Here is a 72,089-nt window from a genome sequence, read left to right as displayed (position 1 = left end):
ATGTGTAGCTTATGATCAGCAGCCCGACCATGAAATCCTAGTTTTCTCAACTCCCGCCTAACTGTCCTACTAGTTGTAGTGGATCCTACTGCAGTCTGGAATTCTTGTGTGGTGGTCTGGATTAATGACTGCCTATTACATCACCTGATTTAAATCGATTACATTCAATTATCCTTATTTGACTTTCGTTTATATTCGTCTTAGATCTTCTTTTCAAGTCAGTATACATTTTGTTCGATTGCTCTTCCAAGTCTAATGTCATCTGACAGAATTACAGAATAATGGGCAATTTTTTATTTCTTCTTCAAAAAGTTTAAGTCCTTCTCTGAATCTGTTTCCTTTACAGCCTGCTCAATGTAGAGATTAAATAACTTCAGGAGAAGCTACAGCCCCGTCTCTAACTTCTCAACGAAGCCTTTCTTTCATTCCCAACTGCAGTGTGGTTTTTCTACAAGTTGTAGGTAAATTTTTGCTCCACACATGTTATTTCCCCCACCTTCAGAATTTCAAAGATTGTATTCTAGTCAACATTGTCCAGTGTAGAGTTGTCTTTCTTCACTTTATTTGCTGGGGTAACTTTTAGGGTCAGTATTACCTTGTGTGTCTCTATATTTCTCCAGGATGCAAATTTATCTTCCCTGAGGTCGGCCTCTACCAGTTTTTTCGTTCTTCTGTTAATAATAATTCGTGTCAGTATTTTTCAACTTTAACTAATTAACCTTACAGTTCTGTAACATACACACCTTGTGAGGTGCCGGAGCAAGCAGTGTATTTAACACTAAATTCTTCTAGAATCTTCATACTTCATATGGAAATGATGCTCTAAGCCTCCCCCCCCCCCCCCCGCACCCCTTTTCTAACTCCAACTTTTGCTGTTGCACATGGATTAAGAAGAAACGCGAACTAACTGTAATCGAGCCTGCTAGTGGAGTAGAAAAGAGTTTGGCACCTACAATAATTTAATTGGATAGAAATTAATTAGATAGAGGAAAGTTTCATTAATGTAGTGAGAGATGAAAGGGTTGCTCTACCGATTAAGAGAATGAAAGTTCTGTCCAAAATAACAATTTGATTTATTATGACTAAACTCAAAATAATAAACAAACCACATGAAACATTTACAACATCAAACTGGATACTCAAATAAATGCTGTGAAGGGGAAGTTGTCCATAAACTAGATTGTGACATTTATGACCAAGTGGTATGTGAAGCCAATTCCTTGCAACTCAAATCTTAAGAGAAACACCCAGCCAATCCAACTTTAACTGCTGCTACAGTAGTGAGAACTCAGACAGTGAACACCCAAGAGAGAACAAAGTTAGAAACAACGAACAGGCGCGCTCTGCTGAGCTCTGATTATCACCTAGCAAAGTTCCCTGATTTGCCGGTGCTGCGGATGTACATTACCAAGCTGTCTTCGTAACTGCAAGGACACGATCTGGCATACCGGAGGCGATGGCTGGCTGCTTTGACGTCCCGTCTTGGTGATGATAATGTCGTGAGTATAGCCCAAAACGAATTCTCCTGGTCTGGTTGTTCCAGACTAAAGACTTCCTAGCAACACAAATACACCTCCGAGGGAGGCGAAGAAGCCTCGCTACACAATCACTGACGGTATAGTGAGTGATTTTAACAAGAGAAGTCACACAGTAACTCCGGTACAGTCAACTTTAGCCAAAACTGTTCAAGACGGACAACATAGGCTGCTTGTACGCAGAACGCTCAATTGCCAACTGTACTCGGAAAATTACGTTGAAGTCGAAACTTCAGAAACTTCGTCAAACAGTTACAATTAAATGAAAGTGAATTAGATAGTCAACGGAAGGCAGGCTGTCCAGAGCAGCGAGAGCTCAGTCTTGTAACTTACTCCAACCGAAAGCCGAGAGCCGACTCTCTCAAGAGCACCCGTACAAGCCAAACACAGAACATTCCCACCCGCACGACAGTGGCTGTGGTTAAACGTTCCAATCAGCGGAAAATTCCACTCTATTGCCGACGCATTACTATTCCCCCAATGGAGATACTTGGCGCCAATTTCTGCGCCGATTTTGCTACGTCTCGGAGCTATCCCCTGAGCAAGCGAATCACAGTTATGATTTTGCAGAAAACGCGGGAATTTGCCCGCCAAGACTGCCTGGGAACACAAGTCATTCCCACGCCTCGCTGGTAGCCCAGCAGAAAGTGTTTTCACTAAGTTTCTGCGAAGTAACGGAATCTCTAGCCCAGCCGCTCCATCAGACCCCTGTGGGGCGTGTGGCCCCTGCTTTTATGACAATGTCGGCGTCTGGAAAGCACCCACTCGACTCCCTCACACCCGTCGGCTTAACCCTTCCAAGGGTGACCAGAGATGCTGCGTGGGAAGTCCGCGTGTATAGGAATAGCAACTTCTCACCGCATGCAATTAGAGAGGAAAATCGAATTACTCAGTGTAAGATAGAAATATGAGAGGGGGCTCATGCTACCTCTCGTAGCCCCTACGCCATTTTAGATTGTAATTGGTGAGTGGTTGGCTCACTTAGGAACAAGATATGAGTCAATCGCCCAAGAGCAATCTTGCAAACTGACTCCACATGCCACACTCTATAAAAAAAAATCACTGCAAGAGAAGATGCAGCTCATAGAGGGAGGATTATTTATGATGTAGCCAACTTCACTTTCTTAATATGGAAATCTAACACTCACATCACACATCTATACCCAGGGAGCCCCTTCCAAACACCGATTCACACAGACATTCACACTCTAAATATGGCCCGGGCATGTGAGCCAAATCTGGAGCAGTTTATTCTTTACAATCAGAGTTGGAGAGCTCTGCAATTAAATGCCCAAGATGTTACAACAATTTGAATCATTAAACTAACCTGAACTCACTCACACATGATACTATTTAAGTTAACAATCTCTTTGTAAGCTTTCAGAATCTAATTACAACCCCCGATTCATTCTGTCTCCCTGCATCAAGTATAACCTTTACAAAATGTTCCCTGAACTGATGGTCCATTCACAATGACAGTGGTGGTAACTGCTTCAGTTTATGGGGACTTCAGGAACACTATTTGCATACCCACAACAAGTACAGAATACAAAAAAAAAAAAAACCATGGTGTAGAGAACATTACAGTAATTTGTGCGCCCTACTCTATTACTTACATAAGAATTACAATGCAAAACACAAACACATACAAGGTATAACATACATTACAAAAACAACACTAGAGAAAGAAATTAAAAAGAAACAAGGTTCATGGGGTGTCAAGCTGTGCTTGCACATTGCACACTGTTCACGACTGTGCTGAGAATGAGGCACTGAATCACATTGTTAGAAATATTCGAAACACTTCACAATTTCGTTGGTTTCTCTGAGCCGGTTGGTCTGTTGAGTCATATGCATTGATGCACGTGGGTCCATGTCTTTAGCATCGGAGGGGGCTTTTGGGATGGGGCCACAGTACTGACATCACATAGTGCTAAACGTCGGGTGTTGTTGCTACGTTGTAGCTACAGCAATAGGGTGTGTTTGAGCATCTGCAGTACGCTGTTGAGATTGCACCAAGACCCACACATATGATCACGGCAGTACGGTAGGAAGACACTGTGATAGGCTCTCCTCATGTCGATTAATTGTCTCTGAGGTCTACTAGTTGGGATACATCACTATTCCAGATCTCTTCTCTCCCTGGACAGTACTTTACGTTCCCCAATACTGCAGTCTGACGAGGGATGATGGCACGTGGAGTGACTCCACAAGTATGTGAGGTCAAACTAGGAGCGACGATTGCTACAACTGCTCTCTAAGTGAGAGGAGAAGTTAGCAATGAGTCAGTTCATTTGTTAGAGTTTGTGGCACAATACAGATTTGTGTATGCAGATCGCCCAATGCTAGTGAGTTGTAAAAAATGAAACAGGTGAGTATATAGCGTCCCTTTCTGTCCTGAGGCACATGAGGCACAGGTTCTGACACCGTACGTGATCTTCTGCATGTACTCACAACAATGTGGTATGCCGCAGGGAATCCCTCCAAACTGCTGCCGCGTCTGGAGAGCCAGCTGGCTGTTGCATCCTGGTCGCATGTCAGTGTCAATGGCCAGCCTCACTTTCACTTGTGGCCCAGCGAGGGTTGTCCCCCGCCTAATCCCTCAGGTATATGGCTTGGTGACTGTCAGCTTGTAGGACCGGACGCTCCCGTGCCCTTCTCGTCAGGTGGCGCGCTGACGCTCTCCTTCTTGCAGTTAGCCCATGACCTCTTGTTTTTGCTCCAGCTGGCCTCTGCATTGCCACGATTCCCATCATCTGCACAATTCTGACAAAAATCGTATGCCTAAATTTTTCCCATGACCTTCTATGTTATAATAAATTTACATAACGATACATTGATGGTCTGTCATTTCAGACACCCTTATTTTAATTTTATAGTTATCAATCTATGGTTATCATTATAACATAATCTTGGTGTATCTAATCTAGACATGGAAATAATTTATCTTGATATTTGTGTAGAGACCGATCTTACTACTGTACATGGTGTGTGACACTATATTGGATGAACAATTAAATGTGCAGACCCACACTAATATTACTATTACTTATATAGGCCGGCCGAAGTGGCCGTGCGGTTAAAGGCGCTGCAGTCTGGAACCGCAAGACCGCTACGGTCGCAGGTTCGATTCCTGCCTCGGGAATGGATGTTTGTGATGTCCTTAGGTTAGTTAGGTTTAACTAGTTCTAAGTTCTAGGGGACTAATGACCTCAGAAGTTGAGTCCCATAGTGCTCAGAGCCATTTGAACCATTATTACTTATATAGAGCGACAGTAGACATGCTCAAGAGTTAACTACCATTTGCCAACGATCTACATACTATGTTATTGATTGGCGACTCCATGGAGTGTCCTGTGCACCACGACCAGATAATGGATATACTTGGAAGGAGAGACAGCATTGGTCGTATTTTTTCGTTTTATTAACCACAAAATCGATTTTCGGTCACTTAGTGATTATCCTCAGTGCTGTAATATACAATGTAAATTGGCAGGCACTGGTGTCAACAAGCTTAGAGCGATCACATTAGTTTATGTGATCGCTCTAAGCTTGTTGACACCAGTGCCTGCCGGCCGAAGTGGCCGTGCGGTTAAAGGCGCTTCAGTCTGGAACCGCAAGACCGCTACGGTCGCAGGTTCGAATCCTGCCTCGGGCATGGATGTTTGTGATGTCCTTAGGTTGGTTAGGTTTAACTAGTTCTAAGTTCTAGGGGACTAATGACCTCAGCAGTTGAGTCCCATAGTGCTCAGAGCCATTTGAACCAACACCAGTGCCTACCAATTTAAATTGTATATTACAGCACTGAGGATGGTCACTAAGTGGCCGAAAATCGATTTTGCGGTTAATAAAACAAAACAATACGACCAATGCTGTCTCTCCTTCCAAGTATATACATTCTATGTCTTATCCTAGTATATAGTACTCTTTTTTGCCTTATACAATAGTCTTACATAATTCCTGTTACGCTGAGGTGTCTCGTTGCTCGCCTCTACTGCCGACGATAGTGATGTGCGCGCCGTACGACACGGCCTCCGAGTTCTCACTATGCCTCACTGAAACTCCATAGACTGGGTTAGCCATGGCTATACAAGACAATAAATTTATAGTTGCAACTTCTTTTTCTATGTAATGCTGTTTTAGCGATCAAAGTGCACCTTTCCAGAGTCAATGTAATATGACCAAGCCAGGACTGTTTCCTGTTGAGGATTCAGTCGCCCACCACACGCCAGCAACACAGTATGTCACGAATCTCCAAGTATAATTCCTTGGTTATTCATCTGTGACAGTCACGAGCAGCACGCTAAGTCCCCAACCAGCACATTGGCATGGTAGGTTTTATGCCCGCATTTCTACCGTCTAGAGTACCATTGGAGCCAAACGCGCAGAGGTTCACCCTGACTTGCAAGACAACGATGCTGGCACATCACTGTAAAAACTATACTGCCCATATTCATCCTCGAAATCACGCAGTACACCACAATCTTGCAGTGCACTGACGCGTGCCTGCAAGCATTGGTATGAACGACTCGTGAATTGGTTGTGGCCTCTATGGAGCGTATCACGACTTCCCAGAACGCTTCTAGGAGCACGTTGTTTTATGCGCCAGTTTGTGCGACATTTCCTCACTCATCATTATCCCTCAACATGGACACCAGACAGGAAAGGACAAAAACATTGCTCATGGAATGGTAGTGCCTCCTACTTCATCGACATTGGAAGTCGCGCACATAAACAAAAAAAGAGGGGCTAGCAGCAGTAAATTCATTTGCAAGACAACGTAGCGTGTTAATACCTTGACAATTTTAATCTAGTAATGCAATGATTACTGTTACCCGAAGAAAGGTTCGTATATTTGCCTATTCTACTATGTACACAACTTAAACTACTGTTATTCCACGAATTCCTCTATGTAAGAGATGTGGTATAGTCACTAGTCTAGCGTCAATCCCTTGTTAGACTCTCCCTCCTCTGACGTGTGTTAGGATTTGCAGGTCTAATTTCAATCTCCTGATTCTCCTGTTGTCCTTGGCTTCGCTCTCTCCAATTACTGTCGCTTTGCCGTTTGTTATTCCTCCTATTCCAACTTCCTTGTCTAGCATGATCCTGTTCCCTGACGTTCTGGTTTCCTTGTCTCTGGTTTCCATAACCTTGGTTAGCGTAACCCTGATTTCTGTAACCCCGGTTTCCTAACTGACCAGTGCGATTTGCGAGCTGTTGTCGTCCTCCCTTGCTGGTCCTTGGTATTTGTTACTCTGTCCCTTCTTCCTGTCCTTTGCGTCTTGTTTGTCAAAGACTACTTCCATTTCACGCAATAGACTCTATGTCAGATCCACACTTCCCGACAAGTATCTGTTGGTACCTAACTGTCAATTTCGAAAAACAAAATTTGATTATTTCTCCCTTGCTATATGGACTATCTAAAAATTGATTCTTCTTGAGTAAATCATCAAAAAATTTGGTTGCACTCCTTTGCCTGGACACTTCCAGTTCAGGACAAAAGATTATTTCCCCTTTAATCCGGTCTTGCGTTTCCTTTGACCAGTAGATCCGCAGGAACGCATCAACAACTTCCTGATATGTACGACACGTCGCTGCCACACCCCGCATCTTTTCCCCGGCTTGGCCTTCGATATATCCACACATGAATTCTAATTTTGCCTGGGTTGGCCATGATGACGGTAATGAATTTGTAAACTGCATCACCCAGCTCTTGGGATGCATCGAATCTCCATTATCTTTGAACTTCTGGAATTTTAGTATCGACAGGAAGTGATTGTGATCAAAATCCTGTCTGATCCTCGCGTTCGTGTTGTCACTCGTTTCCGATACTCGCACTTCTGCTGAGTGTCCTGATCTATCTTGTTGGTAACTGTGATGTGCTACCTCTGTATCACAGTGGAAATGGCATTCAGCATTCACTCTCCTAACTGGGCTGCAATTATTGGAGCAATTACTCGCTGTTTCTACGTATGCACTGTTAGTTCCGCACTCTGTCACTGTGCTAGAGCACGGCGGGCTTTTCCTCGGAGACACATCCTTAGTGTCCGAACGCTTAGTGCTCGTGTGCCCGTTTCGCTCTAGTTTTGCTATCCTACTCTCTAATTCTTCCATTCGTTTCGTGGTGTTCGTAACCGCAATATTAGCTTGAGTTTTTAAGAATGCTAGGGATTTTGAATGGGCTTGTGTCGCATATCGCAAGCGCCCTGCGAGTTTAGAAGTTGCTTTTGCGATTTTCATTGCCCCTGTTGCTGCCGTTTTGGCTGGGCCAGCTACTTTTTGTGCAACCACTGACATTTGTTTTACTTCTCCACATTCTTTCTTTATTGTTAGTAATTCCCCACGAATTTCCCCTATTTGCGAAATTATTGTCTGAGTGTCCCTCTTACGATGTTCGTCAGCTGCTCTCTTCTCCTTCCAACGCTGTCTCTCATCTTCGTCTTTCTCCTTCTTACGCTGTTTCTCATCTTCTTCCTTTCCTTCTTACGCTGTTTCTCATCTTCTTCCTTCTCCTTCTTACGTTGTTCGTCAGCTTCTTCTTTCATTGATCGTAGGACGCTCAGTATTGGGTTAATGTCATCTTTTTGATCCTCGTCACACATGGGCGATGTAACTCTGGACACCTGGGCGCTAGAGCTCTGACTTGACCGGGCTGGCCTCTGTCTGCTCTCGTTCGTTTGACTATAAACTTCTGCTACCGTCTCGACCTGTGTGCCTGTCTCTGTTTAATCCTCTACCTCACTATCATAATCACGGCCGCGAACTTGCTCTAAGATCGCATCCAAATCACCTTCCTCATCAATGACCCAGTCGTCCTGTCCTGCTAAAAATGTGCCCTTCTCATCTCCGAACCTATCCCCGTCAGTAACTTTCCCCTTATCCATTATGTATCCTCTTTTGTATTAGCTTCGCTCGATAATAGTCGTGCCTTACTTCTCGTGATCATTCATGAAAAATAAATTTATCTAAAATGCACAATAAAAATAATCTACTCCCTATATTTTTACACACAGACATAAAATTTCAACAACGCCGTTCCAACGCTGTAATTACATGCACGATTAGTTGTGGTACAGAAACTGCACACAAACCTGACAAAGTGTGATGTGGTACGGACACCACATCAAGGAAACACAAAAAACAATGAACAAACAAAAAATATATACAGTGAAAACAGAAACTGTAATCATGCGTCTCCGACTAAACGAGGAACTACCAGAAAAAACTTGAGTATTAATCATTAAAACAATTAAGTAAAAAAACTTCTGAATTTTCCTACTGAGAATACTGCTTGCTTATCAGCGATTCACAGGAAAGATCCGAGGCTAAGGGTCGCCATTTTATGCGAGGTGCCGGGGCTAGCAGTGTATTTAACACTAAATTCTTCTAGAATCTTCATATGGAAATGATGCTCTAAGCCCCCCGCACCCCTTTTCTAACTCCGACTTTTGCTGTTGCACATGGATTGTGAAGAAACGCGAACTGACTAATCGAGCCTGCTAGCGAAGTAGAAAAGAGTTTGGCACCTGCAATAATTTAATTGGATAGAAATTAATTAGATAGAGGAAAGTTTCATTAACGTAGTGAGAGATGAAAGGGTTGCTCTACCGATTAAGAGAATGAAAGTTCTGTCCAAAATAACAATTTGATTTATCATGACTAAACTCAAAATAATAAACAAACCACATGAAACATTTATAATACATCAAACTGGATACTCAAATAAATGGTGTGAAGGGGAAGTTGTCCATAAACTAGATTGTGACATTTATGACCAAGTGGTATGTGGAGCCAATTCCTTGCGACTCAAATCTTAAGAGAAACACCCAGCTAACCCAATATTAACTGCTGCTACAGTAGTGAGAACTCAGACAGTGAACACCCAAGAGAGAACAAAGTTAGAAAAAACGAACAGGCGCGCTCTGCTGAGCTCTGATAATTATCACCTAGCAAAGTTCCCTGATTTGCCGGTGCTGCGGACGTACATTACCAAGCTGTCTTCTTAACTACAAGGACACGATCTGGCATACCGGAGGCGATGGCTGGCTGCTTTGACGTCCCGTCTTGGTGATGATAATGTCGTGAGTATAGCCCAAAACGAATTCTCCTGGTCTGGTTGTTCCAGACTAAAGACTTCCAAGCAACACAAATACACCTCCGAGGGAGGCGAAGAAGCCTCGCTACACAATCACTGACGGTATAGTGAGTGATTTTAGCAAGAGAAGTCACACAGTAACTCTGGTACAATCAACTTTATCCAAAACTGCTCAAGACGGACAACATAGGCCGCTTGTACGCAGAACGCTCAATTGCCAACTGTACTCGGAAAATTACGTTGAAGTCGAAACTTCAACAACTTCGTCAAACAGTTACAATTGAATGAAAGTGAAGTAGACAGCCAACAGAAGGCAGGCTGTCCAGAGCAGCGAGAGCTCAGTCTTGTAACCTACTCCAACCGAAAGCCGAGAGCCGACTCTCTCAAGAGCACCCGTACAAGCCAAACACAGAACATTCCCACCCCCACGACAGTGGCTGTGGTTAAACGTTCCAATCAGCAACTCGAAAACCAGCGGAAAATTCCACTCTATTGCCGACACACTACTATTCCACCAATGGAGATACTTGGCGCCAATTTCTGCGCCGATTTTGCTACGTCTCGGAGCTATCCCCTGAGCAAGCGAATCACAGTTATGATTTTGCAGAAAACGCGGGAATTTGCCCGCCAAGACTGCCTGGGAACACAAGTCATTCCCACGCCTCGCTGGTAGCCCGCCAGAAAGTGTTTTCGCTAAGTTTCTGCAAAGTAACGGTATCTCTAGCCCAGCCTCTCCGTCAGGCCCCTGTGGGGCGTGTCGCCCCCGCTCTTATGACAATGTCGGCGTCTGGAAAGCATCCACTCGACTCCCTCACATCCGTTGGCTTAACCCTTTTAAGATCAGCTGAACCCGCCTGTCACCAGACCACCCGGGTGACCACCGCTGCGTGTGAAGTCCGCATGTGAAGGAATAGCAACTTTTCACCGCATGCAATTAGAGAGGAAAATCGAATTACTCAGAGTAAGATAGAAATATGAGAGGGGGCTCATGCCACATCTCAACCTTACAGCACCTGACTGTGAATCAGGAGTTAGGACGATATGGCGTCATAAAAATAGGCAGGCAGATCCTCCCAGGAGGCACAGTGAAGTCAGTAGTGAATTAGTGGAAGAGCATTAGTGAAAATAGGGCTATTCTTCAACGAGACAAAAGCTACCTGCTCCTCACAGAAAATGTCGATTTGGTCTAGATCATTACTGTTTTATTTTACAGTTTTCCAGTGCCTTGGGTTTCGTCATCCCCATCATCAATTCATGGAAGATGTAAAAAAATGCATGCACTATCTTTGCCAAAGGACCATGCGCTGCTGAACGTTACTTTTGCGCATTACATGACGTTAATTGAGGTTCAGAACCTACTGGCAATCTTTGCACCAGCCGCTGGTCATCAGCAATTGTATTTACATTTCGAACAGTTTCTAAGGATGTAATTTCACTATGCACAAGTGCATCAGCAGCAAAGGGTCATGCAGGGCAACAGACGTTGTCCGCCTGGGCATTCAGACATAACGTGAACAAGAGTAGCCTAACTCTATCTTAGGGTACGCTCAATGTATCCTCTGATTCTAATTATGCTTATCGCCTGTGACGATATAGTCGATCCAGTAATATATCTTTTCGGATTTTCGGTATCTATTGCTAAGCGTAGGCGAAGAATTATTTGAAGGGCTTTAGGGAGATGAAGTGCAGCAGCAATCTGAACTCCGCAATTTGCTTCCTGTATCTCATGAACGAACAGAGCATGCTCAGTTTCACATGATTAGTGTTTGCGGAAACTATGTCGATTTATAGGTCGCAGTGTAGTGGTTTCCAGAAATGATGTCTTGCATGAGCATAATACAGGGTGATTCAAGTCTTCTCACATAGGACTAATTGGGTGACCTACACCGACAAACTTTCAGAGACGATGGTGTGGACCAAAACAATAAAAAAAGTCTAGACATCATGGCTTACAAAATGCATACCTTACGCGCTATGAGCACTTTTTCGTCTTCGCTACTCTGAAACACCTCTCATCTACTGAACAGCTCTCAAGGTGAGCATGCTAGAGCCCTTATTTATTCGACATTTTTTTCTCGTTGTAGTCCATACTACCAGCTCTCAAAATATGGAAAGCAAAGAGCTTGCAATAGAAGAGATTTGTTTCACAGTATCGAAGATGATGAAGTGCTCACAGCTCTTACAGTATGCATTTTAATCCTATGTTTATTTTTTCCTTGTTTTGGTCCTACTCCCACCTCTCAACGTTTATCGTTGGAGCTCCGATTCACTCTGTTTGTCCAATGGGAATTGACTTCTGAATTACCGTATACATGTTCCCTAATTCTACAGAAAGTAGAAAATATAAAAGTTGAGGCCACGAAGTAGGCGAAGAGAAGGATTTCTGCTGATTTGGAAGCATAGTAACACACGACAGACGAAGGAAGGACGACTTAAATAGGAGTCTAGCGTGGATAAAGAGGGTAACTATTCGAGGACAAAGAAGTCTAGTAATATCAAAGAGGCCTTCATTTCAGCATACATTTGTGAGGAAGTATGTTTGGAGCACAGAATTGTATGGAGGTGAGTCATGGTCTGTGCGGGAACCAGAAGATAATTAAAACATTTGATATGTGGCGCTATACAAGGATACTGAAAATTAGGTGAACTGATAAAGTATGAAATGAGTAGTTTCTCCGTAGAATCGACAAGGAAAGAGATTTGTGGAAAAAACTGACAGAGTGTTAGGACATACGTTGAGGGAGTTGTAGAAGGTAAAACCTCTAGGGAAAAAGGGAGGTTAGAAAAAGAAAATACACTCTAAGAAAAAAAAAGACGCACCGGAAAGGAATTACGCAAATTGGCCAGAAATTGATATTCATACAGATATCGACGAAAATGCAAAATTATACGCTTTGGCGGCAGATGGGTCAATGTGTGACGCTGGAGCGCAATTTCATAGCGCAGCTAGCGAGGACAGTAAGCAAGGAACATATCGATACCAGGGCCTAAAGCCGTTACAAATTTCATTCCGAGTACTCAGTTGGACAGTAACTATGCCTCGCAGACTGGCGCATTAAAACTATATCGCCGATGTCAACATTTGAGAGAGCTCTGACAAAGGAGGCTGCTGGAGTAATCGGTGACATTTGAAGAGGAGCGATGCCATTATTCGACGATGCTGGCAGGAATGGGTGAACCACGGCCGAAAACAGCGTCAAGAAGGAAGCGAGTGATCCAGAGAGACGACGGAATGCGAGGACCGATCCGTCGTTAGAGAGACACTCAGGGTCCCGGATTCTTCATTATCATTGATCCGAGGTTCAACTGGTGCTTCAGTGACCGCAACGACCGTTAATAGGCGGCTCACCGAAAGAGAGCTGGGCTCATGCCGCCTCTTGCGTTAACTACCATTGACCTCTGTGCACCAACAAGCCCGTTTACAATGGCGCCGGGCGCATTCGGCCTGGAATCTCACTGACTGGAGTAGAACTATCTTCAGTGATGAGCCCCGCTTTGAACTGATCCCCAATGACCTTCGGAGACGTGTCTGGACAGCGGTGCAATATCAACCTGACTGTCGCCAGCCATACGGCCCTACAACCAGGACTGCATGATCTCTTTGGTAATCATCCGCGGTACCTTTTGAGCACAGCCGTTCGTCTATGATATTCTACGAGGGGCGTTTGAAGAGTCCGTGTAAAAATAAAAAGTACTTATGTGTTTGGGGTAAACCATTTTTATTTTTCGACATAGTCTCCTTTTACACTTATACACTTCGTCCAACGCTGTTCTAATTTTTTGATCCCTTCCGAATTATAGGAATTGTCCAAGTCTGAAAAACAGCTATTAGTTGCTACAATCACCTCCTTGTTTGAATAAAATCTTTGTCCCGCCAGCCATTTCTTCAAATTGGGGAACAAACAGTAGACCGAGGGGGCCAAGTCTGGAGAATAGGGGGGATGTGAAACGAGTTGGAATCCTATTACCATTAATTTTGCTACCACAACTGCTGAGGTATGTGCTGGTGCATTGTCGTGATGAAAAAGGACGTTTTTGTGGTCCAATCGCTGGCGTTTTTCTTGCAGCTCGGTTTTCAAACGGTCCAATAAAAAAAAATGGGTCTGAGAACTATGGGACTTAACAGCTATGGTCATCAGTCCCCTAGAACTACTTAAACCTAACTAACCTAAGGACAGCACACAACACCCAGTCATCACGAGGCAGATCCCTGACCCCGCCGGGAATCGAACCCGGGAACCCGGGCGCAGGAAGCGAGAACGCTACCGCACGACAACGAGCTGCGGACAAAACGGTCCAATAACGATGATTAATATGCACCTGTAATAGCTCTACCGTTTTCCAGATAGTCGATGAGGACTATCCCTTGCGAATCCCAAAAGACACTTGCCATAACTTTACCGGTCTAAGAAATGGTCTTCGCCTTTTTTGGTGCAGATTCTCCCTTGGTAACCCATTGTTTAGATTGTTGTTTGGTCTCAGGAGTACAGTAATGTGTCCATGTTTCATCCACAGTGACGAAACGACGCTTAAAGTCCTGCCGATTCTTCCTGAACAGCTGCAAACAATCCTTGCAACATTTCACACGATTCCGTTTTTGGTCAAGCGTGAGCAATCGCGGAACCCATCTTGCGGGTAGCTTTCTCATGTCCAAATGTTTATGCAAAATATTATGTACCAGTTCATTCGAAATGCCCACAGCACTAGCAATCTCATGCACCTTAACTCTTCTGTCATCCTTCACCATAACATGGATTTTAGCAATGATTTATGACCTCCACAGGGCGTCCAGAACGTTCAGCATCACTTGTGCCCATATGGCCACTCCCAAAATTGTGAAACCACTTATAAACTGTTCTAATAGAAGTTGCAGAGTCACTGTAATGTTTATCAAGCTTCTCTTTAGTCTCCTGAGGCGACTGGCCTTTAATAAAGTAATGTTTAATCACCACAAGAAATTCTTTTTCATCAATTTTTTGACAATCACTCGACTTCCTTGATTCACACGAATGCCAAACACAAAGAAATAGGCCAGTATGGCTCAAACTTGGTGGGTGTTCTTTCCAAAGATGCTACTAACTAAACGTGACCTCGATACGCGCCGGTGGTGCCACCTTTCGCACTTTGCACGGACTTTTCAAACGCCCCTCGTATGTCCCGTTTCGTTGACCTTATTGGCAAGACATCCTAGGCTTACATTTCAGGAAGATAATGCCCGCCCACACATGGGGACAGTTTCTACTGCTTGTCATCGTACTTATCAAACCTGCCTTGGCCCAAAAGGTCGCCATACCTGTTCCCAACTGAGAACGTTTGGAGCATTATGGACAGGCTCTCCAACCAACTCGGGATTTTGACGATCTGACGAGCCAATTGAACAGAAGTTGATACTATATCCCTCGGGAGGACATCCAATAACTCTGTGAATCACTGCAAGCCGAATAACCGCTTGCGTAAGGACTAGAGGTGTATCAATGTGTTCCTGACTTCACTTTGTGAAGCTCTTTCTCTTGAATAAATCATCCAACATATCTAAAATTATAATACTTTGTTTGTCAGTACGTTTACCTCACATCTACCGATTTACATCTCATTCGGATAATTCCTCCGTGATGCATCGCTGCTCCTTTTTTTCCTTTTCATTATAACTCAGGAAGTTGGGAGCATTTACTCTGAGACAGAACTTGTCACAGGAAAGGAATTCGTTGTGCGCTGCATAGTCCATTCAGATGGAAAAAAAGAATATGGTTTTGCTCATCTGTGTTGCGACGTTCTTTTGTATATTACAGCAACATGTACCTCTGTTCAGGATCACTGCAGGGTCTTCTATTTTCTTATAAGTACATAGACCTGTTTATTTCTACAGTGATTAAATCAGTTTACAGCTTGACATTAACTTTTTTTTCGACATAATCACCATTTCTGTCAATGCATTTTATGTAGACGCTGTGGCAGTTTTTGTATGCCCATGTCATACCAGCTCGCCGCCATGCTGTTCAGAAAGTTTCGAACCTCTTCTTTGATCTTATCGTCGGAACTGAATCGCTTTCCGGCCAAATGTTCTTTTAACCTAGGGAACAGGTGATAGTCACTGGGCACCAAGTCAGGACTATAGGGTGGGTGGGTGACTATGTTCCACTGAAATTGTTGCAGGAGAGCAACGGTTTGCCGAGCGATGTGTGGGCAAGCGTTGTCATCGAGAATGTGTACGCCCTTGCTCAACATTCCTCTTCTCCGGTTCTGAATTGTCCGTTTGAGTTTTTTCAGAGTATCACAGTACCTGTCAGCGTTAATTGTGGTGCCAGCTATTCAGCTCCGACGACGAGGTGAAAGAAGAGGTTCATAACTTTCTGAACAGCATTGCGGCGAGCTGGTATGACATGGGCATACAAAAACTGCCACAGCGTCTACAAAAATGCATCGACAGAAATGGTGATTATGTCGAAAAATAGCTAAATGTTCAAGCTATAAACCGATGTAAACCATTGTAGAAATAAACAGGTCTATGTACTTATAAAAAATAGGAGACCTTACTTTTGGGCTTACCCTCGTACTTATTGGTGTAAATCCACTGTCGGGTGGCAGAGTTAATGGCGAATGGAGTAGGTTTTGAATGACGGAACAGATTTGGTTTGGTTTGATTAAAGACTGAATTAACTGTGTTGTTTCAATGGAAACTGGAGTTTTTGCGTTGGTGTGACTGCGAACTTTTGTCTTTTGGCTATTATCTTGAGACTTGATTCTCTAATCATTCGACGGCATTTACTGAAACTAGGAGGTGGTTAGGTGGGGACCGTAAGAGGGTGTCTCTTCCGGTCATTTAGTTGCAAGTAGGATTTTCTGAGTGCAGTCGTACAGGACCCGGGCTCAAACCCAGAGAACCACGGTCGTGAACGTTCACCGACAACACGGAGGGTAAGCAACGGTGCGGCTTCTAGGCAACAGAATTCTTATCGGAGACTGGTCGCGAGCAATACGCAGATCTGTATTTCAGCGCATTGCCACGAGCCGCATGTTACCAGTTGGCAATTTATGCAACTGAAAGTTGGATATTTAATCCGAGAACCTGTTGCTCTATCCGGTTTTAGAATGAAGCATGACTGGTATGACGTCAGCTGTTTTTAGCGCAACTTAAGCAGCCGCTGTGAAGAAGAAGTTTGTTTTGCGTAGCAACATGGCTTAAGTGGAGCAAATCACAACACGACTCATGTCTGTTCCGATATTTTCTTATGACAGCAAATGAAACATTTATAGCTCCTAACAGAACATTTTAGTTCTAATTTGAGTACTTTCGTGGAGTAAGCACACAATCAGTACTTGTGTGAAGCTCTCTTACCTTATCTAGTCTCTGATGTTCAGAATTATTTAGTTTCTGTAGACTGTATGAAGACAAGCATTATCTCTCGATTATTAATGTTCTGTGGTTCTTACTGTACACAGATCCCACATATCCAGCTAAATAAGCAATTAATTTCGCGATGATGTCATTTTCAACAATGCATACCACCGCAAAGATAGCAGTTCCGTTTCCGAGCGACAGTGTGAAAAAAGAATCTTCGGGAGAACCAGTCGTCATAAAAGCGGCCTTTGGGGAGGATAAATATGCATCAACGAACAGCCACATGCAGTCACGAGGTAAGTAATCAGATCATTTGCCAGAACAGAAATTAAAACCGCAATCTGTGGTACAGATTCGTTAGCGAAACGATATCGAATGCTGAGAGGAACGGAAAATTACTTTTCTGTTTATCTAAAGCTACGGAAACTCAAATTCTTGTATATTCTACTATTTTCTGACTTGTACACGTTACGACATATTATAATACTGGTCTCTTTTTAGTGTTATTATGAGGAACAGAAAGATTCCAATTTGGCGTACGTCTGAAGTACATCCACACATATCCTCTGCGAATCACTTTGAAACGCGTGGCATTTGATACATTTTATTTTACCATATATTAAGGTTTCGTTTTGCGGATGGAGCGTGCGAATAATGACTTCTATACACCTCTATGTGGACTTTATATGCATAATTTTATCTGCAAGACGTCTTCGGGGTAGGTACGTATTGGATGAACAGAATTGATAGTTTATACCCACTAGAAGACGGTTACTGAAATTTTCTATGAAGCTTCTCGTAAAATGTACGGCGTCTGCTGGTTAGCATTTTTCAAACTCTCGCCAGTCAACAAAACTGTGACTATCGCTTCTCCCTTCCACGAACACACTCGATATCTGCTGTTAGTCCGAACTGATTCGAGTATGTGTTCCACAAACTTAGCAGTAGTCAATGGTAGTATTTAATGTGCTGTCTTTTGTAGACAAACTGAATTTACCAGTTTTCTGCGAATAAATCGAGTCTTTGTCTTTCCTTCATTTGCAAATGAAACTATATGATGTTACCCCTAATTTCAGTACGCACTGTTACCCTTAAATATTTTGTATGATATGACAGGTTCTACTAGAGATTCGTTAACTTCTTAGTCAAAGGATTTCAGGCAACTCCTTCTACTGGTAGCATCGCATGAAGACGTTACTTACCCTTGACCCTACAGTCTGTGTTTACGATTCTGTTGTGTCCACTGGCATTTTGTGGGTTACAATTGGACTGATAATGACCGACTTACGACGACGTTAGATTTACGAGTTGACTGTGACTGGTTCCCAAGAATCTGGTATTTTCGTTTGCTCACGACCCTGCATTAATTGGGCTTGACGCTGATCATACTACAAATAATCTTTCTAAACATATTGGGCATAGCAGCGATCACAGTGAACAGAAATAAAATATTATATAGAAGAAACTTGATCGCATAGGATTACTTGTAATCACCAGTGATCACCGGTTTCCAACCAATGTTGATCATCTTCGGACCATACTCCAGTGATGTGGAGACGATAGCACGGAATAGGAACTGTGGATACCACCTACATCAGGTCCGCAGATGGTCTACATCGGGTCGACATTGGTCACCACATATGAATAAAAGACTGTTCTATATAATATTTTATTACAGTAAAAATATACTCAGTGATCCGGCGATCAGCAACCGATACATAAGTTGCGTCATTTGTGACAACGACCCGGTGAAACACAACCATTTTTTTTATTAATTTATGAACTGGGCTTTGACGTTAGTCATTAAACCAGGAAGGTGAGTGCCTATAGAACTATTATTCAATATCATATAAACGACATAGGCCTTTTAAATTACACTGATAAATTTAATCTCCATACAAATGAAATGGGAGAGAATATTAAGATAAAAATGAGGAATAAATGTTCACAGGAGCTGCAGATAGTTCTCCGTATATATGCGTCTGAGTTTCTTGAATATATGAATTACGGTAAGACTGTACCAATGACGTCAAGACTGCCACGTGATATGTCTCATTCTGACCGTCGATTGTCCATGTGGCACGTCTCATGCTGGATTGAAATTGACGGGGAATGAATTCATCGATCGGCCGATTGAGAGAAGGGATCCCTCTACGGTGAAATTTCCACTGCCTTTGTGTCTGATCTATAGCTGTCTATGCGATTCTTGCAGAAACCGGGCAATACTGACGTAGCCCGCCGTGGTCAGCTGTTGGACAGAACTATTCTCTCCCTGGAGGACTGAAGCTACTGCCTCACCTTCGATCAGAGTACATCATCACTTGACACACATTCTAGCTAGGTCCCACGAACTCCCGGACGGTTGCTATAATCAGAGTAAAAGTTTCCCTGAGCTGACTTATCTCGGTACATATTGGAACACTCTAGAGTGGAAGGTAAGATAATGACACGAGACAGTGGGTCCTGCTTACAAAGACGTGTTCAGGTAGACGGTGGAAGAAATCTCAGGTTGTGGATTCATACAAGAGATAAAAAGGGCAGCGGATATTTTCGTTTGTTCACGACAACCCTGCACGCACTGGAACGGAGTTTGGCCGTAGCACAACTACACACAACGTTCTGATGATTAACGACTCCCTAATTAGTGACTGCGTCCCAGCAACAAGGTAAACACAACTGAATCATGGTATTCCCCGACACGGGTCCATACTGAAGAATTCTAGCAGTCAGCGAACCCATCGTTCTTGGTCTCGCGTCCGGAGATGGCACCCTGAAACACAAGGCTATCGTGTCAACTCAAAGTTTCAAAATCGTTATCATCGTTCCATGATCCATTATACGCCCTCTGTCTGATACAGGAATAGTGTGGAATGAAACTGTAACTACTTGTCCGGACTTTCCACCAGCGTACTGTTGTGGCAAATTATGTGAGACTATTAAAGACGCCTGTGATGGGTGACTAAAGGAAATCAGACACCTATACCAGTTTTTGCTGCATCGTCTAACGAGCAGTTGGAGAAATTTGGTCGATATGTGGGAAAGGGTATTGCAATACAAGCTGATATTTGCTAGTTGTCGACGGTGTCTAATACAGAGAGTGTATCACAGATACTTTTAAATACGTTTAGTGCACATTCCTCAAATCATGATGGCAGCGTCACTCCTAGCTGAACTCAATGGTTTCATAAGATGCACGAATGTTCTAACAAGAGGAGCCTGTGGACCAGAGTCCGTAAGGCTTGTGTTCAACCAAGAGGAACGTCGGGAAAGGTGACTGGCGTCAAATAAAGAATGCCGACGGCTTCGTTTGGAATCAGAAAAGCTGGAAGGGAACGTGGATATGAATTTTGACAGGAACTTGGTCGTGACACGTTGAATTTATAACATGAAAAAAAAAGCAACACCAACACCACGTGGAAGAACACAACGATTCGTTGGTGAAGAGTTTTGGTCTAGTGGGAACAGTATTCATGGTGTGAGGTGGCTATAATTTCGCGCCTTACAAGCACTCATCTTCATACTTTGCCGTGATCTACAACCACAATTACGTTTCATTTGATAAGTTGTACATCGTATATATGAATATTTAAAGAAGACTCACATTGTCACATACGCTTTGTAAATAATTTTTAACGCTTTTACATGAAAGGTGATGGAGTGTCTTTATTATCAAAACGGTGTAATGAATGATTGCCTATACTAGTAGAGGTTGGAATGCCAGTGGAGATTAAACGGCAGGCAGAACTCAAGCCCTGGTGGATAAACCCCGCACAGGTGTGTTGGTCCTGCCTGACACAGGAAGTGCCAAGATGACAGTCTGGACACCTGGGCGCGGAAACACAATACAGCAGTGGCTTGCCGGTATTGTAGCTAGGCCGGAAGGATAACCAGGAACTCTGCAAATCTTGTACGCAGCTTAGAGGAACGAGGATGCGTCACCCTGGAAATCACGCAGGCTGGGTTACTTCCAAGGATTTTTACTCAGAAGTGAGCATAGTATGAGTATGGGTATTTCCTCATAAACTTTCCGCACTGGACGACAAAAGACTAAAATATGGTTGGTTGGCATTCGGAAGAATCTGTAGAGAGGGAGAATATTCTGTGGTTTCGTGAAGATGATTAGCCTTCTGCAGTTACGAGGGAGGGGAGCCATGTCTTGCTGGGAAGCCAGCAGTGGAGAGGAAAAAGTCTTCCATTTTTGAGCGCCCGTGTGTGACAGTCGCTCAGTATCAGCTTTGTTGATACAGGCGGACTTGCTGTCTTTGCTCTCAGGAGAGTTTATATTTAGAATGGTTAGGCACTGTACTGTTACCAAGTTATATGATCCTGGACTTCACGTCCGCGTTGGAAGTCGTCGTTGAGTAAGCAGCGTTCAGTGAGTGAGAGCACTTCTTGTGCCTATACTTACGTTTAGACGTTATTTGAACTCCATCCTTGTGGCTGGGAGTTCGCGTTTCTCGTCTGTAGAACACAGAGAGGAGAAGACAGTATTAGGGTATAGTAGTCAGAGGACCGCCTTCTGCCGTCCTAGTGTTTGAAAGAGCTTTTTTTGTGGCTAGAGTTCTTCCGGCCTCGCAGAAGTGTACGAGAACCATCACTGACGAACCGGACACAGTACATATGGTGATATTGCTAACTGCTTCTGCTTATTAGGTTCAAATGGCTCTGAGCACTATGGGACTCAACTGCTGTGGTTATCAGTCCCCTAGAACTTAGAACCACTTAAACCTAACTAACCTAAGGACATCACACACATTCATGCGCGAGGCAGGATTCGAACCTGCGACCGTAGCAGTCGCACGGTTCCGGACTGCGCGCCCAGAACCGCGAGACCACCGCGGCCGGCTCTGCTTATTAGGGCTATAAAGCTAAAAAGCTGTGATAACGCCAGTTTATTTACATTGACGTTCCATACCACCGTAGATCAACTTTGAAACAGTTGCCTTAATCATTCATTTAATTTGAGGTTGTAATTTATATGTTCAAATGGTTCAAATGGCTCTGAGCACTATGGGACTCAACTGCTGTGGTCATAAGTCCCCTAGAACTTAGAACTACTTAAACCTAACTAACCTAAGGACAGCACACAACACCCAGCCATCACGAGGCAGAGAAAATCCCTGACCCCGCCGGGAATCGAACCCGGGAACCCGGTAATTTATATGTTAAAGAGCATTAAGAGATCCCAATATCTGCTTCACAGGGGTAGTCAGACAGGGCCAAATCATCATTTTAGCGTTCAATATTTTTCCGTTGTGCAAATGGTTCAAATGGCTCTGAGCACTATGGGACTCAACTGCTGAGGTCATTAGTCCCCTAGAACTTAGAACTAGTTAAACCTAACTAACCTAAGAACATCACAAACATCCATGCCCGAGGCAGGATTCGAACCTGCGACCGTAGCGGTCTTGCGGTTCCAGACTGCAGCGCCTTTAACCGCACGGCCACTTCGGCCGGCTCCGTTGTGCACATGCATTTTACACCCGCCTGGAGTAGTATCTTGGAGTGAAAAATAGAATTAACGATGGAATAAAGGAAAGGCTTGGAATTCTTAAACGAGGCTGACATTCGTTGCCGAGTTTGCAATGCCAGACAGACTGCAAACATCACTGAACCACTCAGACTCAATATTATTAAGGTCAGATGTAGAGCAAAAGCATTCTTGTACTTACACACCTATATCTCCTAAAATATTACAGCTAAAATTGTAAAACCTAAGAATGTTTTATATAACATAATGCTTGACACTCTGTGCAACTTTCGTTTTGAAATGCGCATCGATATAAATTTTGTATGGATTTGAATTTTTAGTTACCGTTGTTTCTATAATTTACCTTTCCTAGTAAACTAATCAAGCAATAAAACTGGAATTTCATAGCTTAAATCTGCATAAGAGGATAATAAAGCGATTGAAACAGATTTTTGTTTAAGGTCGTGATTACTTTAAAATTAATTTTTGTTTTGTCTTACCCGCAGTTGCTCTATTTTTCTCAAGTTTTAAAGGATAATTTTTCTCAGAGAAAAGATAACGGGAAAGTGCTGCACAGGATTATTCACTAAGTAATCTTAAGAACTATGCCAAATTCCAGGAGGTTAACTTTTCTAGTTCCTGAGAAAAGATACATTATAGCTCAAAAAAGTCAGTTTATGGCAATTAGCTTTTAAAGTTTTTATTTCAATTTTTGACAATAGTAGTCTACCTCTAGTGACTAATGCTGTCCATATCTATAATATTTACTCTCTCCCTCGTCTTTCTGGAGTAATCTCTTCCCCGCCCTCTTTGCCCACCAAACATTTGCATTTTTTTCCTCCTGCCTGAGCTTTGTCCAGTCGCGCTTCATCGATGGCTCTGAATATCTTTAGTGTTAATGCACCTGGGTGGAGCCTAGTCTCTGCAGGCACTTAATCCTACCTATATTGCCACTACTGAACACTAGACAGGAATCACATGCAGCTATCTTCACAGAGATTGAGAACACAAATGCTATTTTTGAACGACGCATCCATATAAAATGATTGTTGCTCTCATTTATATTCTATGTTTTGCCATGTACTCATTTTCTCAGCAGTTCAGGATTGGCTAGATGCCCGAAAGTTGGTTTTATAACATCTAAAACAGCAAGTGGCCAACCTTCGTTTGCTTTCCACTGGCTTCTGCCTGAAGAGATTTTCACCGCGATATGTCTCAAAGGAAATTTTGAGGATTATCATCTGTGGAAAGCTTGTGAAACAATATTGCCCACACGGCTTCCTGCATAGTTTCCACGCTATGTATGTTATCCCTGATAGCTTTACCATACTGTATTCGTAAAGTGTGAATTCTCTTGTCTGTCGGTCTATTAAGTCCTCCCAGTGGCTTTCCGTCTTCTAATTTCTTGCCTCTCATTTCTTTCTTCAGTCTGAGAAGTCTGCCCCCCCCATTCACTTTTGATCACATAGAGTATATTCTATGGAAACAGATCTGGAGAAGTAGCAGACAAGTGGCGTACCTCAATACGTCACAGAAAGTTCGTAGAGACACTTGCCATGTGGGGACGAACATTGTAGGACTGAAAACTGCATGATGATACTGTCATGCGAGAGGTATCACACGAAAGCGCTGGATGTCCGTGATGTGTGCTATTGCGCTGTCAAACTTCAGTCAATCACTACCAGCCGTGACCTGAAGTCATACCCGATGAAGCGAGGAGTAACACCGCCGTGCCTCTCCGAAACATTGGAAAAATGTGATCTTTCCCTAGGTCACCGCAGTACCCACCGATAGTGGTCATTCGAGGTAGTGCAAAACCACACTTCATCGCTGGAAACAATGCGACGCCAAAAATCAGCAGTCCATGCTACCCGGTCACGCCACATTCCAGATGCACCAGTTTGTGTTGTAGTGTAACATGGCATGGTAATTCCCTAGTGTGGCTGCTGGTAATTTTCCAACCAATGGTGCGGGATGGCACAGAATGTTACAGGGAATCCATTCCTTGTTCTCGAGTGACAGGCGCATGTATGCAGCGTATGAGGTGGTTACAGTATGCCTGGTGGAAGATGTGGCGATCCTTCTTTGTGGTGAGTTGCCATATAGACTATTGCCGCATCCGAATGCCCCATAAATCTCGATTCCACTTGCTGGCTAAGTAGAGACCCACAGTAACGCACCTTTTAAAGTCCACCAGGTGCTGATAACGCTGTCTCACATAAATATGCGGCGTGTCCGTGTCCTGCATGTCGATCAGCCAACTTCTCAAGTTGTTCCCGCCCATTATATGCCCAACAGACCTGGTAACAACATTAAACACGAATGGCACTAAAGTTATCTGGTGGCCAACATGTACGAGAGAAGTGCAACCCCACTTGTTGACACCGCCCCCCCCCCCCCCCCCCCCGATGGTGTCCTTGTGTACGAAGTTATGTTGATACCCAACCATGCCTTCTGGGTTCTTCACTTTTTGTGTTAGGCACTGTATTTTAAAACTTCTGTCAAATACACATTAAAAAAAGATTTGAATCACCTCTGTTCCGTGAGTTCCGGAACCTGTTCAGAAAATTGGAATAGAAATCAACATAAACATCATTTCCGCCCTTTTTATTGCTCATGAAAACCGCACATTGCATGTTGTACCACAATACAGCGAGATCTTCAGAGGTGGTGGTCCAGATTTCTGTACACAATGGTACCTCTAATACCTTGTAACACGCCCTCTTGAATTGATGCATGCCTGTATTCGTCGTGGCATACTATCCACAAGTTCATCAAGGCACTTTTGGTCCAGACTGTTCCACACTTCAACGGCGTTCGGCGTAGGTCCCTCAGAGTGGTTGGTGGGTCACGTCGTCCATAAACAGCCCTTTTCAATCTATCCCAGGCATGTTCAATAGGGTTCATGTCTGGAGGACATGCTGGCCACTCCAGTCGAGTGATGTTGCTATCCTGAAGGAAGTCACTCACAAGATGTGCACGATGGCGGCGCTAATTATCGTCCATGAAGTCGAATGCATCGCCAGTGTGCTGCCGATATGGTTGTACTATCGGTCGGAGGATGGCATTCACGTATCGTACAGCCGTTAGGGCGCGTTCCATGACCACCAGCGGCTTACATCGGCCCCACATAATGCAACCCCAAAACAGTAGGGAACCTACACCTTGCTGCACTCGCCGAATAGTGTGTGTAAGGCTATCAGCCTGACCGGGTTGCCTCCAAACACGTCTCCGACGACTGTCTGCTTGTTTCTTTTGGCGAGCTTAGTGACATCTCTGAAAAGTCAAAGGGACTGTGTCTGTGATACAATATCCACAGTCAACGTCTATCTTCAGGAGTTCTGCCAACCGCAGTGATGCAAAACGTTTTTTGATGTGTGTGTTAAATACCTTTGGCTGAAGCACGTTGTTATCCACTGCCAGCCCACTCCTTCATCGGAAATCGCAATTAAGGCAAAAACGAGGAAAGCGTTATAGCTACGTTATGTTCCACAAATGAGAAAATCCGATGACGTAAGCCACTTTGTTAATAAAGGCTAGATTGTTAAATTAATAATGTGGATAATATGATTAAAACTATATGGAATATTGTTAAACGGGAGACGGGACAGCCTGACAGTGCACAGCATACCATAGCAATAAAGCTAAATGATGAATTTGTGAGTGATAATTCACAAGTTGCAAGTATTTTTAACAATCACTTTCTGAATGTACCAGCAAAAATGGGGTTAAAGGGTTCAGCTGAAGAAGCAAAAAAATATGTTAATAATGTCATTCCCCAGGACTTTAGGCCTTTAGAAATAGCACCAACATCCCCCACTGAAATTAAGGGAATTATAAATATACTAAAAAACAAGAGCTCTAACAGAATTTTGAAGTGTGGTTCTAATTTAATAAGTGGAGTCCTTAGCAGATATATGCAATGCTTCGCTGGCGCAGGGAATTTTTCCAGACAGATTGAAATATTCTTTCTTCATAAGAAAGGGGAAAAGATGGACTTAAATAATTGTAGACAAATCTCACTGCTCATTTTATTTTCTAAAATATTCGAAAAAGTTATGTATTTAAGAGTAGTCTCACATTTAAGTGAAAATAATTTACTCAGCATGTCACAGTTCGGGTTCCAGAAGGGTTACTCAACTGAGAATGCTATCTACACATTTACCCATCAAATAGTACAAGCCCTAAATAACAAATTATCGCCAGTTGGTATTTTTTGTGATATCTCCATGGCATTTGACTGTGTGGATCATGTCACACTCTTAGAAAAACTCATGTTTTATGGAATTGAAGACTATACACACAGCTGGTTTGAATCATACTTAATGAACAGAAAGCAAAAATTTTTGCTGAATAGCACAAATAATGTTGGGAGGGTGGTAAATTCTAGTGAGTTATCACAAAGGGAGTCCCACAGGGTTCAATTTTAGGTCCTCTGCTGTTCCTTATTCATGTGAATGACCTCCCACTTAACGTTCAGCAAGCGGAACTAGTTCTTTTTGCAAATGATACGAGTGTTATAATAAATACAATTCCAGAAAAAGCAGCTGAAGATATTGTTAAGGATGTCTTTCAAAGAATTATTAAATGGTTCCAGAAAATGGACTCTCCCTTAATTTTGAAAAAAACTCACTATGTATAGTTCTGTACACCGAATAGAGTCATACCGACAGTTGATTTAGCACATGAACAGGGTTCAGCTAACAGGGTAGATTGCTGCAAATTTTTGGGTGTTCACATTGATGACAACTTGAATTGGAAGAAGCATGTTAGTGAGCTTCTCAAACAACTAAGTTCAACTTCTTTCGCTCTTCGTATAATCGGTAGTCTTGGTAATAAACAGATCGGCCTCGTAACGTACTTTGGATATTTCCACTCAATAATAACTTATGGAATTGTTTTCTGGGGTAACTCACCATTGAGACATAAAGTATTGATTGTACAAAAGAGAGCAGTGAGAATAATTAGTGGAGTTCACCCAAGGACGTCATGTAGGTACCTTTTCAAGGAGTTAGGTATTTTAACTGCATCATCAGCGCACATATATTCGCTAATGAAATTCGTTACAAATAATCCATCTCAATTCGCGAAGAACACTAATGTTCATACGTTCAACACTAGAGGGAGAAATGACCTTTCCTATCCGTTATTGAAGCTGTCAGTTGCTCAAAAAAGAGTACATTATTCAGCAACAAAAATCTTTGATCATTTGCCCAACAACATCAAGTGTCTGGCAGGTAGCAGATCAAGTTTTAAATATAGCTTAAAATCATTTCTTTTGGACAACTCCTTCTACTCCATGGACGAGTTTCTGCTTCAGAAATGGAAAAAAAGGTACCTCTTAATGTAGTTGCATGTGTAGAGCAAAAAATTTCAGTAATATTAATATCAGCACTATTGATGTATATATATATCTTGTAATCTGACTTGTCCCACATCACATCGATAAAATAATCGGGAAAATTATCTACGGAACATGATATAAGTAGAACTAAAACTAAACTAAAGCACCTACGCCTGTGCAGGAGCATCTCGGAAACGGTGAATTTGGTTCAAATGGCTCTGAGCACTATGGGACTTAACATCTGAAGTCATCAGTCCCCTAGACGTAGAACTACTTAAACCTAACTTAAAGACATCACACTCATCCAAGCCCGAGGCAAGATTCGAACCTGCGATCGCAGCAGCAGCGCGGCTCCGGACTGAAGTGCCTAGAACCGCTCGGCCACAGAGGCCGGTGTGAATGTGGTCGCATGTTGGTGCCCTAATGCCGTAAGCATTTAGGGAATGTGGTTGAAGGATGATAAAACCACGAGTAGGTGTCGAAGTGTTGGGCGTCCACGCCTCATCAGGGGTCGGAGGATCTTTCGATCTGTAAAACAAGACAGGGGGCGATCTTGCCAGATATGACGTCAGAAAGCAATGTTGGTGCAGGCACAACCTCTTCGGAGCACGCAGTTTAGCGTATATTGTTGGGTATGGGACCCTTACAGTTTCTCTTGTTGGCCCAATGACTTTGAGAATTATGATTGCTGTGGGCAGGACATCATGGAGATTGGGTCGTCGACCAGTGGAATAGTGTCGCCTTATTGGTTTAATCTCGTTTCTTGTTGCAGCAGGTCGATGACCATGACCTGATACGTCGTCATCCAGGTGAACCATTGCTCGAAAGATGCATCGCGCTATGGATGCAAGCCAGTAGAGGCAGCATTGGGGCAACTTTCATCTAGGCTTTCATCGAATCTGAGGTAGTAAGTGAAGGTAGCATGGCAACTGTAGACTACATGAACACTATCAGGCGTGATGTATTCCTCGACGAAGACGGTATCTTCCAGCAAGAGAACTGTTCGTGTCACTAGGCCAGAATCGTGCTTCAGCGGTTTGAGCAGCGTGACGGTGAATTCACTTTGATGTCTTTTCCACCAAATTTGCCTGATGTGAACCCGATGCGACACATCTGGGACGCTATCGGACACCATCTCTAAGCCCAGGAACCAGCGAGCCGTGATTTACGGTGACTGCGTGACCTGTGCGTAGACGTCTGGTTCCACACGATACCAAGAACCTACCGAGGACTTGCCGAATCTATGTCACCAGAATCTCTGCTATACTGCGTTCACATGTGGACCAACACGTTACTAATCAGATGGTCATAATGTTTGGGCTCGTCAGTGTATGTCATCTTTGCTAAACTTAAATCAATCTATATATTGATCTAGAGGAACTTGTTTGCCATGTACGCAGGTAAGGAAATGCAGGATTATATGGGCAGAATTTCTGTTTCGTGTATCTCGTCCCTTAATCGTGGATACGTGCAGAGTATAAAAAATGAAGAACGCAATGAATCCAGACACACTGACTGGTGGAAAGTCATTGTCACTCAATGGACACGACTCAGTGAAGGACTTCTGGAGCCTGTGTTGAGTATTGGTTCCGTTGTGAGGCGGCTGTATGACGAGAAGTGAGAGTAGTTTCAGAATCTTTGCCACGGAGTTCCTGAGCGCTTGTGTGGAGGAGATCTCTTTGGGCTACCAGAATTAATGTTATTACGGGCAGATGACCTCACTTTCCGGCTATCTTGCTGTGCACGTCGCGGGGGTTGTATTTTTGCCAGTGATGGTGTGCAGGTTTTATTTCGAGATGCCGCCTTTCCGTCTTGGGATACGCAGAGTGATGTGGTATCCGCCAATGGATTTGCATTTTCTGCGATCACAACTGTTTGAGCGATATGGGTAGGGAAGACATTTACTTCGCGAGTCATGAGGTAAAAATTCATTTCTTAATTAACAGAACATTATCTAGGTAGCAATTTCATGATTACTATCGAAATTTATCATGTGGTCTTTAGATGGCGAGACGCATACCATCTATTTTTTGTCTGTGCATTTCGCAACTTCTACGTGTCTTTTGTATGCACAGTATATGGCACTGGTGATGACTACATAGTTCTCGTAGCAGTTCTTCTTTGGCTGATGTTATGCCTTCTATGTTAGTAGATATAATCGATAACTGTTGCCCTGAAAAGGGCTCAGATATATATGTTTCTGGTGTGAAAAGATCAGCCGTAAGATTATTTTGAGGCTCCTTTCGTGTACCTTTTTTCGGTTTTTTGGGGGTTGAACTGGAACACTACGAGACTCCAAAATACCTAGGAGTGGCACTTGATAGATCTCTCACTTTCAAAAAGAACTGCATGAAATGCAAGTCGAAAGTCTCCACCGCGAACAATCTCCTACGGAAACTGGCCGGATAACAGTGGGGTAACAATCCGAACGTCTGCAACGTCACTGTGCTATTCTGCGGCAGACTTTGGTATAATTCAGCTCATGCCAAACAGGTGGATCTATCTCTCAACGAAACCTGCAGAATTATAACAGGTTGCTTGAAACCCACTCCAGTCGAATCCCTTTACCACTTCGCCGGAATAGCACCACCACCTGTTCGAAGAGAGATAGCTGCGGACAACGAAAGAAAGGCAGTGGAACAGGAAATTTCTCATCCTCTGTATGGGCATGAACCGCATCCGCAACGACTGAAGTCAAGGAAGAGTTTCCTTAGGACATCAGAGGAACTTAAAATCACTGCTGAGAAAGCTACGTTACAACTATGGAGGGCTACGACCTACCATCCCCCTGGCTGCAAAAAGAGTTGTTGAAGGTTTACCTTCAGGCCATGACGGGGAGTGGACAACTTGGAAGTCCCTGAGTAGACTGAGATCCGGAGTTAGAAGGTCAAATGTTAACCTGGAAAAATGGGGATACACTGATCCAAATGATATTCGGTGTGACTGTGGAGAATAGCAGACAGTCCGGCACATGCTTCGGTGTCGATGGTGTCCAGTTCCTGTACAGAAGATGACCTTCAATACGCAACAGAAAATGCACTGGAAGTGGCCCAGTTTTGGTCAAAAGTAATTTAATCACAACTGTGGAGAATATATGTACATGTACCTGTATGTTTCTGATACGAGAAAAAAAATAATAATAGTTACCATCCATGACCTAAGGAAATTATTGCATCACTCTTAATCCTTTTCGATGTACTAAAAATCGGAATACGGTTTTTCTAAAAATCTATTTCTGTTATCTATTCATGTCCAGCGATTGTTAGTGACAATAGAGTTTAACAGAGACTTGCTTACACATTCAAATACTAATCCTGTTAATTGTTCGTGCTTTCTCAGTTGAAGTATAGTACCTTCACTGAAAATTGGCTTTTGATTTATTGAATGTAGTAGTTTCACATTCTCATTTTGACAACTGAAAATCTAGTGAGTATTGACATGTTCACACGCTACACTGTTGCGTGTTTTGTAGCATGCTCACACGCACAGCACTTGCCTAATTTATTCAAACGCTTTTACCGAAAGTCGCACGATTTCTTTCAGGCAACCACGAAGCAAGATGTCATATTACAGGCATGGAGGCAGAGTGAAGCTGAGCTTCGTTATCTTTGTTGTGCAGGAAAGAATTAACTTTAGGGCCATGATAAAACTTTATTTGGACTATTCAGGGGACAGCGAGTATTTACAACTGACTATATATTCAAATTTGTACCAGTAACAGTACTTATTCTTCTATATATCACTTCATATCAAAGTCTTGATAGTTGAAAAGTTATTAGTTACAAACGCTACTTGACGCTTCCTCTTGCATTTTTGAGTATTGATTTTTGAAAATTCTGTAACATTATAAATTCATAGCGTTGTACAGATGTGTTTAATATTCAGAAGGTTGTACCGTTACATGATGTTTGTGTCACAGTATACTGCCTACACAGCACACTAAAGTGTGTGAGAATGTCAGTACTCAGTAGATTTTCAGTCATCAACACTAGAAAGTGAAGCTCTAATATTAAGTAAGCCAAAAACTCTATTTCAGTTATCAAACTACTGGATATCCACAGAGAAAGCATGAACAATTAACAAGTTTAGTATTCGAAACTGTGAGCAAGCCTTCATTAAAATCTATTGTCAATGAATATTTTAGAAAAATTGTATTCCTCCATTCAGTGTATGAAAAAGGATGAAGAGTGGTGTAATAGTTTCCTGAGGTTTTGTATGGTAATAATGAAACTACTGTCCAAATAATCTCCTGTTAACTAAGAATTGAATTTATACGTTGCGACTGACGAAATAAATTTCTTCCCCAGCGAAATCGCTCAAATGTCTATGATCTAAGCAAATGCAAATGCATTGGTGGATGCCACTTCATTCAGTATACACCAAGGTGGAGAAAACGGCATCCAGAAAGTAAAACTCCCCATCATCACTGACAATAGTACAAGGCAAAGAACAGTGCACGCCCAACCAGTGCAGCAAGACATCCTGAAATTGACGTCGTCTATCCGAAATAACATTAACTCTGGTAGCCCAAACAGATCACCTCCACATTTGTGCTCAGGGACAAAGATACCTGTGGCAAAGATTACAGAACTACTGCCGCTTCTCCTCATCTTACATTTCGCAGTCCTCACATAAATGGGCTCCAGATACCCTACATTCAATTTCCCGGGCAGTAATCTAACTTGGCCGACTGTTGATCACACTGTCCAGCTCTGCAGAGTCAACATTATGTCTGTTCATCAGGCATATGTGGTTCACCTTCATAGCAGTTTACATGTATGGGAACATTGTCCACTCCAGACACTGCTGACTTTGTAACTGAAATTCTTGTGTGATCTTCGATATACTGTAACCCAAGTGTCTTATACCCATGATCATCCCACATTCAAAGTCAGTTAATTCGTGACATGCTGCCATGTTCACTACACACCTGCCTCTGACACATCTCTTTCTTATCGAGTCTACACCCGCAACATTTGGGCGTTAAACTGAAAAACGTTATACCATTCGTCATGTCCCTTTTCATTTAATATGATAATTATGAGATTCTACCAAGAGGATAATGAGGAGGAAGAATATTACAATAATGGCTTATAAAAAAAAAGAAACTGGACTGCAGTAACTGTACGTACTGACTTCTAACAAACATCATATCTCAAGTGCATTTAACAAGGTGAAGGTGTTGTTCTTTGCTTTTTGAGAGTGCTTGGGAAGAGGACGTACACTGGATCTGGGACAGGCATGGCAGCATCCGATGTAACAAGAAAGCAAGTCTGAGCAGCCATCAGGAGCTCTAGGGAAGGAAGGAATGAAGATAGGAATGAAGATAGATTGGGTTTAACGTCCCGTAGACATCGAAGTCATTAGAGACGGCGCAAGAACTCGGTTCATGTCAAGGGTGGGGAAGGAAATCGGTCGTGTCTTTCAAGGGAACCATTCCCGCATTTTGCATTTAGGGAAATCACGGTAAACCTAAATCTGGATGACCGGACGCGAGTTTGAACAGAATGGGAGTCCAGCGTGCTAACCACTGCGTCACCTCGCTGACATTTGGACCGACAGGGTAGGTAGCTTAATGTGTTGTCTCTGTGAAAGTTGCATCGCCGGGTGAACTCAGGAGAACTCGTGCTATTGTTCGCTTATGGCTCATCTCTAGCCTGGCAGCTGAGCAGTGGTGGGGGGGAGGAACTTTTATCAGTGGGAGACGAGCGATCTGGTGTGTTCTGAAGTGAGCCTTCAGCAAATAACAATCCAGCTTTTACGAACTTCCAGTATGCTGGAGTAACTGTGGGTCAGCAGTTTCTGTTCTTAATCAGTACAACGTAATCTAGCCTTTTCCTACAGAAACATGTCAATAAGCAAAATAAGAACCTACTCTTGATCGCAGGTTTTTACTTTCTGGGAATCTATGATGCAAGACATGGAAACACCTGATTGGTGAAAATGCTTGTGATATCTAGCAAGACATATCACAGAGAGAAGTTTTTTTTGGAGAGGGGTGGGTCGAAAAGCCGTTGGAGTTTCAACGTGACACGTTTATTGTTGACTGTATATTTGTGGAAGAAGCAATCATGCTATTGACAGACTGAGTGTTCTTATACAACAATTGGCAGTCATGTCTTGTTTTGCGGGAAGGAAAGAAAAGGTGTACGATTCAGCTAGAAAAGAGAGTTCGTGTGGGGATGGAGAAGAATGCGCATCTATGAATTTGGCATGGGTCATGGTGCGGAACGGATTGCTGTTTCCATTCGAGCAGCTGATTGGGGGTCCAGAGTTCACACCGGCGTAAGCATGATCCTCGCCCAGTTCTTCAGAGAGACAATAGCAATGCAATGCTCTGTTTGCCTCAAGCTGATAACTTACAGTGAGCATTATTAGCAGTACCGTCGCATTGGTCAGAATTATTATTATCGTTGAAATTATCTCTCTCACGTCCAGAAATGCTGTGGTAGACACGTATGTTTCTCAGTCCAACAGTCAGGTCAACAGCCATTGTCTTCTTTTAGTTATAAGTGTGCAGGTAATTTTTACAATGCCTGTTGGGTCTAAAAGGCGCATTTTCAAGACTTTCAAGTAGCTCTGAGAACCAGCATGTTCACGTAAGATAATCCATGCAGTGCTCTTTTGAAATATTACCTGAGGCTGTCAGCTAGTCAGATGCGAATTATGTTTGTGTTGTAATCGAGTAAATTAACGTTTTCATTTAAAATCTGTTTCTATTAACCCTGTCAATTAATCTCATTTTTAACATTGTGCAGTTATTCACTTTAGGATACATACCTGCACTCCGTCTTCAGGCCACAAGTGGCCCATCGGGACCATCCGACCGCCGTGTCATCCTCAGCTGGGGATGCGGATAGGAGGAGCGTGTGGTCAGCACATCACTACCCCAGTCGTTATGATGGTTTTCTTTGACTGGAACCGCTACTATTCGGTCGAGTAGCTCCTCAATTGGCATCACGAGGCTGAGTGCATCCCGAAAAATGGCAACAGCGAATGGCGGCCTGGATCGTCACCAATTCGAGTGCCGGGCGTGATCTGACAGGAACCGATGTGTCCACTGCGACAAGGCCGTTGCCTGCAGGATCCATACCTAGGGCCATAAATTCTTCGTATTAGCTAATCCGTTTATGCCCAATAATTCATCTTGGGTCTTAAAGGTGTGTCCATCTCTTAATTAATTTTCTGTCTCAGGGTAACCATTTTAAAAACAAGTGGGACTCTGCAATACGTGCGATATCTTCAAATGGGAAAATCTTTTCATGTCCTCTTCGTTTACAGTACCAGTGTAAATCTTCTAGAGCCTGTGACTTTGTGAAGAATTTACGGGAAACGTTAAGAAGGTATATGAAATGCGATGAACACATAAAACACTAGTGAAGACGAATAGAAGACATAGATTTGTTGGAAGTAGTCTACTATGGTGTGGTTTATGCTTAAGCGAAAGAGCATAAAGGAAGCTAGTGTGACAGATTCGAGAGAACTTCTGCAGCATTTGGGGTGCTTATCAAGTGAACATGACAGCAGACATCGAGCAAATTCAAAGACGTGCTGTTAGGAATCCTTAATTGGTCAGTATAGCCAGTATGAAACTGGAATAAGAATGAATGGAGAAATTAAACTTGATAGGAAAATTTAGAGGACCGATACTCGAGAAGGGCATTCTGACATTTCTGCTGCCTCCATCATACGCATATTTTGAGCTAGCGGCATGGTGAGAAGATAAGGGAGCTTGGGGAGTGTACAAATACATACAGATTGTCATGTTTTCTTTGTTCCTGACAAACTGGGACAGGAGAGAAAGCTGCTAACATTGGAACAATATCCAACTCGTGATTTACAGACATGTAAAGTGGATACAGATGAGGAAAACACTGTAATGATACAAATGATTAGATCCGTCGCCACAAATCTGGACATTTGATACTGAGGAAGAAAACGTCGAGGAGTGATAGATTATGTCACTGGCAACAACTTTTGTTAGAGACAAAATATTTTCTGGCATTTCCAGGCGACGATAGGCCTAATTTTATTGGAATCATCGTCCCAGGCAGGACGAGATTGAAGTGCTGCATGTGCGTACTAACTGCACCAGTGAACTGATGCACTGATATTCGACAAGAAAACCTTAAGAACGAGTGACTCTTAGCGGTGAAAGATATTCTAGAAGTTAATCAGGAACTTTACTTTTGCACAGTCCAGCCCCTTTCACGTGGAGCAGATGACTCAAACGTAGACAATACACTGCATATGCACGCTGCAGAGTGTCTATACCCTACTGCCACTCATTGGCCTAACCAATTATAAAAGGTACCGAGCGTCGCTGAGATGTCAACGAACATTTTTTCTCTAACGTAAGTTGTCCCTCATGACGTGATATATCACCCCTAGACGTATCTCGCAAACACTTCGAAACACCATGTGCATATACATTGAAGAGTCAAAGAAACTGGTACACCTGCCTAATACCGTGCAGTGTCCCCGCGAGCACGCAGAAGTGCCGCAACACGACGTGGCATGGACTCGACTAATGTCAGAAGTGGGTTGGAGGGAACTGTCACAATGACTCTAGCAGGGCTGTCCATAAATCCGTAAGAGTAATAGGGGGTGGAGATCTCTTCTGAACAGCACGTTGCAAGGGATCCCTGATTTGCTCAATGATGCTCATGTCTGGGGAGTTTGGTGGCCAGCGGAATTGTTTAAACTCAGAAGAGTGTTCCTGGAGCAATTGTGTAGCAATTCTGGACATGTGGGGTGTAGCATTGTCCTGCTGGTATTCCCCAAGTCCGTCGGAATGCGCAATGGACGTGAATGGATGCAGGTGATCAGACAGGGTGCTGACGTACGTGTCAGCTGTCAGAGTCGTATCTGGACGCATCAGGGGTCCCATATCACTCCAACCCCACACGCCCCACACCATCACAGAGCCTCCACCAGCTTAAACACACCCCTACTCACATGCAGGGTCGATGGATTCATGAGGTTGTCTCCATACCCGTACACGTCCATCGCTCGATACAATTTGTAACATGTTTCCAGTCATCAACAGTCCAATGCCGGTGTTGAAGGGCCCAGGAGAGGTGGTTCAAATGGCTCTGAGCACTATGCGACTTAACTTCTGCGGTCATGAGTCGCCTAGAACTTACAACTAATTAAACCTAACTAACCTAAGGACATCACACACATCCATGCCCGAGGCAGGATTCGAACCTGCGACCGTAGTGGCCGCGCGATTCCAGACTGTAGCGCCTTTAACCGCTTGGCCACCACGGCCGGCCCAGGAGAGGTGTAAAGCTTTGTGTCGTGAAGTCATCAAGGGTATACTAGTAGCCCTTCGGCTGCGAAAGCCCATGTCGATGATATTTCGTTGAATGGTTCCCATGCTGACACTTGTTGATGGTCCAGGACTGAAATCTTCAGCAATTTGCAGAAGGATTGCACTTCTGTCACGTTGAATGATTTTCTTCAATTGTAGCTGGTCCCGTTCTTGCGGCAACAACGGTGTCGGAGATTTGATGTTTTGCCGGTTTCCTGATATTCTCGGTCCACTCGTGAAATGATCGTACGGGAGAATGCCCACTTCATCGCTACCTCGGAGATGCTGTGTGCCATCGCTCGTGCGCCGACTGTAACACCACGTTCAAACTCACTCAAATGTTGATTACCTGTCATTGTAGTAGCAGTAACCGTCTAACAACTGCGCCATATACTTGTTGTCTGATATAGGCGTTGCCGACCGCAGCGCCGTATTCTGCCTGTATTTCATTACGCATGCTTATACCAGTTTCTCTGGCGCTTCAGTATATTCAAACTGTCAACGTCGTCATTGAGGGACATGCCACAATCAGCATGGCCCACATTTGGCTACAAGTGGCGCAGGATATCCTTTGAAAGCCACCGCTGAAGAGAGATCATTGTTTTCAATATCTACTGAGAGCCTAGAATAAGAAACGAGACGTACCGTGCAGTCTGCATGAAGGATTGGCCCCTTTTTCGGGGCCGCGTCGATCTGCCCTTGAGGTCGCTGTTGCAGCAGCAGGCCATCTTGCTGTACGTAGGTAATTCCCCACCCACCCGTATAATAAAACCCTGATGCAAATGTTACTCTGCTTTCTCCTACACTCGTCGGACTTTTGTGCGTTTTCTCAGTTGTCAGTTTTGAATTAAAAGGTATTAGAATACAGTTTTGACCAGTAGTCCTATGTTTATGAACTGTTTTACACTACCAGACCAAATAATAGATTGTGTGCTGCTACCACAATACATTTTATAGATCTGGAATCGATCAACGTTCATAGTACTGCTGTTCAACACTGTATGTAGGAGCGCCGGCCGCGGTGGTCTAGCGGTTCTAGGCGCTCAGTCCGGAACCGCGTGACTGCTACGGTCGCAGGTTCGAATCCTGCCTCGGGCATGGATGTGTGTGATGTCCTTAGGTTAGTTAGGTTTAAGTAGTTCTAAGTTCTAGGGGACTGATGACCACAGATGTTAAGTCCAATAGTGCTCAGAGCCATTTGAACCATTTTTGAACTGTATGTAGGATCGAATCGATTTCCTTTAATTCAGAGTATCTCTGTTTCGATTGGTGAGTGCAGTTATCCTTAAGAGAGGAATCGCTGAGTAAAATTAATATGGCAACAGTATTCCACTCAGTTATTTCAGCTAGCTATGCTGGCAGAGTGATCCTAAGTATACAATACACCTAAACGACCGCGACGGATTTCTAGCAGTCAAATGGCTAATGGCTCTGAGCACTATGGGATATAACTTCTGAGGTTATCAGTCTCCTAGAACTTAGAACTATATAAACCTAACTAACCTAAGGACATCACACACATCCATGCCCGAGGCAGGATTCGCACCAGCGACCGTAGCGGTCACGCGGTTCCAGACTGTAGCGCCTAGAACCGCTCGGCCACTCCGGCCGGCTTCTAGCAGTCCTTGGAAATAACCGTGCTCTGTTAAAGACCAAGAAGAAGTCAACTTCATAGTCGTCTGAAGAAGATTTTTGTTGGTCAAAAACAAGAGCGAGAAAGAAAATGACAAACATTAATAAAACGTTCTTTACCTCTGATGGACGATGTTAGAAAGGAGATGGCTGTATCTACATGTAATGTGACATGAGAATCAATAACAACTGCGACGTAATCTAATGCAGAACGCACAGAGATTCGTTTTGTGTACGAGAAAATGTGTCGAGTAGCCATCGTAAACATTTCCGCCTACTGCATCCGAGATACGACCTTGCTGCTGTTGCGAACGACGAAGAAATGGCCACACACTCGCGGGAGACGTCATATAAATCACGTGGCTGCTGAAGTAATGACGGAAGCCTTAAATAGCGTCGTCGCATTGCGTGGGTTCACCGATTACTGGTCGCCTTCTTGTTTACACATACTTTCCCGTTACAGATGGAATGTGAGCAGGAGGAAGTCTGAGAAGTGTGCTGTGGGCCACTTTACCCTTGCCAGCTCCAAATTCCGTCCAGCCTCCACACCGTCCGTGACCTTGTCGCATGCGAAGAACTGCCTTCATTTGTTGCTCAGGCACAGAAACGGCCCACGGGTAAGGCGTGTCTTGTTCGTCTTATTCAGTCGCGTAGCGTGGAGAAAACCGCGCGTTGTTAAATGGGAGAAAACGCTAGACCGTCGAAACGAGGCTGTTCCTGCGCTACCTGTCAAAGCACTGGGACGGATATTCTAATTTTTTTAAACAAATTGCCATAATTATTTCTGGAGACTCCAATAGTTACACGATACGGTAGTAACACGACCAGCAGTAAAAGTATTGGAAATTGTAACTGAACCCCCACTTCTGCGTACAGCATAACATGACAGTGATGGAGCAAAAATTATTCATTTTGTGAAATAATTGTGCCACATTTTGATATGCCATCCTTTGCACTTAAATAAGTGGTTTAATAGAAATGAACATTATTAGTACTTGTACGAACCTGTAGGACAAGATTTCCTGCCTCCCCCAGCTACTTAGCCGCGCGGGGTAGCCGTGCGTTTTAGGCGTCATGTCACGGTTCGCGCGGCTCCCCTTGTCGGGCTTGGGTGTGTGTTTTCCTTAGCGTAAGTTAGTTTAAGTGGTGTGTAAGCCTAGGGACCGATGACCTCAGCAGTTTGGTCCCATTGTCCTTACGACAAATTTCCAAATTTCCCAGCTACTTATGTTACTAATGTTTTGCAACTATTGTTTATTATTCAGTCATCTGTTTTGTGCTTCACAGCCCATGAGAAGAATGTAAAAAGTGGTAGAAACGGGCTTTAGAATCAATTTGGGTTGCTTAGACATGTAGGAACATACGAGGCAGCAGTGACCCAAAGGCTTACCATGAAGATAGATTGAGGAAAGAGAAATCTACACTACAGTAATTCTAGATGAAGAGAGACCCTTCGACAGCGACGATTCGAAGACACTCTTTGAAGCTCTGAAAATAGCAGAGGTAAAATCGAAAGTCATGAAAGTGAAGGAGCAATTGAGAAGGGCAAGAGACAGGGTTCAAGCGTTACACTGTGTAATTCAATTTATGCATTGAACAGGCACTAAAGGAAACCATGGAGAAGTTTTGAGACAGAATTAAGTATAAGGAGAAGAAATAAAATTACTGAGGTTTGCTCATGACGTGGTTATCGTCTGAGAGACAGCAAAGGCCGGGAAGGTTAGTTCAGCGGAATGGATAGTGCCTTGAAAACAGTTTTTTTTCTTTTTTTGGGTCATCAGTCTTCTGACTGACTTGATGCGACTCACCACGAATTCCTCTCCTGTGGCGACCTCTTCATCTCAGAGTAGCACTTGTACCCTACAGTTGTGAGACAAATATCGGCAAGAAAAACAAGATAGTGAAGTGTGGTCGAATTAAATGAGGCGAAACTGAGGGAAATAAATTAGAAAATGAGGCACTGAAAGTAGTCGATGTGGTTTTCTATTTGAGCAGCAAAAAATTAATAGAGGAAATATAAAATATAGACTGGCACTACCAAGAGAGGAATTACAGGAAAAGAGAAATTTGTTAACGTCGATACACTCGTAAATTTAAATGTTACGAGGTCTTTCTGAATGGTATTTGTTCGGTGTTTAGCTTTTTTCGAAAATGAAACGTGGACAGTACTTAGTTCAGACAAAAAGGGTATAGAAACTTTTGAAATGTAGTGCAATAGAACAATGTTGAAAATTATATGTGTAGATCGAGGTACCGAATCGAACTGTGGAAAAAATCTTATGCATTTCCATCATGGAGTTTGCATAAGGCTCAGCAACTCAATTTATTTGTAATCTATTAAGGTTTCCATTGCATATAATAGTTTTTATTGGGGACTGGTTTCGATACTTTGCGTACATTTGCAGACCGTTACTTGCATTTATAATACTTGATTGTACATAATTTCAATGGAAGATTTTAAAGATTTGTTCATTCGTTAGATCAATATAACAAATGTGATTTGATTGTGGTACGAGTCCAATGCCACATTCAAAACTCGACAGGCATCTTTAGAACGATTAACCGTTGATTATTCTTTAGGCTTTTATCCTAGTGTCTGAAATAAGATACAAGAACGCCACGTATTTCACTTTTATCCTATTCTTAAATGAAATATTTGCCAAACGGTCGATCTTTTCATTCGCTTCTACCCCGGCGTCCCATTACGACCCATAAAAACGAACTTAGGCACCGTTCCTTCGTAATTCTGACACAAGAGCCACTCAATAATACAGGGTGATTCAAAAAGAATACCACAACTTTAAAAATGTGTATTTAATGAAAGAAACATAATATAAACTTCTGTTATACAACATTACAAAGAGTATTTAAAAAGGTTTAAAGGTTTTTTTTTTCACTCAAAAACAAGTTCAGAGATGTTCAATATGGCCCCCTCCAGACACACGAGCAATATCAACCCGATACTCCAACTCGTTCCACACTCTCTGTAGCATATCAGGCGTAACAGTTTGGATAGCTGCTGTTATTTCTCGTTTCAAATCATCAATGGTGGCTGGGAGAGGTGGCCAAAACACCATATCCTTAACATACCCCCATAAGAAAAAATCGCAGGGGGTAAGATCAGGGCTTCTTGGAGGCCAGTGATGAAGTGCTCTGCCACGGCCGTCCAGAACTTTTCCCTTTGCACAAACACCGATTCTCTGTAAACTGTTTATGCCAACGTTTAATACACCACCTATCAGGAGGTTTAACACCATACTTCGTTCGAAATGCACGCTGAACAACTGTCGTCGATTCACTTCTGCCGTACTCAATAACACAAAAAGCATTCTGTTGAGCGGTCGCCATCTTAGCATCAACTGACGCTGACGCCTAGTCAACAGCGCCTTAAACGAACAAATGTACAACTAAATGAAACTTTATAGCTTCCTTAATTCGCCGACAGATAGTGCTTAGCTCTGCCTTTTGTCGTTGCAGAGTTTTAAATTCCTAAAGTTGTGGTATTCTTTTGAATCACCCTGTATAATTAACAGCAAATCCTCTGTTTTTCCTATTAAAGCTTGTTTTGCATCTTTATTATAAATAAACATTGGCCACTAAACGCATCGTACTTTAACAGCCATGCAATAATCAGTAGCCGAGAACGGCAAATTTGAGGCAGTTATCACGAGGGCTAGAGACAAGCACAGATCGATAACGGAGCTCTAGCGGAGACTGCATTCTGTGCTAAGAGTAAAACACACACACACACAGACACGTCTAAGACAAAAAAGGCACGTAACTCGAAGGAATTATCCTTATGGGGCGAAAATCGGTAGATGTGATGTACCGGGTGATCAAAAAGTCAGTATAAATTTGAAAACTTAATAAACCACGGAATAATGTAGATAGAGAGGTAAAAATTGACACACATGCTTGAAATGACATGGGGTTTTATTAGAACGGAAAAAAAGTATTGCTAGTCGTTGGGTGATGATCGTGTGATCAGCCGCCACTTTCGTCATGCTTGGCCTCCCAGGTCCCCAGACCTCAGTCCGTGCGATTATTGGCTTTGGGGTTACCTGATTTCGCAAATGTATCGTGATCGACTGACATCTCTAGGGATGCTGAAAGACAACATCCGACGCCAATGCCTCACCATAACTCCGGACATGCTTTACAGTGCTGTTCACAACATTATTCCTCGACTACAGCTGTTGTTGAGGAATGATGGTGGACATACTGAGCGTTTCCTGTAAAGAACATCATCTTTCCTCTGTCTTCCTTTGTTATGCTAATTATTGCTATTCTCATCAGATGAAGTGCCATCTGTCTGACATTTTTTGAACGTTTGTATTTTTTTGGTTCTAATAAAACCCCATGTCATTCCAAGCACATGTGTCAATTTGTACCTCTCTATCTACATTATTCCGTGATTTATTGTTTTCAAATTTATACTGACTTTTTGATCACCCGGTACATGTACAGACAAACAAATGATTACACTTTCAGGAAAATTGGATGATTTAACCAAAAGAAAGGGCTTCTCAAACTGAACAAGTCAATAACGCGCTGGTCCACCTATGGGCCTTGAGGAAATACTTATTCGACTTGGAATTGATTGACGAGTAGCGGGATGTCCTTCTCAGGGATGTCATGCCAAATTCTGTCCAACAGACGCGTCAGATCGTCAAAATCGCTATCTCTATATCCCTCCCAATAACGCGCTAAACGTTCTCAGTTGGAGAGAGATCCTGCGACCTTGCTGGGCAAGGTAGGGTTTGGCAAGCACGGAGACAAGCAGTAGAAACTCTCGCAGTGAGCTGGCAGTCGTTATACTGCTGAAATGTAAGCCCAGAATGGCAGGAAGGGCTACGAAACAGGACGTCAAATATCGTCGAAGTGCCGCTGAGCTGTTAGCGTGCCGCGGATGACAATCAAAGAGGTCCTGCTATTAAAAGAAATGGCATCGCAGACCTTCACCACACGTTGTCGGGCCGTATGGCAGTCAACACTCAGCCTGGTATCCCACCACTGTCCCGGGTGTATCCTGACACGTTTTCGCTGGTCATCGGGGTCAGTTTGTAACCTCCCCACAAAAAAAATTGTAATAAATAATTATTATTGATAGCGATTCTAATTTTAGTGTAACCTCAGAACAAAATTGGTTCTCATTTATAACCTCCCTACGGAAATTCATTCACATTTAACCTCCACACAAAATTTGTTTCCCATTTAATGTAAGCTCGAAACAGAAAAATTCCTAAACCTCGTAATAAAAAATAAATTCGGTAACCTGATAGAATTTGGACGACAGCAGCGCTGCGTCGTGGCCCTGTAAGATCATTCTGAATAAAAAAGGAAAAATTCTTACCTCAATAAAAACGGCGAATATATCTGCTCTTATACACTCCTGGAAATGGAAAAAAGAACACATTGACACCGGTGTGTCAGACCCACCATACTTGCTCCGGACACCGCGAGAGGGCTGTACAAGCAATGATCACACGCACGGCACAGCGGACACACCAGGACCCGCGATGTTGGCCGTCGAATGGCGCTAGCTGCGCAGCATTTGTGCACCGCCGCCGTCAGTGTCAGCCAGTTTGCCGTGGCATACGGAGCTCCATCGCAGTCTTTAACACTGGTAGCATGCCGCGACAGCGTGGACGTGAACCGTATGTGCAGTTGACGGACTTTGAGCGAGGGCGTATAGTGGGCATGCGGGAGGCCGGGTGGACGTACCGCCGAATTGCTCAACACGTGGGGCGTGAGGTCTCCACAGTACATCGATGTTGTCGCCAGTGGTCGGCGGAAGGTGCACGTGCCCGTCGACCTGGGACCGGACCGCAGCGACGCACGGATGCACGCCAAGACCGTAGGATCCTACGCAGTGCCGTAGGGGACCGCACCGCCACTTCCCAGCAAATTAGGGACACTGTTGCTCCTGGGGTATCGGCGAGGACCATTCGCAACCGTCTCCATGAAGCTGGGCTACGGTCCCGCACACCGTTAGGCCGTCTTCCGCTCACGCCCCAACATCGTGCAGCCCGCCTCCAGTGGTGTCGCGACAGGCGTGAATGGAGGTACGAATGGAGACGTGTCGTCTTCAGCGATGAGAGTCGCTTCTGCCTTGGTGCCAATGATGGTCGTATGCGTGTTTGGCGCCGTGCAGGTGAGCACCACAATCAGGACTGCATACGACCGAGGCACACAGGGCCAACACCCGGCATCATGGTGTGGGGAGCGATCTCCTACACTGGCCGTACACCACTGGTGATCGTCGAGGGGACACTGAATAGTGCACGGTACATCCAAACCGTCATCGAACCCATCGTTCTACCATTCCTAGACCGGCAAGGGAACTTGCTGTTCCAACAGGACAATGCACGTCCGCATGTATCCCGTGCCACCCAACGTGCTCTAGAAGGAGTAAGTCAACTACCCTGGCCAGCAAGATCTCCGGATCTGTCCCCCATTGAGCATGTTTGGGACTGGATGAAGCGTCGTCTCACGCGGTCTGCACGTCCAGCACGAACGCTGGTCCAACTGAGGCGCCAGGTGGAAATGGCATGGCAAGCCGTTCCACAGGACTACATCCAGCATCTCTACGATCGTCTCCATGGGAGAATAGCAGCCTGCATTGCTGCGAAAGGTGGATATACACTGTACTAGTGCCGACATTGTGCATGCTCTGTTGCCTGTGTCTATGTGCCTGTGGTTCTGTCAGTGTGATCATGTGATGTATCTGACCCCAGTAATGTGTCAATAAAGTTTCCCCTTCCTGGGACAATGAATTCACGGTGTTCTTATTTCAATTTCCAGGAGTGTATAAAATTTATCCGGGACAGCTCTGTGCAATGCAGGTCGATAGATTTGTCATTTATGAAAGGAAGCAACTGATTTTTCTTTTGCAACAATAGGAATGATCATGGATTGAAGAAATTAGTAAATTCTTTAAATTGAAATGAATGTTTGTTAGAAATTACTTTATATCACGAAGATTATTATTAGGACATTTTTAAAAGATTTACATGGGACTTCACATAACATTACTAGATATGCGCGAGGCTGCTTTTTACCTTATACAATAATACTCAGGCTCCGGCATCGCAGCACCGCGACCGGCCCAGCCAACATGATACACCAGACAGGACCGACAAGCGCAGACAGGCGACTGCTCGCTAGCAACAACTTACTGCTACTGCTACACAGTTCGTACTGCAGTCAACACTGCTCTTCGGTCTCAGATTCTCTTATAGCTTACATATCGCAGGCAGCACATACCTCTTACAAGTTGGAGCGGGATTCATCACTGAAGATAATCCTACTCCAGTCAGGTAGATTCCAGGCCGTCCCCCATGCGCCGCCTACCGTAGATCTCTGTACACCAACAAGCCCATTTACAGCCGTGTAGAGCACATTCTGGCTGGAATCTTACTGACTGGAGTAGGATTGTCTTCAGCCGTGAGTCCCGCTTCGAAATGAGCCCCGATGACCAGGGAAGATGCATCTCGAGACGCCCCGGGCAGCGGTGGAATACCATCCTGATTTTCGTCCGACATAGGGCCCGAAAACTAGAAGTGATGGTCTGGGGCAACATTCTATTTCATAGCAGTATCCCTCTGGTTGTCATTCGCGGCAACCTTACAGTACAGTGGTAAATCGCCGATAGCCGGCCGGTGTGGCCGAGCGGTTCTAAGCGCTTCAGCCTCGAACCGCGCGACCGCTACGGTCGCAGGTTCGAATCTTGCCTCGGGCATGGATGTGTGTGTTGTCCTTAGGTTAGTTAGGTTTAAGTAGTTCTAAGTTCTAGGGTACTGATGACCTCAGATGTTAAGTCCCATGGTGCTCAGAGCCATTTGAACCATTTTTTTTTTAAATCGACGATATTCTATGCTCCGCTTTGTTGCCGTTCATGGCAAGCCGTCCTGTGCTTGCATTTCATCAAGACAATGCTCACCTGCTTACGGCGAGAGTTTCCGCACCTTGTCTTCGTGCTTGGCAAATCCTGCCTTTGCCAGCAAGTCGGCGGATCTCTCTCCTATTTTTTATTTGTTTATTTACATGTCAAGTTCCGTAGGACCAAATTGAGGAGCAAATCTCCAAGGTCATGGAACGTGTCAGTACATGAACTTACAACATAAAAGTAATAACAGATAAAAATAAATGTTCATGAACCTGAAAGAAAATCAGTCCATAAGTTTAAGCAAACGCTATCTGCAATACAATGAGAATCAGCTTAATTTTTCAGTTTCGATTTGAAAGCGCGTGGATTACTGCTAAGATTTTTCAATTCGAGTGGCAGCTTATTGAAAATGGATGCAGCAGTATACTGCACACCTTTCCGCACAAGAGTTAAGGCAGTCCGATCCAAATGGAGGTTTGATTTCTGTCGAGTATTAACCGAGTGAAAGCTGTTTATTGTTGGAAATAAACTAATATTGGTAACAAGAAACGCCAATAAGGAATATACATAGTGAGAAGCCAATGTCAAAATACCCAGACTCGTGAACAGAGGTCGACAAGAGGTTAGTGAACCAATACCACTTATTGCCCGAACCGCCCGTTTCTGAGCCAAAAATATCCTTCTAGAATGGGAAGAGTTACCCCAAAACATAATACCATACGACATAAGTGAATGAAAATAAGCAAAGTAGATTAATTTACGTGTCGAAGTATCACTCACTTTCGATACCGTTCGAATAGTGAAAATGGCAGTATTAAGTCTTTGAACAAGATCCTGAACGTGGGCTTTCCACGACAGCTTACTATCTATCTGAACATCTAGGAATTTGAACTGTTCAGTTTCACTAATCATATGCCCATTCTGTGAGATTAAAACGTCAGGTTTTGTTGAATTGTGTGTTAGAAACTGTAAAAACTGAGTCTCACTGTGATTTACCGTTAGTTTATTTTCTACAAGCCGTGAACTGAGGTCATGTACTGCACTACTTAAAACCGAGTCAATGTTGCACACAACATCCTTTACTACCAAGCTAGTGTCATCAGCAAACAGAAATATTTTAGAGTTACCCATAATACTAGAGGGCATATCATTTATATAAATAAGGAACAGGAGCGGCCCCAACACTGATCCCTGGGGCACCCCCCCCACTTGACAGTACCCCACTCAGATCCCACATCACAGCCGTTATCAACATTGTGAATAATGACCTTTTCCTGCCTGTTGCTAAAGTAAGAGGTGAACCAATTGTGAGCTACTCCCCTTATTCTGTAATGGTTCAACTTGTGGAGCAATATTGTGAGATCAACACAGTCAAATGCCTTTGTTAAATCAAAAAATACGCCAAGCGTTCGAAACTTTTTGTTTAGCCCATCCAGTACCTCACAGAGAAAAGATAATATAGCATTTTCAGCTGTCAAACGACTTTTAAAGCCGAACTGTACATTTGATAGCAAATCGTGTGATATAAAATGATCAATTAACCTTACATACACAGCGTTTTCGATAACTTTTGCAAACACTGATGGCACAGAAATAGGTCTAAAATTATCTACATTATCCCTTTCTCCATGTTTATAAAGTGGCTTTACTACTGAGTACTTTAATCGCTCAGGAAACTGACCATTCCTAATGGAAAAATTACAAATATGGCTAAATACATGGCTAACATGTGCTGCACAGTACTTTAATATTCTACTAGACACTCCATCATAACCATAAGAGTCCTTAGTCTTCAGTGATTTAATTATTGACTCAATCTCCCTCTTGCCTGTATCACAGAGGAGTATTTCAGACGTCAATCTTGGAAAGGCATTTACTAAGAAATTTATATGATTTCCTGTTGAAACTAAATTTTTATTTAATCCACCAGCAATGCTCAGAAAATGGTTGTTAAATACTGTACATATATCTGATTTATCAGTAACAGAAATATTATTACTGCGAACTGACTTTATATCATCAACCTTGTGCTGCTGACCAGACACTTCCTTCACAACTGATCATATGGCTTTAATTTTATCCTGTGAATTAACTATTCTATTTGAATACCACATACTTTTTGCCTTGCTAATAACATTTTTAAGCAACTTACAATACTGTTTGTAATGGGCTACTGCAGCTTTTGATTGTGACTACTTCTAACATTTTGATATAATTCCCGCTTTGTTCTACATGATATCCTTATCCCACTAGTCAGCCAACCGGGCTGTCCATTACTGCTAGTACTCCGTTTAGAATGTTCTAATGGAAAGCAACTCTCAAAGAGCATGATTGAACGTTTGGCTTATTATGGCCATGGTCCTCCAGTCGTCTCAGGATTTTGACGATTTAACGCGTCAATTTCACAGAATTTGGCACCATATCTCTGAGAGGACACCCAACAACTCTATCAATCAATTACTGTTGTGTTCTGCCTTACGGTAGGTCTTGTCATGGGGGAGCCTTGCCAGAGAGGGCCACAGCATGAGCGTCTTGGGAAGTAACAATCAATGACAAGCCGAATAACTGTTTGCGTGGGGGCCAGAGGTTGACTGTCATGTAAAACTAATCGTGGGACTGGCGGATACCGAATGCTATTTATTGTAAGCCCAACGATGAAGGAGATAGCTTACAAAACCCCCGTTCGAACGATAGTTTATCAGCCGTGGGACACTTAACGGCTAAAACTGATAGGGGAAAGAGAGAAACTCCAAAGAAGAGCAACACATACCGTCATGAGTTCGTTTAGTAAGCACGGAAGTTTTACAGAGTTGCTCATCTAATGCCACTGGCACGTCTTAAAAGATAGTTGTTAACCATTCTAACCCTAAATCTAAGACAGGGGTTGCGTATCACAGTGTGCTTTGCTGTTAAAATTCTGAGGCGTACGTGCCACAAGAGTCAAACAATATATTGAGAAAACCATGGAAGTGAAATTAGAGAGACTGCAGATCATACGGAGCATTACGCTCATCTCGTACACCATATGAAGGGCTTATTTCAATGGTGGTACAACTCCATTTTTGTTCATTCTGAGATACAGAGTCCTAAAGTTAAATGAGCGCTGAAAAATCTATGCTTCAATATTTCTGGTATCTCAACTGCAGATTTTTCAGGTTCAAAAGGTTGAAATGGCTCTGAGCACTATGGGACTTAACATCTGTGGTCATCAGTCCCCTAGAACTTAGAACTGCTTAAACCTAACTAACCTAAGGACATCACACACATCCATGCCCGAGGCAGGATTCGAACCTGCGACCGTAGCGGTCGCGCGGTTCCAGCCTGAAGCGCCTAGAACCGCTCGGCCACACCGGCCGGCTGCAGATTTTTCAGCGCTCATTTAACTTTAGGACTCTGTATCTCAGAATGAACACTATTGAAATAAGCCCTTCATATGTGATTGGAACAAGAAATGGGGGTAGTGACGATGGTGCCTGAATTACGCTCTGCTACACCATGAGTTGGTTTGCGAAGTACAGCTGTATGCCCCAGTCCAGTGTGTCCTTCCATAACGACACAACACACAGAAGTGACGATGAGTGGATGTCAAGGACACGGGACGTGCGTTACTTCTTATGAAAATTATTCATTTTTTTCCTCAAACCGATATGGGCAGTGATAAGAAGTACGGTATTTAATATGTCACTTTGATGACGCTAAATTCCTTGTTCGTCTGTCTCATCATTTATTGTCTGTGCATAATGTTTAACAAAGCTGTGGTTAAACAAATCCCTACGGCGGAAATAAAATCTTGTCCGTGGCTTCCTCCCACAACAAAGAGACGAAAAATAATATTTAAAAATCAGGTTTACAATATAAAACACTACTGCAGTTTTCTTTGTGCGCGGGAGTGTGGAAGATGTGGCGAGCAGCGACAATCTTTCATCAGTCATCTAAGATTCTATTTATTCAGTAATGCCTTAATACACTTATTGAAGTTCTAGTTTAATTCACTGCTCATAGGATGCCAGGCAAGTCCATGTCTTCCTATTTACAGTCGCAACTACCGCTTCTCTCATCAAGTTACTAAGTTTAAAAAACAAATTCAATGAATTTCTGTACGAAGAGGGAAAACAAACCTGTTACATTAAGTGTAAATGCAACTTTCATAGACTGCTAAAGAAACACAAAACTTCTAGAAACGAATATTGATTGTCAGTTGAAATGGATTGGGGCGTGCTGAGATACTTCCTAACAGAATGTCGTCAGCATGTTTCTCCCTCAGATTCTTGTCACCAGTGCGTAACAGCACAGCAAATGCCTGTTAGCTACGTAATGTTCATATGTAAGCTCAAATATAGCTATGGAATGCTTTGCTGGGGAAGAAACGCACAAAAGTGAACAAATTTTTCGAACCGGAGAAAAAGGCCTTAAGAATAATAACCAAAGTTAGTAATCGAGCTCATTGTAAATATGTGTTAAAAACATTGGAGATTTTCACCACACCATGTACGTACGTGTACCCATCAGTTATACATATAAAAAATAACACGGGTAATTACCGCAGAACCGTCTCTGTCAGCGATCATGGAATAAGATTTAGACTGAACTTACGTTTACAAAGAAAGAATAAACATGTTAATCAAAGCAGAATTTTCTACCAAGGAATAAAATTGTACAATAAATTTATTCAAAAATAATACCTTTTATGTGATAGGGAAAAATGCCCTATTATAGAATACCGTTTTACAAATTTAGAATTACCAATAAGTTAGCAGTCTTTACGTTATGGAAATGTGCTATACTATTACTAGGGAATATTTAAATGCCACCCTTGCAAAATATCTCCTAAATGTTTTCTCATTCCGTAATAGCAGGACAAGGAATTAAAACGTGTGATTTTTACCTCCGGAAAATATGGTTCCTACTTTTGTGTTTTCGGGTTTCCTAATTAGTCACTGTAAATAAACACTAAATTTTAGTGTATTACCAGCATAGAATTTAATCGCACCACATGTCTGTTTCAAAAGTTAAGTGTGCTACATAACTGTAAGTTATTCTGCAGAGGTTTTAGCCATAACAGGAAAAATGCTCAATCTTTGTGCTTCACGATACTGAAGTCACATTTGTAACTTTCCAAATATCATCGTCGACACCTGCCCAAAGCTCTTGAGACGCTGAAAAAACTGATGGGCTTAATTCAAGTCTCTTTAGCGGTATCAAATGATAACAGTTGATCGCAATTCATCGTCCTTTCATATTCAGATGATGGGTCTTTCAACCTGGCTTCATGAAGGCTTGAATCGGAGAATTCTCACCAAGATCCTACCGTTTCGTGGCACTGTGGTTCCTTTTTACAAACAGCTTACTTCTGTACGTACCAAATGTTGAAGGTCTATCAGATGCATCAAATGAAGCTCTTAGAGTAGGTTTTGGTGAAGGTGGTGTCTGCCCTGTAGTCTTGGTACTCGTTTGCTGTTTCCCTTTAGCCAGGTATTGCTCCGAAGCCTACCTGGCTAGAGGAAGGGCTTCCAACTGAACTGTGTAGGAAATGTTTATCTTAACCACAACGCATGGAGGGCGCCTACAATATGTGCCTTTTACGTATTATGAACCATGAACCATGAACCATGGACCTTGCCTTTGGTGGGGAGGCTTGCGTGCCTACGGTACGTAGGTGCAACCACAACGGAGGGCTATCTGTTGAGAGGCCAGATAAACGTGTGGTTCCTGAAGAGGGGCAGCAGCCTTTTCAGTAGTTGCAGGGGCAACAGTCTGGATGATTGACTGATCTGGCCTTGCAACACTAACCAAAACGGTCTTGCTGTGCTGGTACTGCGAACGGCTGAAAGCAAGGGGAAACTGCAGCCGTAATTTTTCCCGAGGGCATGCAGCTTTACTGTATGGTTAAATGATGATGGCGTCCTCTTGGGTAAAATACTCCAGAGGTAAAATAGTCCCCCATTCGGATCTCCGGGCGGGGACTACTCAAGAGGACGTCGTTATTAGGAGAAAGAAAACTGGCGTTCTACGGATCGGAGCGTGGAATGTCAGATCCCTTAATCGGGCAGGTAGGTTAGAAAATTTAATTAGGGAAATGGATAGGTTAAAGTTAGATATAGTGGGAATTAGTGAAGTTCGGTGGCAGGAGGAACAAGACTTTTGATCAGGCGAATACAGGGTTATAAATACAAAATCTAATAGGGGGTAATGCAGGAGTAAGTTTAATAATGAATAAACCAGAAAAGCAATCCGTAGGTAACATTATGCACTGCTTGTTGAAAATTATGTTGTAATTCAGACAATGTCAGATTAAGGATTTTTTATTACAATGCAGGCACATATACGAATACCAAATAGACTATCAACAATACTAATATTTGATGGAATACTATTACTTGTATAGCGTAAAAAACAGCATGGTTTCATTTTATGGCCCTGTAGACATTTAAATGCTCACGTAAACACGCTATTGTGTAATCCTGAGGTAATCACACAACGAACAGTTTTACTAGAAGAGAGGGAAATGACGTAAGATACCGTTTCTATGTCAGCCTCACATATTGCAGTGATATTTTTAATGAGAAAACACAACTGAAATGTTGCAGTAGTCGGGAACAGCACGGTATGATGATCAGCATTTCGACGCCTCCTCTGTTGTCTTCATAAATTGAATGCATAAAAGGGATATCTCCTTATGTTGGTGTTTATTTCATGGAACGGTAATTCCTATGTCGAAAGACAGGGGGAATACATATCTTCTATTTACCGTTTTTTCCACTCTTGGGTCACTGCAGTTTTGGCAAGAGCTTGATTTTCGGATCGATTGTTCCCTCTCGAGTGAAAGGCACGACAACTTGGCTTGTGTTTCTTAGTTCGATGCCGAACATAAGTACGTAGAGAAACGAAAACTCTACCTCATGAAGATATATCAGCGAACATATCTGGCGCTACCGTTCACGTGTGATTCACTGTTTCAATTTCGCTCTGCGATACGACAGACAGATTTGTAGAGTGCAGTAAATTAGGGTGTCACGCCGCAAATTGCTACCGCAAATTGTCCGGCGGAACGCGATTCCTCGAATATCTATTATCGATCTGAGGTTGTAACTTATTTCTGGATCGACCTCTATTTGGTGCCCTGTCCCAAATACCACGTCCAGCTGCGCCTCAATGTTTGAAATCCGATATTTCCTGTGCCCCATATATTCAGCAACAAATGCGCAAGTAAGCAACAAGGCGACCAATTGATTCCAAATGAAGCGGTTGATTCAGCGTTCAGTTTCTCTTGATAGGTGGAATAGTAATGAGGCTGGATTCCAGTTTTTTAGCTTAGAATAGTATGATACAGAGAGGAGTGACGCACCACAATTTGTCTTCAGGAGTGGTCAGTATTCATACAAAGCAATGAAAAGCGACAGAAAGAATATACGTTTTTCTAGTAAGTGCTTTTCAATACTTGTAATGACTTTCCGGAGAGTCTCAAAATGGACTTCATGTGCTGACGTAACATTTCCATAGAACACAGTACTTTTGTTTCCTAAGCCCATTATCACTTTCAGAACTCTATGCAAATGGAATCAACTACGACCACGTGTACCACAAACTATTGTTCACTTGAGAACAGGGAGCTGCGAATATCATTTAACAACACTACGCCGGTGCAGCAGTACTTTACCTTTTCACCTTGATTTAGGCGGCAGCAGAAAACGGCGCGCTGTGGACGACGAACGGCGGTCTGCGGCAGCTATAATGATCTAATGTGTCGACGAAAATTTGCAAAATTCTGATTATCAGAACGCGGGAAATTTCCCTATCAGAGCACTGAAATTCCACAGATTTCAGATTTGCATCTACATCTACATCTACATCCATACTCCGCAAGCCACCTGACGGTGTGTGGCGGAGGGTACCCTGAGTACCTCTATCGGTTCTCCCTTCTATTCCAGTCTCGTATTGTTCGTGGAAAGAAGGCTTGTCGGTATGCTTCTGTGTGGGCTCTAATCTCTATGATTTTTTCCTCATGGTCTCTTCGCGAGATATACGTAGGAGGGAGCAATATACTGCTTGACTCTTCGGTGAAGGTATGTTCTCGAAACTTCAACAAAAGCCCGTACCGAGCTACTAAGCGTTTCTCCTGCAGAGTCTTCCACTGGAGTTTATCTATCATCTCCGTAACGCTTTCGCGATTACTAAATGATCCTGTAACGAAGCGCGCTGCTCTCCGTTGGATCTTCTCTATCTCTTCTATCAACCCTATCTGGTACGGATCCCACACTGCTGAGCAGTATTAAAGCAGTGGGCGAACAAGCGTGCTGTAACCTACTTCCTTTGTTTTCGGATTGCATTTCCTTAGGATTCTTCCAATGAATCTCAGTCTGGCATCTGCTTTACCGACGATCAGCTTTATATGATCATTCCATTTTAAATCACTCGTAATCTTACTCCCAGATAATTTATTGAATTTACTGCTTCCAGTTGCTGACCTGCTATTTTGTAGCTAAATGATAAGGGATCTATCTTTCTATGTATTCGCAGCACTGTACACTTTTCTACATTGAGATTGAATTGCCATTCCCTGCACCATGCGTCAATTCGCTGCAGATCCTCCTGCATTTCAGTACAATTTTCCATTGTTACAACCTCTCGATACACCACAGCATCATCTGCAAAAAGCCTCAGTGAACTTCCGATGTCATCCACAAGGTAATTTATGTATATTGTGAATAGCAACGGTCCTACGACACTCCCCTGCGGCACACCTGAAATCACTCTTACTTCGGAAGACTTCTCTCCATTGAGAATGACATGCAGCGTTCTGTTATGTAGTAACTCTTCAATCCAATCACAGAATTGGTCTGATAGTCCATATGCCCTTACTTTATTCATTAAACGACTGTGGGGAACTGTATCGAACGCCTTGTGGAAGTCAAGAAACACGACATCTACCTGTGAACTCGTGTCTATGGCCCTCGTGGACGAATAGCGCTAGCTGGATTTCACACGACCGTCTTTTTCGAAACCCATGCTGATTCCTACAGAGTAGATTTCTAGGCTCCAGAAAAGTCATTATACTCGAACATAATACATGTTCCAAAATTCTACATCTGATCGACGTTAGAGATATAGGTCTATAGTTCTGCACATCTGTTCGACGTCCCTTCTTGCATGTTTCAAAACCAGGTAGGTTTAAGCTGATCGCTGCATCTTCTTTGTGATTACCTTATCCTTCTTCTACCCTTGGTTCTGTTGGCACAGGTTTTCCTTGGTATTCGGCTTTGATTCACACAAAGTAGATGGTCATGCCATTCCTTCCTGTATTGTTGAATCTTTTATAATACTCCTAGAAGTTGGAGAGCCTAGCTTATCTTACAGTTCCTCTTACGATCTTCTAATGTGTATTCTGCCAAAAATCTTAGAAGTCTTATTTGTGCCACTTTATTTCTCTGTAATTGTTTGGCCGTTCAGCTGCTTTTCCTGTGGTACTAGTGTGAACTATAGAGACTGAAGTTATTCCCACAGTCTCTGCAGTACATGTACGCCTCTGTAGCTCAGCGGTCGGCCTGTCTGACTACAGAGGAATCTGGTTCGATTCCCGGTACTGCCAAGGATTTTTCCTTGGCGGAAGGATTAAAACGGGGTGCAGCCAGTCTCGTGATGCCAGTGAGCAGCTAAGTGAGTGAGAAGTAGCAGCTCCGATGTAAAAAAAGCCGACAACGGCAGTTAGAGCTGTTTTCCGACTCCGTCCCTCCTCCATACGGGCCATTGGCAGAGGAAGGCCGCGGCTGTCGGTCGCAGTTTCTCCCTGAGAGCCAGAACGGAGTGCTTTGCTTTGCTGTAGTAAAATATATTTTTACATATACTTATTACTTTATAGGCTATTCGGTCTTTGCATCCTTTGAAGGTGGGCGAATGAGTGGGATAACTATGCTTCTTAACTGTAACAAAACTTCCGGCTGCAAGGATGATTAGTGTTTAACGACTTGTCGATAACTGGATTTGTGAAGCATGAAGAAGGAAAGCGGCTGTGCCCTTCAGAAACACCCTCCCAGAGCTCTGTCTTACGGTAGGTCATGTCATGGGGGAGCCTCGTTAGAGAGGTCCACTGCATGAGCGTCTTGGGAAGTGATTCCAATGGTGGTTTCCCGTTGCCTTCCACTGATGATAGTGGGGACAACACAACACCCAGTCCCTGAGCGGAGAAAATCTCCGACCCAGCCGTGAATCGAACCGGGCCCCTTGGTGTAACAAGCCGCTGCGCTGACCACTCAGCTATCGGGGCGCACCGCCTTAGCAAAATCACAGGGAAAATGTATCCGAATGGCCAGACGAGTATTTGAACAGCCTTCGCCCCAAATGCGAGTCAAGTGTCTTACCACTGCGACAACTTACTAATTACTGCTTGTATATCATGAGTACGACAGGTATATACATATTCCCCTCACTCTCCATTCGATTCCACTCCCCAAGAGTACCATCTGCTCCTTCCGCGTCAGCTTTCTTCTGTGTTCTGTGCCGAGCCACGAGTTCAGTTTATGACTATTTTACCCATAGCCATAAATAGCTGCAATTAAATATTTTATAAGACAGAACTTGGATTCCTCGGTGCGCTTTTTCTCAGTGACTTGGCAGTTTAGTGACGAGGATACCGGACTTGGCGCTGCTAACAGTTGTGTAACACAGTTGGCTGCATCCCAGACCCGTGGAGCTTCCGAGCCGCGTTGGCCTCCTCTCTTTGCTTGAGAATACAGCCTGTTTCTGCAAGTTAACCGAATGAGCGCTCCCTTATTTAACTCGGGAATTACGGTATTTTATTCCTGAGTGATTCCACTGCAGGGTCAAGGCACTAATATACGTAAGAGGAAAACTTTTTTTCCTAGTGTACTTGTGCTGCATTTCAGCTTTGTTGCTCCAGTATCGAAACAGCTCCTCCTTACTCTCGAAGCTGCAGCTGCATAGTACAGTGGCGTTATTACGCTTCTAGTGTTTACTATTGTGCCCTAAAACACTATTACAGTCATCATTACAAAATTATCTTTTATAAGAAATATTTCTCTGCCATGAAACTTATTGCTAAAATGGTAAAGGAGTGATACAATCTACAACCTCTATGTGCAAGCCACGTGAGTAGCTAGCTTTATGTCTGCTCATCTAAGCGTCCGCCCCTGGTAGCTGAGTGGTCAGCGCTATGGTATGACATACATCATGGCCCGGGTTCGATTCCCGGCTATGTCGGAGATTTTCTCCGCTCAGGGACTGGGTGTTGTGTTGTCATTATCATAATCGTTTCATCCCCATCGACACGCAAGTCGTCTAAGTGCCGTCAACTCGAAAGACGTGCATCTGGCGAACGGTCTACACGACGGGAGGCCCTAGCCACACGGCAATTCCGTTTATTACTCATCTAAGCAATGGAACCGACCAGCCCGAGTGAATAAAGAGAAATTCCACTAACATCTTCTGTTTGTCAAACACTTCACAATGACGCTCAAGCTAGCAATTCAGCAATAGCGTTACCTCATAAACTTCATTTGTCGAATTTATCTTTACCAAACCATGGCCGGCCGGAGTGGCCGTGCGGTTCTAGGCGCTACAGTCTGGAACCGAGCGACCGCTACGGTCCCAGATTCGAATCCTGTCTCGGGCATGGATGTGTGTTATGCCCGTAGATTAGTTAGGTTTAATTAGTTCTAAGTTCTAGGCGACTGATGACCTCAGAAGTTAAGTGGCATAGTGCTCAGAGCCATTTGAACCATTTGAACCAAACCATGATTTACATTTCATGCTTCTCTGTATCTTTATCTCTGTGATCTGCAAGCTATTTCCATCCACTTCGTAGCATAGCAGGAGTTTGGAAGATATATTGTGTTCGAACATTATGAATTACCTCGAAGAAAACGGTCTATCGACACACAACCAACACGGATTTAGAAAATATCGTTATTGTGAAACACAACTAGCTCTTTACTCACACAACGTGTTGAGTGCTATTGACAAGGGATTTAAAATTGGTTACGTATTTCCAGATTTCCCAGAAGACTTTTTGACACTATAAAACATCAGCGGCTTATAGTGAAATTTCGTATGTATGGAATGTCCTCTCAATTATGTGACCGGATTCCTGAATTCCTGTCAGAGAGGTCACAGTTCGCAGTGATTGACGGAAACTTATCCAGTAAAACAGAAGTGATTTCTGGTGGTGAACTAGATGGTGTTACAAGCCCTCTGTTGTTCCTTATCTATATAAACCGTTTCAGAGACAATCTGAGCAGCCAGCTTACGTTGTTTGCAGATGATGCTGTCGTTTATCGTCTAATAGACTCATCAAAAGATCAAAACAGATTTACAAAACGATTTAGAAAAGATATCTCTATGGTGCAAAAATTGGCAACTAACCCTACATAATGAAAAATGTGAGGTCATCTACATGAGTACTAAAAGGCATCAGTTAAACTTCGGTTGTACGATAAATCAGTCAAATCTATTGGCCGTAATTTCAACTAAATACGTAGGAATAGCGATTAAGAACAACTTAAATTGGAAATAACACATAGAAAATATTGTGGGAAAAGTTAACCAAAGACTGTGTTTTGTTGGCACTACACTTAGAAAATGTAACAGATCTACTAAAGAGGCAGCCTATACTAAGCTTGTCCGTCCTCTTTTAGAATACTGCTGCACGGTGTGGGACTCTTACGGGATAGGATTGACGGAGTATATCGAGAAAGTTCAAAGAAGAGCAGCACGTTCTGAGTTATCGCCAAATAGGGGAGAGAGTGTCACTGAAATGATACAGAATTTGGCGCGGACATAATTAAAACAAGGTGTTTCACGTTGCGGCAGATTCTTCTCACGAAATTTCAGTCACCAAGTTTCTCCTCCGAATGCGAAAATATTTTGTGACGCCGACCTACATAGGGAGAAACGACCATCATAATAAAATAAGGGAAATCAGAGTTCACTCCGAGAGGCATAGGTGTTCATTTCTTCCGCGCGCTGTACGTGATTGGAATGATAGAGAATTATTGTGAAGGTGATTCGCTGAACCCTCGGCCAGGCACTTAGATGTAATTTGCAGAGTATCCATGTAGAGATATTGATGTAGATAGCCAACGCCCGACTGTCTCTCTAGCTTCTCTTGTAATGCTTATTCCAACGACAATACTACTTGTACTAACAACCAAAGATCATACTGCTTATACTCAGAACCTCTTTAGCGTAACATATCGAGTATCGAAAAACTCTGTTTGAAAAATACCGGGTATGCACATATGAAATATGACACATTGAATGAGAGTTGATCTTACACCAGTGAGAATGTTTCCGGGTTGTATGGCAGTGGTCCATGGAACTCTTCAATCCCTGACCTTTCTTCCAAGGCTACGTTGGACATCTTCGGAGGTGCTTCTGGTTGTGCCGAGTCTTGCCGACTGAGTCTCAACAGCTGAAACACCCGGTCGTGAAAGCGTTCCTTGTATGATCTTATACCACCTTTCTTGAATACCAAAAATAAGCTGGACAGCTTACATCCTGTAACACGCCTCTCACCCTAACAAAAGCGCCGACGCGCCTAACGTGGACTCGACGATCGAAAACTATTTGGATTCCATCCTAACCAAAGTCTACTGAACCACTCTTTCTCGCTCGCTTGCTCTCTTTCGATGGTTGTGATCTATATCCAAAGCGCTTGCATCTCATTCAGTGGAGCTGTAAGCGTGATCAATAAGGTAGGGTAGACTGGGGCACTTTTATGATTTCTTACCGGAATTTTTAAAATTGTTGTGGTTAGATTTATCGCGTTTAAAATTGTTTAGTCTTATAGCATGCTTATTGAAGTGAAAGTACGTGTGTATACTTTTAACACAACATTCCATTTAAGAGTCCAAAAAAATTCTATATAATCTCAAGTTGAGTGAATAAATGTGCCCCGGGTGCGGGGCAAGTTTACACGTCTATGGGGACACGTTTATGCATATCATAGAACACAATAATGCGTAAACAAAACATTCTACTAAACTTTTCAAAATATGTTTTATTAGCAGTAAACAAAATTACAGCCTAACTTACACCAGTTAACATGGTAAAACGCAAAACTTTTTCTGGTAGTAATTATTTAAAATTTGGCGAATTCCATCTATTATGATAATATGGCTAACATAATAGTTTGAATGTTAATTAAAGGTCTGTTCATCATCGTTGTCCAAGCTGCAATTTATGCACACAAAAATAATATACTTCCTGCAGCACAATTTTCGTAAACCCACATTTTACATCTAAGGCCATTCTTGTATCGTTTCAAGCAATAAATACGCAAGCAACTTTCATCCTCTTCATCTGATTCTTGCAGGTTATAAGGTAGGAGGAAGAACTGGATGGGTCCTTCGTTTAGCCAAGAGTGATTGCTAACAGACTCTTTGGAAGCACTAATTTGTGAGAGGAGATTGAGATGATGGAGGAGATAAAAGATGATGGGGAATGGAAGTTACACAGACCTGAAGAATATGGCAGAAAACAGGAGAGCATACAGAGTTACCTTATGAAAACTTGCGTTTAGGCAGAACACTGATGTTGGCAACAAAATAGGCCTATCCACGTTTTTCCTTGTTCTTGCTTGCTTAGATTCATCGAGTCAACTGGTTTTCTTATCATTTCTATTTCCTATTCTCCTGTGTCTTCATTGTTTTAGATTTCATTTCCAACTGCTTTCGTCTTAAAATTTCCTCGGCTTGGGTATCACTTAGGATGGCAATGCGAAACTGCGTAATCGCGCCCCATAGCCATGTTCGAATTAGTTACGGTACTACAGTAGTAACTTCCACGCTGTCAAATTATACAGATGTAACTGGCAGAAGTAAAGATGTGAGTACCGGGCGTGAGTCGTGCTTCGGTAGCTCAGTTGGTAGAGCACTTACCCGCGAAAGGCAAAGGTCCCGAGTTCGAGTCTCGGTCGGGCACACAGTTTTAATCTGCCAGGAAGTTTCAACTTGTAAAGTAGATTACGCTCCTGTAAACAAACATATATTTATCCACTGGATGACAAACCCGGCACTGAATGGATATTCACTTGGCCAAATTTCTATTAAAATAAAAAAAAGTACTGTGTTTGTAGTGTAACATTAAAAAAAATTCATTTCCATATATTCGTGGAACCACCTTTGAAATTGTGCAGCAGACTCGGTGTGAGGTGATCCCCAACAGTTCCTGTACACTGGGTGCAACTGTTTCGCGTGGCTACAACGCCAGATTGTAAACGTGTCTTTGGCAACGCCTTTTCATAGCTTTATAGCTGGCTATTATTTTCAACTGCGGTTGTTTGCACATTGCTGTTGAAAGCTGTCAAAAGCGCTACCATGTGTCAGGGATTTCCTAAAGATGACTCGACTGTAGGGGTCATTAGCAGTAAAGAATAAAAGCATTAAAACTTTGTGCATGATGAGGCATTTTCTCAAGCATCTCAGTGTTTATGACGTCATATCTCTTGAACTATGTGCGGCACAATGATATATTTGTGTAGGACCATTCTGCGGCATATTTGGATACTGCCTACGAAACATGATGTGAATAGAGTGGGTTGGGTTGGGGAAGGAGACCAGACAGCGAGGTCATCGGTCTCATCGGGTTAGGGAAGGACGGGGAAGGAATTCGGCCGTGCCCTTTGAAAGGAACTATCCCGGCATTTGCCTGGAGCGATTTAGGGAAATCACGGAAAACCTAAATCAGGATGGCCGGACGCGGGATTGAACCGTCGTCCTCCCGAATGCGAGTTCAGTGTCTAACCACTGCGCCACCTCGCTCGGTGATGTGAATAGACTCAGTAGGAAAGTCATAACAAATTTAAACTTCATGCACAGTGTGGCAGTTTTTAAAACGTCTCAATGTTTAAGAAGTCATATGTCCTGAACTATGTGTGGTCCACCGTACAATGTTGTATGTGTATTTTGCGGTAGATGTGAATACTAGAATGAAACCTTCACTCTGCAGCGGAGCGTACGCTGATATGAAAGTTCCTGGCAGATCAAAACTGTGTGTCGGACCGAGACTCGAACTCGGGACCTCTTCCTTACACGGACTCCCCATGACATCTGTTAAAGTTCATCGTTGATCTGCTGACTCAGTTTTTTATTACAGAGGGCAGAAGCACCAGTCATGCCCCATCCTCACAGCTTTACTTCCGCCAGTACCTCCTCTCCTACCTTCCAAACTTCACAGAACCCCTCCTGCGAAACTTACAGAACTAGCACCCCTGGAAGACAAAGGTCCCGAGTTCGAGTCTCGGTCCGACACACAGTTTTGATCTGCTAGAAGGTTTTATGCGAATACTGTTTGCGAAATTTATTGCGAATATAATTTGTGGCACAGAAGCGACAAATTTAAACGCCAGCTTTTCACTCGTTGTTTGTAACATCGTATCTCGTAAACTATGATAGGTAGGTGGTTCTTACACTCAGAGACATTTTTTCCTTTATTGGATTTCGATTTCCCCCCTTGGGTGGGGGGAGGGGGAGGGGAGAGGGGGCTGGCAGCTTCGTAATATGCCGTTCTGCAGCCTACAGAAGTGTTAAAAACTTTGTGAGTAGATAAACAAACGATATAAACAGGCGGTAAAACGGTGACTTTAAAACTGGGACATGGCGAAATGTTGCGGAAATGAAAACATAAAAAGAAAGGGTTGGCGATGCTGAGTAAAACACATAGTAATTAGACAAGCACAATTTAAAAAAAACACGGCGACTTTCTCGTTTCTGTTCGCAAGAGTTAAAAAACACGCGTAGCGACAGCATGGTGGCTGTGACGCACAAGACTGAACACTCACATAAACACTGTCATGTAAACACAAGTTAGATGGGAGGGGGGGGGGGGGAGGGGAAGGACCTGGACAGATGAGGGAGAAAAAAGGGGGAGGAGAGGAAAAGCGAAAATGGGGGAGCTGATGGAGGGAGAGGACACATTAAAGAGGGGGGGGGGGCAGGATGGACACGAGAAGGAGTGGGAAAGGCAGTGGATGGGAAAGCAAAAGGATTTGCAGGGGAGAATGGAGTCAGAGGGTAGGTGGTGAAAACCAGAATGGAAGGGGAGGAGAGGGAGCCTGGGAAAAGGACAGAGGGACGGAGGGGTAGGTGAGGATCAGAGTTGATAGGAGAGATAAATGAAGTGAGAGAGGGCATCATCCAGGAGCGGGAGTTGATGGAAGCCACCTTGGGAAAGGAGATAGAGGGTATAGAGGTGGAGGGTAGGGAGGACGCAATGATGAAGGTGTGGCAGTGGGCAGAGGTTGGAGAAGAAAGGCGCAACCAGGGGATGGGGAGATCAAATTGGCGGAAGCTGTAGAGGACACGGATATGTTCAAGGAAAAGAAGCAGATGGGGGAAAGGAATCAGGTCATAGAGGATCCGTGTAGGGGACGGGAGGCGTATACGGTTCAAGTGGTTCAAATGGCTCTGAGCACTATGGGACTTAACATCCATGGTCATCAGTCCCCTAGAACTTAGAACTACTTAAGCCTAACTAACCTAAGGACAACACAGAGCACACAGTCATCACGAGGCAGAGAAAATCCCTGACCCCGCCGGGAATCGAACCCGGGAACCCGGGCGTGGGAAGCGAGAACGCTACCGCACGACCACGAGCTGCGGACGGCGTATACGGAAGGCGAGGTGGAGTGCAAGGCACTCGAGGATCTGGAGGGACTTGGTGGGTCGGATATCCAAGCACGACTGGCATAACAGAGGATGGGACAGATTAAGGATTTGTAGGTGACCCCGACAGCGATTGTTTCCTGCTATTATGGGATTTGTGTACCAAGTTTGGTTAAAATAGATCCAGTGGTTTAGGAAGAGATATGGAACATACACGCACACACATACATCCATTTTTATAATTTGCATGGATTATCATTCCAGAAGGTATACTCCCTAGGAGCTTCGATATTTCAGTAACAAAATTTGCTCATTTTGCACAAAAACACAAATATATTCTTTGTGCTAAGACGTTCACTCAACAGGTGCCATGAAGTTTATCACAACTCTCACTAGATGAGACTGCTAATCTTTCATCGTCAGTAGCGCTCTAGCAGGAATGGTTCTGAGAAAAGTACTCTGCGTTAAAGTGCCCTTGCATAAAATAGGGATGGCGATTATCGCTGAAACAACCAGTTTTCGGTTATATTGTTTCATTAAACGCCAGTTTAACTTGAGAGTTAACACCGCTAAAAAAACAGTTTCTAAAAAAAACTATTTCAGATTTTTAATTCCTTTTATTTCCTGTGCTAAACGTAGAATTTGATTCCATCAGTTTGGAGGTACATAGAATCAAAGTACTAAATTAAATAGACAAATAAAAAGACAACTTAGTCCTTCCACCATTCACTGTTTTTCTCGAAAAGTGATAACTGGCTGAATACTACTACAAAAAAAAATCACCTGTATTCTCCTACTGATTCTAATTTTTTTAAACCCTGCTCAACGATTCTGTTGCAAACAAGGGTTATACCACAATTTGGACATTAGGAATGGTCATTACTAAAGGGTGAAAACTGAGGTTGAGGAACACTATTTTTCGTGTTTATTTAGTTGTTTTCAACGGCTATAAGCAGATAAGGCATATTACTTAGACACTGGCAATATCAGCTACTTTCAATTTTTTATTGCAAACAACGAATGAATTGTTATGAGTTTTCGCCTTACATGAAGTCGCAAGTTTGATCTGACCCCAGCCGTTCTACCCTGTTTCACACTATGTAAATATCCACACACGTGAATATCCTCAAAACCTGCATTAACGAAGCTCTCCTGGCAAGTTGGATGGTTTCTGACTGACCCACACACTGCCGTATGTGTGTGCAGCGTGTACCGTATCTCATGTGCAAAGTCTCTCTGCTTAGAGTGTCAGACGGTGGTATCCTTGTAGATGTGTTAATTTCTCTGTCGTATGGCGTCGGGTGACCAGAGATATACATGAACAGCGTTTGCGCTTATAAAACATAGTGAGGGCATCGTCTGTACAGCGTAGCTGCTCACAGGTTGTTGATGTGCAGCGTTGGGGCACTGTTACCCTCGTTCCCCGGCTGCAGTTCGCAAAAGTCGACAGCGACCCAAGAATATTGACAGTTGGCTATGACAGCGATAGGTTGAAAAATAATCACTGAACACCCGAGACACGGTAGTACTTGCAAAGGCCTGCAACACAATCCAGGGGACGGAATGTAACGTGATTCATAAATTCACGATCTGGTACACAGAACTACAGGTTATTTCAGATTCATTCGATTTCGCAAGACTTATGGTATGGAAAGTCAGGATTACGGCCGGGAGAGCGGTGTACTGACCACATGCCCATCCATACCACATTCGCATGAAGCCACAAGGCAAAAAGTGACCGGCTGCCAGTAGACATCCCTTGGGCCTTCGCGGCCTGGACGAGGAGCAATAAAATGTCTTCTAGGTTGCTGAAAAAGTTTAACTTATGCTTAGGACTACAAAATTTTTATTACCAAAAGAAACTTCCAAATTTACAAGGATACAAGTTTTACATACATAAATGTACAGAACTGGGATACTTTTTACAACAAACAACTAGAGAATAGTGAGACTGATCTCATACTTTTGTGGGCATGTCTAGTGCGTTGTCGCAGTTCATACAGTGTTTTGGAAAGGGAGTGTTTCCCAGACAAGTGTTAGATGAGGCGATCTTAGAGACCAATGGTACCATGCCAGGCCGACCATTGTGGCCGAGCGGTTCTAGGCGCTTCAGTCCGGAACCGCGCTGCTGCTACGGTCGCAGTTTCGAATCCTGCCTCGGGCATGGACGTGTGTGTTGTCCTTAGGTTAGTTACGTTTAAGTGGTTCTAAGTCTAGGGGACTGATGACCTGGGATGTTAAGTCCCATAGTGCTCAGAGCCATTTGAATTTTGCAATGCCAGACCCAAACGGCCATTGTTGAAACAGCCCATTGTTGAGAAATGCTCTTACACTGATGAACCAAAACACCTGACCGAGCGGTTCTAGGTGCTACAGCCTGGAACCTCGCGACCGCTGCGGTCGCAGGTTCGAATCCTGCCTCGGGCATGGGTGTGTGTGATGTCCATAGATTAGTTAGGTTTAAGTAGTTTTAAGTTCTAGGGGACTGATGACCTCAGAAGTTAGGTCCCATAGTGCACGGAGCCAATATTTTTAACCAAAACACTACGACAACCTTCTTAATAATACGCTGGTCCATCTTCGGAATGCAATACAGCAGCGATACTGCTTGACATGATTCGACAAGACCATGATAGATTTTTGGAGGTGCGTGGCATCAGGTGTCTAGGCACAGGTCACCCAACTGCCATAAATTACTGACGGATGGTTTATGGGCGCGGAGCTGGTGGCCAATAACACCACAGACGTGTCGCGCTGGGTTGAAATCAGGTGAATGTAGTGTCCAAGATATCACCTTGAATTGCTATCACGCTTCTCAAACCACTATAACACAGGTCAGGCGTTATGACAACGATAGTTATCCTGCTGAAAGATTCCATTACTGTCGGGAAAAGCGTCAGGGTCATGGGATGCAGGTAGTCCACAGTAATGCTCACACAGTTCACAGCCGTCATCGTGCCTTCGATTATACCGCAGGTCGCAAGGAACCCCGGGTGAATGTCCGCCATAGCACAATAGCACCCCCACCGGCCTGCGCTCGTGCCATGGTGCATATTGTGAACAGTGTTTCACTTGGGTGACTACAAATCCAGACACGATGATCGACTTGGAGCAACAGGAAACGCGATTCACTCGATCAGGGACAGGGTAGCAATTTTCTGTCCACTGCCATTGTAACTGACGATGTCGTTGGGTGAACACGGAAACATGCCCGGATATTCTGCATCAGTGGGCCATGTTCAGCAATGTGTGCTGAACGGTGTCCTTTGAACTGGCTGTGCCTGGATTAGCGTTGTACTCTGTGGTTAGCTCTTTCACAAAATCACCACCTATCCTGCTTTAAAGAGCGAGCAAGCCGATGGTCTCCATGTTCTGTGATGAGATTTGGACATCTAATGCCTTCTCTCATTGTGTTTTTACTCTCATTCCACCACCTTCCATAGATGCTCATGTCAGTAGCACACAGACATTGTTTCCGAGGTGCTATTTCCCAGGAGCAAATCCATCACAATCGGCCCTTTGTCCAAGGCTTTTATGTCATTGAATTTCCCTATTTGCGGCTTGTGTCGTCGCTGAAATGATCCCCATTAGTCGCTGCTGCGCGTGCACACTTTCCTTTTGCGTCACGTGATCTCAACGCCACCAGGAGGCATTCGATCTCGCTGTGGACAGTAGTCATAATGTTTGGGCTCATCACTATACATGTCGCTGCCAGGGTGGTGGCGCTATGCCTTGTTCTTACAAATGTGGAGTCCCAACATATTCAGGAACGGAATTCCTGTAAAGGTTCTTTTGAAAAAAAGGAAGACGTGGTTTGAAACACAAACGCCGCTGCTAAATGCCCCAGACCAACACATAAGGAATTCCTAAGTCTCGGCTGGCATAATAAATATACTTCTGAAGACTATGTGCAAAACTCGGTTCAGTGCTCTCTACGTCATGAAAAAGCACTCGAGAGTGACATACGAATTCCCGTTTACTTGAAAATCCTGATGCCATTATCGAATGCTTTGAGTTGTAAGAGGTGAAGTGCCGTACGCTTGACGAAAATCACTCCACACAGCTGTAACTGAAATGCACTCGTTGGGATCATTTGCACAATAAATCGTAATGGTGTGGAACGAGTCGTTTTATTCACATCATAAATTACTTTGTAAATATGGCTACATGCTAAACAATTATAAGTTTCTTCCTTTTTATAAAAAAATATTATTGTTAAACATGCAGATGTTAGTAATTCCTACCCACCACCATTTACACATTACAATAACAGAAATTCTTTTACAGAATAGAAGGAATTGTCAAGGAGAAACTTTTTTATTTTATTTCAAATTTTATCTTATTAGATACATTAGAAACGGTTTGTGAAAACTCACGATTCTGAAAACAATGGGTCTGTTTGTAAATAACATTTCTGATACCAGTCACAGAACTACAGTGGATTATTTACAACAAAATTCGTGAAGGAATAGTTATGCTGTAAAGCAGTAGTCACAATGCTCCACTCATTAAACAATGCCTGTAAGATGATCATGGGTAAGCACTACATACTAATCTTATAGTACGTTTTTGAGCAAGCAAGACTTTCTTTCTTAGATGATTTACCCCAGAATAGTATTCTATATGACGTTAGTGAATGAAAATATTCAAAATATATCGTATTAATGATCTGCCTTTCTCCAAGTGTCACAATGATAGCCGGCCGCGGTGGTCTAGCGGTTCTGGCGCTGCAGTCCGGAACCGCGGGACTGCTACGGTCGCAGGTTCGAATCCTGCCTCGGGCATGGGTGTGTGTGATGTCCTTAGGTTAGTTAGGTTTAAGTAGTTCTAAGTTCTAGGGGACTTATGACCTAAGATGTTGAGTCCCATAGTGCTCAGAGCCATTTGAACCATTTTTTTTGTCACAATGATACTAAGTGTAAATGTGGCTGAACTTAATTGTTTTAGGAGTTCCAAAATACACTTTTTCCAGTTAAAATTCTCATCAAGTTTTCAATTTTGCAGTTTCCACCCCATTTATTATTTCGTCACCATATGTTACACTTATGATAGGTGTAATGCCCATAGATGTACAGAACTGAATATGCTGTGTCTTTTTAAAACTAGTAGTGGGACCATTCTTAGAAAACTAGTCAGTGGTACTTTTAAGAACCTCATTTACCCTTTCTTCTGTGGCTATGTGTATTGCTTGGAACTGATTACAATATTAGTGTCATCTGCAAAAAGAAGTAATTCTGCTTTTGTATATTAGACAGAAAATCGTTTACATACTTGAGGAACAATAGCGGACCTAAGACTGAGCCTTAGAGAACCCTACATGTGATTTCTCCCCAGATTACATTGGTTGAATTATTAATACAACTTCTCGCATTCTTTTGGATAATACCACATTATCTTTTGATCGGCTGTAACTTCAGTTCCATAGAACTTAAATTTTCTTAAAGAGGTGTTTAACAACGGCATATTCTGGTCTCCCTGCAAAAATGGCTTGAATTGATAAAATGCATTACATATTAAAGATAAGACAGACTTTATTGTATGGGAACAAAGCTTTAGTACGCTATTGTTGAAGCGGAGAACATATAACGCCTTTTGTAACTGAGAAATCACCATCTGGATACACATTGGGTAAAGAAACGAGCGAGCCAGTTAGTGATTTGACTGCTTTTAAAGCGCTAAACGGCGAGCTCATCAACGCTCTGCCAGCGAGCTAGATGTACTAGAGAGTGCGATGCGTACGTTAAAATCCTGCCGAAGTTTCTATTTTAATTCATGTACAAGATACAGTGACATCACACACTCTTTTAAACACCTTGGTTTACGTTCGCTGTGGTTTTTCGATACATCACTTTCTATCCTACGCTACGTAGCTACAACACAGTTTATGATTACTCGCACTGGCGGTAACGCCGAGACCGACGGAACTTACAGAGGGTTCCTGAGGTCGACGACGGTGGAGTTCACGGAGTGAACGACTAAACAAAAACAAGTCCAGAGTGTAGCAAGGTCGTCTTAAGCGTATATAATAGTCCAGGAGGCAATCCAGATCACAAACGTAATACAGGCAAGGTCAAAATTCTACTGTTCAATTGCGCGTAACTATAGGCTTCGAAGACTAGCAAGAGACTGGCTAGCAAGAGCTGGGCCACTGTATTTACCAATACGCTCACGTCAGCGGGCGCCTCCACCTTTCAGGCTGGCAGCGGAGGCGGCGGGGCCGGTTTGCATGGCAGAAAACTTCGGCCGGGATACGTAGCCTGAGTATCCCTAACGTGTTCTCCGTATCGATACTCAGGCTGGACTGGGAGTCCGAATCACTATCAGATATTAAACATCAGCTATCTCTAATTCATTGCTTCTCGATTATGTGGACGTATGGGTAGGCTGAACGACTCACAGTGGCTACATCCGACTTGAGTACAGGCGTGTTTCGCTGTCACTGGACCACAGAGCACATGGTAATATTAGGTGCCTGTACTGGGTGTACATGGGGAAGATATCAGAGAATACTTGTTGTGAGTATGAGAGTTCACGTAGTTTACTGTGTGGTATGGAATGAGCGCTACGGAAATACACTACTGGACATTAAAATTGCTACACCAAGAAGAAATATAGATGATAAACGGGTATTCATTGGACAAATATATTATACTAGAACTGACATGTGATTACAAAAAAAAAAAAAAAAAAAAAAGGTTCAAATGGCTCTGAGCACTATGGGACTCAACTGCTGAGGTCATTAGTCCCCTAGAACTTAGAACGAGTTAAACCTAACTAACCTAAGGACATCACAAACATCCATGCCCGAGGTAGGATTCGAACCTGCGACCGTAGCGGTCTTGCGGTTCCAGACTGCAGCGCCTTTAACCGCACGGCCACTTCGGCCGGCACATGTGATTACATTTTCACGCAGTTTGGGTGCATAGATCTTGTGAAATCAGTACCCAGAACAACCACCTATGGTCGTAATAACGGCCTTGATACGCCTGGGCATTGAGTCAAGCAGAGCTTGGATGGCGTGTACAGGTACAGCTGCCCATGCAGCTTCAACACGATACCACAGTTCATCAAGAGTAGTGACTGGCGTATTGTGACGAGCCAGTTGCTCGACCACCATTGACCAGACGTTTTCAGTTGGTGAGAGATCTGGAGAATGTGCTGGCCAGGGCAGCAGTCGAACAATTTCTGTATCCAGAAAGGCCCGTACAGGACCTGCAACATACGGTCGTGCATTATCCTGCTGAAATGTAGGCTTTCGCAGGGATCGAATGAAGGGTTCAGCCACGGGTCGTAACACATCTGAAATGTAACGTCTACAGTTCAAAGTGCCGTCAATGCGAACAAGAGGTGACCGAGACGTGTAACCAATATCACCCCATACCATCACGCAGCGTGATAAGACAGTATGGCGATGACGAATACACGCTTCCAATGTGCGTTCACCGCGATGTCACCAAACAAGGATGCGACCATCATGATACTGTAAACAGAACCTGGATTGATCCGAAAAAATGACATTTTGCTTTCGTGCACCCAGAGTCGTCGTTGAGTACAACATCACAGGCGCTCCTGTCTGTGAAGCAGCGTCACGGGTAACCGCAGCCATGGTCTCCGAGCTGATAGTCCCTGCTGCTGCAAACGTCGTCGAGCTGTTAGTGCAGATGGCTGTTGTCTTGCAAACGTCCCCACCTGTTGACTCAGGGATCAAGACGTGGCTGCAAGATCCGCTACAGCCATGCAGATAAGATGCCTGTCATCTCGACTGCTAGTGATACGCGGCCGTTGGGATCCAGCACGGCGTTCCGTATTACCCTCCTGAACCCACCGATTCAATATTTTGCTAACAAAATCAAAT

This window comes from Schistocerca nitens, chromosome 9, assembly GCF_023898315.1.
Source record: "Schistocerca nitens isolate TAMUIC-IGC-003100 chromosome 9, iqSchNite1.1, whole genome shotgun sequence".
Taxonomy (NCBI): domain Eukaryota; kingdom Metazoa; phylum Arthropoda; class Insecta; order Orthoptera; family Acrididae; genus Schistocerca; species Schistocerca nitens.
The sequence above is the reverse complement of the archived record's forward strand: the minus strand, read 5'-3'. Positions refer to the sequence as shown.